Below are 72,089 nucleotides of genomic sequence, written 5' to 3' on the forward strand. Positions count from 1 at the left end.
GAATTAAGATTAAAAACTGTCATAAGAATAATTATATTTGAAAAACGGAAATAAGGAAACATTGAAATTCTTATCTAACCACCAAGAAGTAGACCGAGTCCAACAATGAAAATCTCAAGAAACGTAATTTTAATACTTAAAAAAAAATACGCTTTCAGTGTTAACAAATGAGAAAAAAAAATGAAACAGGCAATTTATTTGTGTAATTTAGATAGACTTTTATTCCTTCCGCTGAATGTAGTTGTAAAATTATATCAACTTAGCGGACAGATGGCGCTCAAAACTGACAATCAGAGGACTTCATTTCTCTTCCGCCGACTTCTTGTTTTAACGTATTCCAGATTATAAAAAAAAAAGAAAAAAGGATGAGGCTTAAAAGATACTAAAATACTGACCAAGTTTTTGAATTTTCTCTACTACTTTTGTATAGTTTTTACAATTCTGTTTCAAAAACACCTTATCCTCACGAATTATGTGCTCTCATTCATTCCTAACCTGTCTGTAAAACAGTGCTATTATGTATTGAGCAGTTTGCTAAATAGGGTAGATTCCATCATATATTTGTTAGGAAATTTATATTTAAAAAGGAAAAGTCTCTTGAATTCAATGCTTATTATTATGTGAACTTGCAGATTTAAAAGGAATAGAATAGCTATTTCTCTGCCCATCACCGGCAGTCTTGTAATGCATTTGTAATTGAGTTTGGTTTTTAGTAGCATTTGGCTAAGACGCAATCAACAGAATTTTGAATTCAGAACAGATCAATTTATATATTTGTGCTTAGTTCATGAAACAGCAAAAGCAAAAGGCTTGAGGATTGCTAACTGATAGTTAATCTCAGTTTTTTTTTTTTTTGTTTTTTGTTATCAGGATTCCGCTTGTTGGATAATTTAGCTAGACTTGCTTGTGCTGTGCATCATTGCCACCTTCTAATAGAAGTCGGTCAAGTAAAATTGCCGTTTATAATCGGTCAATACTCAGTTTTGCAAGCACTCAAAACCTTCTGCTAAAATAAAACAGCGGAATGGTAAATTTATAACATACAGGACATGAGAATATTTATTCTAGTGGTATGGAAAACCACCAATTTTTTTCATGTCTTTCGGATGACTCATTTATTCATTCAAATTCATTTCGTTGACATCATATCATGAATAAGACGTCATTGAAGATCCCCCCCCGTTTCTCGAAAGCCATTTTTCTTGTCCAATCAAATAATTTAACTTGAGAAATAGTGAAGAACAATGGCGAAAAATAAATGAATGGAAAGAAATAAAATTAAGTAGGATGTATATACCTTTTCCAATAGAAAAACTAAACAAAACTTATCTTCTATGACATTTTTATCCTTACCTCAGCAAACAGTAGGTAGGTAATAAATAACTAAAAATTGGAACGAAATAAACAAAGTAATACAACCTTGCGTTAGTAATAAGACAGTTTTGCGTTAAATAAAAATAATCAAAAAAATATTTAAAATTTTATTGATTAAATCATCATTATCGTTATGGAAGTTCACTGCAGTTCATTGGCCACCGGCTGGGCCTTCAGTTGCATTCGAGGAAAATTTTTGGCTTGAAGCGTGTGTAATTCCGTGAAGTGCAGGAAAGAAATGTGCAATGTGAAAAGTAGAAACTAATTTTATGTAGAATGAATGAAATGATATTAAGAAATTGAAAGAGAAAAATTAAAAATAAAAATAAAGATTTGAAAACGATTTCTTATAAAGTTGATACTATGAGTGATAAACGATGGGAAGATTTTTTTTCTTTTTTAAATTGAAATAGCGAGGTTTTAGGAGTGTGTCAAAAGTGGGACTGTCACTATGAGCGAACCTAGGAGAAAAAGTTTCAGAAGACCTAGAAATGCTATGGGAAATTAGGGAAAACTAGTTACAAAAGGGAATGGGGCGTGGAGGAGCAGTTATTATCTGAAAAGAACCGCTCTGGGGCGCATTTTATTTTCAGGAAATGAATCATCATTCAAAGGGATTTTAGTAATAAACCGGTGCTTTCAGCATGTTATGATTAGATGAGACACGTGCAGAAAATTCACCATCATTAAGATAGATTTAAATGGCTGGTAAGCCTTTCCTCTGAAGTTCCAAATGTATTCTCGAAATCACCATATGCTTTTAGAATCTCTTAATAATTCTCTTTGATAGCCTAAAATGTTTCTGGCAATGAAATAATCGTGCTTGTGAAATATGGCATCATTTTTTTATTAATATTATTTTCATTTGTAAATTGCAAGATTATATGGTGTTCAAGATATATTACTGCAGCAGACATAATCATTAGATTTAGAAGTTAATAAAAGTATAGATGAAAAAAAATTCAAAAGTACCCAAGTAAATTAAATTTTTTTAAAAACCAAATTTTACCATTAAAGTGGAATACAAAAATATTTTATAACGATAAAATAATGTTTCTTCAGGAACTATCCGTCTATGGTGACTGAGAAGTTAATTGCGTTTGATCTCAGTTTAATCTATTAGGCATTTTTTTTTGGAACTAGTTTCCCTCACGGCGGGTAGTGAACATCATCTTTACCGCAATTTCAGATGTATTATACATTACTTTTATATGTTATTTTATGTTATTATTAAATGTAGATTTAAATCATCTATATATGAGATTTAAGTACAGTTCAACGTAATCTTTTGAATATCATTCAAATTGCTACTGTAGAAGGAAAAATAGCTTTGGATTTTATTGATTTATGTAAAAATTTTATTGTTACATAATTCAAAACAGTACTTTAGATAATGTTGTTTTGCTTAGAAATGAAAGAAGATGCACTTTTTGGAATCTATTTTAAGTGATAATTTTTAAAACAGTCGTTTTTATTCAAGCATATAGAAACATTATATTTGATGCACTTGATTCTAGTAAAATCTCTGCAAGACGACAATTTAAAACTTAGTTTATTCTCAATATGCTCCAAAGGAAAGATGATATTTGCATTTAACAACAAGGTAAATTCGAATGACATGTGGACTGAATTAAAATAAAATAATGCAATCAGAAACGAGACATTACTGACACACGCGTGAAAAAAATTGAATGAAAAAGTGCCAGAAATCAAGGTAAAAGAGTGATGAAGAATTCCGGAAATGCATTCACCCTTCGTCTCACACCCCTTAGTGAGATGGAATCGTCAAAATGTGGCCGTCTCATGAAACTGAAGCGAATAGTAACAGGTTGTGCAAAAGAGAGAGATTGAAGACTTGTGAACTGACAAAGTATTTATTTTCATTTTCTATTGTTTTCATTTTGCAGCGTAGACTACCTTGAATGATGCAAATCTTGTTTAGTATGCACGATTGCCAGTTCTAAGTGACCGGTCAAGAACAATTGCCGTGTAATACGGTCAACACTCAGTTCAACAAGCACTTCAATCACTTCGCTGAAGAAATGGCTACGATTGATAATTTATAAACAGTAAGACATAAATGCCACTCTTTTAGTGGTACTACATCTTAACTTAATACAAATTCTTTCATACTTTTCTTAAAGCTTACAAATGTTTATTACATAATTTTTTAGAACCTTGACAGTATTACTTTTATAAGAAGTCAATAAAATATATAGCATTTTATGTTACGTTTATCGTGTAAATTTTAGTTCATGAGATGATTGCTCATTTTTGTCGATTTTTGTGTTCTGTCCGTTTACTGTTTTGATACCTTCTCCCTTTTTCATAACTATTCGCTGAAATAGCAGTGTGCAGTACCAAACAATATATAAGAGCCATAATATGCGTCATACGAACCTAAATCCTGTTGATACGGGACGAATGAAATGCTTTGCGTCAGTTTGACTTTGTAATCGATTACACAATAAATGAAGAGTTGTGCGTGAATATCATAAAGAAATAATAATACAATTTGTGTTTAAATAAAGAAACATTGTTTGTATTTAATTGGGATGTACATTTAAATTAAATCCATGTTCTCTCTCTCTCTCCGTGTGTGTGAGTGATGGCACTACAGTCTAGACCCCTGGACCCACAATTGCAGCTTGTAAGGTGAAATCCTTGAAAAGATTGGTGAAATAACCACAGAAATCCATGAAAAAGGTTCGTTCATTTATTCCATATATAGTTACAATAATTAAAGATATGTCTCACCCGTTTTCCTACAAAATTTAACCAAGATAAAAAATGTGAATAATTTGTGTATCGATTAGTCGCACGTTTGGTACAACACTTGGTTGCAAGATCTGACTAGTATTAGAAAATAAAATCTTAAAACCGGCTGTTTTGTGAAATTATTATTTAAAATTATCTTTAGTACTGATTTTCCTTGTGTAATGTAACGGATGATACCATAAGAATATTCAAATTTAATTGAATTATAATAGTTACGGCTCTGTTTATTGTTGATAGTCTTGCAATGCATTCGTCATTGAGTTTTGTTCGCAGTAGCGCGAAAGGAGTAAAAAATGTCTGTCACAAATCAACATATTCTATATTTATCACAGAACTGCTCACAACATCCTTTTGAATTTTAATAACTCCAAAAACGAAAGGTAGTAAGCTCGCCCGCCAATTGACGTTTACATTTCTTCACATTTTATTATTGTGACCGCAGTATCATGAAGTATGCTTGCAGAAAATCGAAAGTTTAAAACATAAGCATCTATTAGAAGTCGGTCAGTTATAATTGCCGTTACACACGTTCTTTAATGAGTTTTACAAGCGCTTTAAGCCTTTCACATGATAAATATGAGAAGAAAAACATATATGTATATATAATGCAAGAAGGAAAGGATAATTTTTGTAGTGGTAATTTACACTGAAAATATTTTTCACCTTTCTACTATTAACTTATAATCATTTAGTTCATTTTGTTCGTGACATTTAATGAATGAGTCATCATACAAGATTCTTTTCCAAATTAAATTTTCCCTTTCCTTGAAGTGATAAGTCAAATTTTTTCCTTACTAAATTATCTTTTTTAAAGGGAAAGACCAAATATCGGATTTTACATTTTTCTTGACATGAACCATTTTTACATGTGTGTTAGAGCTCTACAGAGAAGAGACCATTTCACTTACAGCTATCAAAGTTGGCAAATATATATATTCTGGAGTGCACCACTCTGTACTTAGGAGTGATTTTTTGGAAATTTGAATTGATTTAAAAGTAGGCGAAATTTTCACACCTTTTCGCGATTACTTCCGAAAATATTATAATAGAAAAATAAATTTTAACAGCATTTAAAAATTCAAAAAAATTATCAATTCTATGATACCCTACAGTTTTTATTTTTAAATTTTCTTTTAATATTTTAAGCATATTTTGAATAATATATTTCATTATTGAAGTGAAACTCATTATTGATCATAATATTACATTTCGGCTTTGATTTCCATTGTTGGGATGAGGACATGAAGATTTGGCTAGTTTTTCCATAATGATTAGGTTAAATCATGTTTTTATTAAATTTTTTGGTAATTTGTTGCATTTAAAATTAAGTTTTAAGTTCAGATTCCAGCAATGGCTGAAAATTTTTTAATGTAAAATATAGTTGATTTTTTCCCCGTGATATAATTGGATGTATAACGATGTAGACAAATGCAAAGCACAATGAACAGAACAGTGTAAGATTTTTGGAATAATTAAAATGATATATCTATCAAAATTTGAAATGGGAAAATGTTTTAATAAAGAAACAAAATGTAATTGTTAGCAACCATTCATCCCAGTGAACCAACTGATCTATATGTAAAATAAAAATGTAAAATCTAATATGTAAAAAGTTGAAAGAAAAAGCACGATACAACAGCTTTCCATTTTTTAATAAAGCAGAATAATTGTCAGAAAAATTTATAAAATTTTACTGATTTAGAATCACGTGCTCAGAAAATTTATCTTCGGTAGAAATAGATTAAACTGGTTGAAATTTATTGGAAACGAAAAAGAAATAAGCGTGGAAATTTTTGCTGAATTTTGGCAATATTTTTAACCAATTACCATCAATAGATTACATTGTTTCAGTGAAGTTCGGAACGGTTTCATCGTTTCATCAAGTATCTGATCGCGTCATTTTTTTTTTCTGTTGTTGAAAATTAAAGGTGAAAGAGTCTATTTTATATCTGTGTCATTTACAATACGTATAAAAAATGAAGTTACAATGGCGCGAAATTTACAAGATACATGAAACATACATTTACATCTTTATTAGTGACTGATGTCATGGTCTCAGTTGGAGAGTTTCGAGTACGTAAAAAAAAGAGCTTCTGTAAGACAATAAAGTCGGTGTTAATTTCATAAAATATGGCGGAATCTTAGACATTAAGTTATATCTAAACGATTTATCTTAAATCAAATATAACCAAAAAACGACTATATTGGTTATATTTAATGCCGAATGAAATATGACATATAATGTGGGGACCAATCACTGCTAATAATGAAGATAAATGTGTGGGTTATGTTGATACTCTGTATGCGAGTCCATTTGACCCACATCGACCAAGCGTTTCACATATATACTTTGGTGGGGGGAGGGAGGCATTGCACTTATGAGATACTTTTTGAAATTTAAATCAATGAATCATGTCGATTTAAATGATGCAGCTCTGAAAAAAATGGCTATGTCAAGTCCCAAGCTGAACTTAAACCCTTGCTGTGAAGTAATAAGCTGATAACTTTATAGAGCACTGAGCATCGTTTTAAATCATTGGGATATTTATATATTTTTTTAAAAAGTAGTTTTCTTTTAAATGTAATGGTATATATTTTTAAAGCATTTACATGTTTTAATCATTTCTATATGGTTTATTTGTGACGCCACATTCAGATGACGCTAACATGTTTACAGATTCTTTAAAATAATTAATGCCACACTGCCAGGAGCCATGACGATATCGTTAATTTTTCGAATTCTCTCTGTTTTAAATTCGCTCGCCTCCAATACACATGTTATATTTCTTCTTTAACAATTTTTTTCATAACTGTTTTATATCTGCACTTTTACGAATTGTCTTATTCACAATTCTTTAATCATTTTTTTAAATATTAGAATACAATAAAGCTGCATTATATTCATTACATACAATAGCTTCTAGAATATTCCAGTTGTTGTGAACTTGTGATCAAATTACATGCTGTGCTCTTTTTATAGTTATTTTGAAATACCGCAACAAAAAAACATAAAAAAAATGATAGAATAATTACACAACTGCCCTTTGGTACTATTTTGGTTACTTGATGACAGATATGAAATTTTCAGCTGCAAAGGCTATCATCCATGATTTCAAAATTTACATTCTTAAAATACGTTGTAATTCAATATTGTTTTCAGCACCATCTTTGACTTTCGTGGTATTTTGAATAATTAACGTTTAGAAATAAATCCATCGTCAATTAACAGATTTTTCTCTTCAAAACCGCATTCATTAAAATTCCAAAAGCGGAAGCTTGATGGCTTGTTGCCTGATAATTTCTGGTAGATTTTTTTTTTTTTTTTTTTTTTGGATTTTTCTATTGTTTTTGTCATTTACACTCACGTTAAAGGTTCAGAATTATCAGTACACGATTGCCAGCATCAGATTTGAAGCCGGTCTAATACAATTGCCGTATATTCGGTCTAAACTCAGTTTTTCCAAGCACATCAGACCTCAAGCTTTCTGTATAAAAACGAAAGATTATTTATATTTTCCGAAAAATATATATTTCTCTTTTAGTGGTAGATTAATTAAATGCTTTTGTAATAGTTAATTCCTACAATGTATTGAATGTCTGTACTCATTTCGGAATATGTTAAACGACAATTTTTGCACATTTATATCTTGGGTGGCCAGGAGTCGATAGAGAAATCCACTCTTCAAGTAAGAATTGCATCCTATGTTCTACACTGATGGGGAAAAAAATCTCAATGCCAACAAAAATTATTGTAGAGTAATAAAATTTGGACAATGCATTTGTCTAGTTAACATGTTTAATTGATTAAATTTTCAAGATCATAGATTAATTTAAACTCTAGAAAATGCATTTCAAATGTGAAATGCTGTTACATTAATAACTGGTGTAACTTCCAGAATTTTGAATGCAAGCCTTCAAACGTGCATGCCTTATGTCATACAGGTGCCAAATGTCACTTTGTGGTATGGAGTTCCATGCTTGTTGTACTTAACTGACAATTCAAATCACATGTAAAATATTATCATACTATGATGCTTCAGTCTAAAGAATTCAAATTTCAAATCACTTTTTATTTATTTATTTAATAAGCAATATTCACTGCCTCAGTTTGTTAAGAAAATGTGCAAGTAAATTTGAAACTCATTGTAAAAAATATAAAAGCATGATTTGGCCACACAAAGGCTTAAATCTTCAAGAATCCTGGTTACTTAAATGGCCTTTTTTTCTGATTCTTCATACGAATAAAAAATATTTAAAACATTACAATTAAAATATCGGCAAAACCATGGCATATGTTTCCCATCAGTAGAATTATTCTGTTCCTATTGAATAATGACTTTAATAATAATAGTTTTCGTTCATTTTGAAAGATATTAATTCTCCAATGTTTAGAAATTTATACTTTCTCATTATACAAGATACTTATAACTTACTTCAATAAAAAAAATTACAGTAACTATCATTAAAACTCCAACTCCAAAATTTTATTAATAATAAATTCATCTTTGGAAGACATATTGGCACTTCATGTTATTTACTTTATGACTGGCATGCTCGTTGCTACTTTAGAATCAGTAGCATCTTGTTCCCTCCACAACTGGGTTATCGTCTTCAGCTGCATGTAGAAATTGACACCCTGAAAAATGAAAAAGCATTTGCATTATTTAATTCTGAATAATGTTTACAAATGAATATAAGGCTCTTGTATATTGTGTGACTGTTGGATATCACAATTCATTAATCCTCCCACCAGCATTGAACTATTCTTATTACTCTTCAGATCAAATACTTCAAAATAGTTTCAAAACTTTTCAAATAAAATGTATTTCTACTTTTATGCAAAGTGATAATATACAAAATGTCCATTCTAACAGACCATATAACTCGGTTTAATTTCCATATGTAGGCATATATTTCTAATATTGATTTAAAGGATGTATATTATTAAATGTTATGTTTGAATCAAATTTGCTGTTGAAAAAAATAGTCTAATTTTAGTCATTCTTAACATTGAAAAAACTATCAGTTTAACGAGTTGATTCCATAACATTAAGAAACTTTGAATACCACTATCTTAAATATTAGAATATTTCAACCTGTGTCTGAAAAACCGATCTGCTCAAATGAGCAGATTTTAATCAACACAGCTGTTGACTGGCTTTAAACAATAAAATTAATTTTAGCTTCATCACTTGGTGAGTTTTAGTTATGGGGGAGTGAAATACTTTATTATTATTGAAACTACTCTTTTCCCAACAATATTGTGTAACTAATTAGATCAAGATAAAAATGTAGATTTCATAATGTTGTCAGTAGTGTATTTAATGGTTCAAATAACATAAAATATAATTATTTACTTCATTTCAAGCATTTTTCCAAATGAAAATATGTGTATAATCTCTAATTGTTTAGAAATTAGGCATTGAATCATATTTAGACTGAATGCTGTATAATTTATTTAAATAATTATAATAGCTACATAGCAAGCAAAACTACAACCTGTGTTGATATTTCAGAAACAATTTTAATTTCATCATGAAAAAAAAGGGGCTAAGTACAAGAAAAATAACAACAGAAATTCATTATATAATATTTAAAAAATGAGGCAGCATCCATAAAAAATTATGAATATTAGATTACAATCTATAATTGCATGTTAAATATATATATATATAATTCTAATAAATAAAGATGGTATACAGTAGATTTAACTGATCACATTACGTAACAAGTTATCAAAATCCATTAGTTCCCGGGCTACATATTCAAATGTACATAAAAATATTCATTTAATTTTATCATTATTGTTTAATGTTATCACATTTGAAGTAGGGAAATTGATGGATCCTTCATTTTCAACTAACATTACAAACTGGGCTTAAAATTCGGTGAAAAATATTATTTGAAATCAAAATAAAATTCATTTTATCACACTTTTTTCTATTATAACCAGGAATTTTCTAATGGAAGTTGGCTTCAAAACTCATTTTATAGTGGGATCTCACACTTTTTCATTAAAATTCAATTAAATTTAAATGATTATATAGCAGAAAATTGTATTTAATTATTAACTAACAGAACAAATGGAAACACCGTGACAATGCTTTTGATTTACAATCCTCAAAAACAATCTACAATATATATATATATATATCTTAAAAAGATTGCAACATTTTGATTAGTAACTTCTTGTCTGACAGTTTCAAACTATACTGCATTTTAAAAATTATTAGACAGTGATGCACAGTATGTAACAAATTCCCTAATTTAAGAATTTATAAACCAAATTTAGTACTGCCTTGAAATTTTTGTATCTTTTTTTTACTTTATGTGCAAGTTTATTTAAACATAAATTCATAATAACCAATCCAAAATATCAACATAACATATGAAAAACACAGAAATAGTTCAATTTAGAAGATATACAAGGAAAAGTTGAAATTAAAGTTTTATGAAATCATACTAACATGAGCAGAATATATATTATATAAAAATGTGAGAGATATAGAAATCAAACAAGAACTTTCCAGTACCTTCACATCAGAAAGAATAGTCGGACCAACAAAGTTTCCTTTTTCAAAACCTGGAACTACAAAGCCTCTTCCATCCAACAACAATTTGGCACCCTCCTTTACTCCTGATTCAACTAAATTGCAAATTCTCTTTTTGGCTTCCAGGTGATATGACAGGTCCAAGATCTATATTTGGAATATGCCTTAGAATATTTTTTTTTCTTTTTAATATAAGCATATGCACAAGAGCTGTTAATCATTTTAAGTTTCATAACTCAATTTTATTATAAATACAAAAAAGGGTAGTGCGATTATAACAGTTGATATTACCATTATTCCCTTCAGAATATGATTTCGATTAATGTATTTAAATGAATGACAAGTAAATCCAAGTAATTATTTGCAATTATTAACTTTATACTTAATAACAAAAGCTGATGGTTAAAAGTAAAAAACTAAATTTAATTTTAATAGAAAATAATTTAAATGTTTTAATTTTCTAAAAATCAATCATTAACAAGAACCTTATTTTTCTGTAAAACCTGAAATCCATTTCAGTGATTCTTCAACAAAAACAATAAGGCCATACAACGCTGACCTGCTGCTCCGAATGCTGTACCTATAAGCTGAAAAAATATTTTGGATATATCAATCATCATTTAAAGACAACTTAGATACAATGAAAGATATGATCATTCATTTTATTAAGGCAAACTGTACATAGAGATGTTTATAGAACAACAGAATAATGATCAAAGACTAATAAAATAAATTTATTTTATCAAGCAATTTTCTTCAATAGGAATTCTGCAAATTTTATTAATTTAGTCAAACTTTGAAAAAAGTTTAGCAAAACTTCAACAATCATGGTTTTTGGAATCCCAAACCAAAATTTTATATAAATATTTGACATGTTAATTTTTGACCAAAATAACTCAAGCACTTTTCATCAGGTTTGAATGGGCAAAAAATATATTTTAAAGATGAATGAAAATCTTAGGCAGGATCGTAGATGAATTATGCAACTCAAAGAGCATGGAAATGATGAGTGTGCGGGAATGAAATGTTAATTGCTCACAACATTTATGATTGAAGATAAAAGAATAAATCAAATCAGACAAATTGCCCTTTCATCATAAAGAGCTAAAAAAAATTTTTTTTAGCAATAGCTATGAAATTAAAGGCTGAATTAAAGGCTATGAAATTAAAGGCCTTCATCCTCATAATCCTCTTATAAAACTGGAAGGGGGAAAAAATGACAAAGAAATAGATTATATTTCCATGTAAATTTGCCCTTTTCTGGTTTGACAACAGGAGATCTTTTTAATTGGGGAGGTGCAGTAAAAAGTTAAACTGTAAATTAAAAATTTATAAAAGAGCAGGAAAAAAAAACTATATTTATATTGGAAGATTTCGAAAAATACAAATTAGACCCAATTAATTCCCTCCTCCCCCAAAAAAACGGACTGATCAGCAAAAATAGTTGAATCTCATAAAAAAACTGCCATTATGTTTGTATGATGATATGAATTACACAATTAATTGAATAAATCCAACTCTTTCAATATAATACAGAATCATAGGCACTAAAATTGATTTAAAACTATACAAGGGCAATGGGAGCCAGCTATATAATTTTAAACAATGGTCCATTGATAAAAGTAATGCTAATTGAATAAGGTATCCTTCACAAATTATTTGTACAAAATTATAATTTTTGTAAATAAATGTTTTTTTTAATTTGTTAAAAATTTTGTAAAAAATGTAAAATTTGAGAATATAGTAAATATCTGGCAGCAATTTCTCCAAAAGCAAATAATAAATAAAATAATTAAATGTTTTGTACCTGATTTAGAGCATGCTTTCTTTTCTTTTTTTTTTTGCATCTGGCATTATAACTCCATGAATTTTAGCACCCTGCAAAAGAAACAATGAATAATTATATAAGAATAAAATTATATCTTATAGTAAAAGAGAAAACTAATTAAAAAAATAATTACCATATTACATTGCACACGTTTGACATTCTTGGAGCCTCGTTCATAGACCTATTTATCCTAAGAAAAATGATTTTGTTAGAATATAGTATACCAATACATTATATATAAAATTTGCTTTATTCTAATTTATCCAAATCAGAATGATATAAATTTCTTCAGAAATTAAAATATGAATGTATGCTAAAAATTATCAGGACTGACTGCAGATTTGAATTTTTAAAACTCTACTTTAAGAAATCACCACTGAAAGATATTTGAAACATAGGCAACTGAACAAATAAATAATAAATTTTATACAACATACCTTTAAAAATGAATACAAAGCAAAAAATATAAAATTTAGCTTCTATATTTTTAAAATCAATCACAAAAGAATAAATTAAAAAAAAACATTTATATAATTCTATGCTAAATGAACAAAATGAGATACCATTGAAATATTATAACATTTTTTCTATAATATTATATAGAAAAATATTTTTAAACTTTAAGAAATCTGAACATTTGATCATTATTTTCATTCATATAGATATAAGTTTACACTACATATAAAGCATTATTATCTTACTGTTTCATAGTTCTATTTAATAGAATGAATTAGAATAAGATAATATAATACAATGTTGATAGTGATCTTTATTAAATTAATTCAACATAATGTTACAACACACATATATACATATATTGAATTGGAATTTTAAGACAAGTCCAATTCAAATGGTATTTTGCATAGCCAGGGAAGTAACATGTATCTATAGTAAATCATTATGCTGAATTTATCACCTACCATCAAAATAAGAAACTTACAAAAAAAATAACTCAAAATTAATAGAAAATGCCCAAAAAAGTTATTAGAAAGATGTGCATTATACACTAAAAAAAAAAACAGAAAAGAAACTTATGTGGAGTTATCTGTAAAATTGGTAAAGATATTTGCAACTAAAATTATGAACTTTCTATGACTTGAAAAAGGGTTCGTACTGAAAAATGCATTCCCCTGTATTATTATATAGTTTGGTCAAGCTAAGCAACAGTGAAGTGAAGCTTTTGCATCAAAGAAATAAAAAATAATAGTGATAATTCAGAAAATGAACTTGTGAGGGAAGGAAGAGGAATCTGTGGATATATTTTCAACTATAGAATAAATCTTTGATCAAATGTAAAATTTGTAATTTAAATCACTAATATCTCAACAAATTATATAGAACATGAACACTTTTCTGTGTTTCTATTATGGTATAGTGTACGTTATTCTAATTGAACTATATATCTGATATCTTATTTTAGTTTTTTTTTTTTTTTTTTTCTGCAGTCTTTTTATTTTGCTTCCAGGGGTGCTGCAATCTGACTCAAATTTATAAAATTATAGTCACTTAAATACAGGTACACGTTACTTCCCTGGCTATATGAGATGCTGTTTTTAATCTAAGGACTTTAACAATCACTGTGTGTGAATGTGTGTGTGCACAGAATTTTGCAGATATGTGGCGAAAAGGAGAAACCTTAGGAATGAACTTCAATTTATTTCATTACAGGAGCCATAATTTATACAAGGGAACAAAAGGTGTCAGATGTTTGTTCAAGACAAAAGAGCAAAGTGACAGAAATTGTTCTTTGTTAGTGATTTTTATAACATTCTAATGGAGATTTCTTCTATACATGTTGATTTAGGAAAGAAAATTTTAGGTGTCTTTGAAAAGAACACAATGTATTAAGAAATTTTATCCTTTTGCTCATTGTGTGGGAAATAAAAGAGTCAATCAAAGAGTCAGTGCATGTTAGAAATAATTAAAAAGTGAGAAATTAATCAGGAAATAGAAAAATTTAGAAAATAAAATCAGGTATTTAAGAAAAATTTAAAAAATTGAAGAAAATTTATTAGAATTTAAATTAAGATTATATATATAATCAACAAAATTTAACTCAATATTATGACTCCATAATAACCATAACAATTATCAAATAATAAAATTACTTTTCAAAAATTAGCAATTTTTCTACATGTTTTACAAAAATATTCTAGGACATATTACAAGAAAATATATAAAAAAATTCTTATGATTAAAATCTAAGAAAATTACAAAAATAGTCATAAAGCACTTAGAACCCACAAAAGATAAAGCTCTAATAGTTCGACTGTCACATAAACAAGGGAATAGTAAAAGGATTAAAAGTTAAAATATGTCCACAAATGCAATAGAAAACAATCATATTTTTATATATAAATAAATGCTAACTTTATAATGACACATTCACTGGAAAAATTAATCTAAAGCAGTAACTACTATTTTTTTTATATCTGATTATGGAATTTAATTTTTTTTTAAGTATATGACATTAAAAAATAACACTTTCAGGAATAATTCATCAACACAGAAATGAACAATTAAATTAAAGAAAGTACCTAATAACAATTATTAATAACAATTAACTCAAAATGTTTACATTCAATGTAATATATTTACAATTTTATGCATTTTATCAGAATTAAATAATCTGGTTTTAAAGTTTATTCAATTTTTTTTCAGTTAATACCATTGCCAATTGGAAAATTTATTCAAAAGGATGAATTTCTTTTTTTTTTTTTTTTTTTAATCAGAAGAACAATTTATTTTTATATAAATATTTTGATTGATAACAAGAATTTAAAAAAAAACATAAAAGTTGGCAATGACATAAGTATTACAAGCATACAAAGTGTTAAAAACCAATCAAAAGCAAGCAGTTCAATAGATAAGGAGAAATGCAATAAAAAGAAAGCAGGTTACTGGAAGAACAAATTGATAAATAATTCTCATATTAGGAATACACTTCTAAAGCCCCCTAACACCATACCTCTCCATTCTTTTCCTCTTTTTAATACATTATTCCATTACATGGGCTGCAATGGATGAATGCTAAGCATGAATTCATAATGAACTAATTAATATTTTAATAAAGAACTTTCAAAACCAAATGGTAATTGTAAATTTCAATCAAACAAATTTTATTCTAAAATTTGTATGATCATTTAAGTCTCAGAAATTTAAGATTGACAAAAGCTACCAAAAATGAATAGTTGCAAGCAATATTACAGTCCTAATGTCAGTCAGTATTTATTAAATGAAAATAGGAAATATCAATTTAATAAATCATCTGGCGAATATCTGTTGGTTTATTAATACTAGAAATCTAACAACTTATTTGCAAAAAGTAGATCCTACATATAAATGACAGGAATTTTTAAATTAATTCTATACCTTCATGTGCGCCATGAATTACATTAACAGCGCCATCAGGTATACCAGCTTCTTTTGCTAACTCCATGAAAATCATTGTGGCACCTGGATCTCTTTCAGATAGTTTGAGAATCATAGTATTACCACATACCAATGCTAGAGGAAACATCTGGAATTTACATAAAATTAATAAAGCTATTAATTTTGTATTGTAATAAAAATTAAAGATTAGTTATATTGTATACTGTAATAAAAATTTAATTATATTTCAATTCTTAAACGCAACAAATGATAAAGGAGAAATTTTAATTCTTATGCTGATGATTTGCAGATTAATTTTCTCAACAATATTTGTTTTAATAAAGAATATTAGAAGGATGTGCTGACCCCCCCCCTCAAAAAAAAAAGAGAAAATATATCCTACATTTTCTTAAAAATTTAAAATACAAAAACTAAATACACAATAATTCAATATTATGCCTTCTAAAATTGCAATATATGAGGAAAAACCATTTATGAATCGATTAATTTGTATGTGATAACCTAATTCCTAAATCTTATAAATGCAGATAAACCTTTAGAGTTATTTCATAAAATTTATATCTGTTTATAGTAATGCTGAAAATTTATTTCTTAAGAACAGAGCAGCAAATGATTATTACATTCTAAATACAGATTATCACTCAGGTTCCTACTTCTTTACTTATAACAAACAAAACCTTTATTGGAGTAATCAGGAATATTATATGAATATAGAATGAACTTATTCAAGCATTTTATTGATAAAAATTTCAGAATTTATAATTTTCAATTCCTCTTTATGTTGAAATTAATATTTTTCAGGTGGAAATTTCGCTTTCACATTTGGCATCTTCCATTAACCAGTTAAGTGCATTCAATGTGTAATTTTAATCTAATCAAAATGAAATCTTATTCACATTATTACTATATTATTATATTGTATACTATTGTATTTACTATACAATCTCAAAGTATATATGCATCATCACTTGATTTCAAAAATGGGAAACTTGACAGATTTAAAAAATAAATTGGCAATTGACTCATTAAAAAGATTACATTATTTACATATTATATATAAAGATCTTAAAATATTTTTTAAAAAAAGAGCATTTTCAAAATTAAAACGTTTTCTCAAAAATGAAGTAAAGTTAAAAATAAATTTCAAAACAACAACACTGACTTCAAAATATGACAAATGCATGGTTAGGTGAAATTTTTCAATTTGGAAATATAAATTGCTTTAATACACAAAAATAACAGTGGCATATGTTCAGTTTAGTCACAGAAGTGAAAAGTATTAGGAATGTAACTTGTAATTTCTTAGAATGAATGGCTACACCATAGTAAAGCATTAAATAACAAGCATAGCTCCAAAATCTGTCAGAAAAAAGCTAATAAAGGAAAAATACCTTGAAGGAATAGGAAACCTGAAGGAAAAATATCTGTTGAAATGTAAATACTGAGAAATGTTGTACTAGGATTAAAAATGACTCCATGCAATGAGTAGTGTGACAATTATAAATGTGCTTCTTTTTAAAACAACTTTATGTGCTACGTAAAGTGCATTTTTAGCATACCTTTATGCAATTATATACTTATTAATGAATTATTGTATGCTTTATAAACACATTCATTATAATTTAAAATGTTAACTTTATTATTAAATTATTAAGTAAAGTATTATTCTATAAATTAATAAAATATTACTTGATTTACATGCCTAATTGATACATGGAATTATATAATTTACTATAATATCCAATTGGTTTTAGTTATTTCTATAAAATGCAAGCATTTCAAGATATTGCTGAATTATACACTTTAAAGATAACATATATGTTGGAGATTGAAAGGTGAATTGGAAAATACAATGTTTGCAACAAGCCTTATAATTTTGAAACATGGTTGTCAAAATACATTTCAAAATAAAATTTCATGACTTAAAAATAAATCTGGAAAATAAAGAAAGAATTAATAATTATATTAATATCAAATAATGAAAATAAATCAGTAAGATTAAATCAACAATTACAAAAGTTAGGAAACTAAAAATAAATCTACTTTATTTGATGAATTAATGATTCAACAGAAATTACACAAAACAGTAGATAAGAAAAGGGAATAATAAGGTTTAAAACAGCAATAATTTAACACATATATATTTCAACTTTTAACACTGTAAAAAGAATATGTTTTCATTATTTTGAGTTCAATTACTTGTACCTAATTTAATGCTATTGAATTCCCTTCTTACAAGAAATTGTATCACAAATGTTGACACTTAAGAAGAGGAATAAAATGTAAGAACTCACCTAAAAACGTATCATTGCAGGAAAATTAAATGGTGCAAATATCAGTACACATTCCAAGAGGAAAGTGATATGATGTGGTATCCATGTCTCGAGATATTGATGGTAAGGTTTCTCCCAACTGTAAGGATATAACTCCACAACCTCTGAATTTAATAAATAACCATTAGATGATGAATTCAATAAATAACTATTAGATGATGGATTCATTAAATAATTATCAAAAGAAAAATTCATTAAATAATTATCAGGTGATATATTTAATAAATAACTATCAGATGAAATACAATTAAAAGCTTATAATTAACCAGTTCTACAATTTACTTTTTATCTTCCAGTTACTATAATTTGTATTGGGCAAATACAATAGAATATCCCATAAAAAGCTAAATTTAAACACCTTAAATTCTAAAGCAAAATTCAATTACATTTGACTCTTTAACAAATATAATGATGATAATAATAACAGAAATCAATAACAAATTATTAGAATATAATTCTCAAATAATTCAAGTATCAATGAATTCACAGTTTGAATTCATATAAGATTCAGCTCAACCATTCTTGCTCTTTTCCTATTCACAAAATAATATGTATAAAACTCAGATTTAAAATAATGTGTCTTAAATATATAAATATGCTATAAAACAAAAACAGATTCTAAGTATTTTTCTAATACTTAAAAAATGGGACATTCAATTACATAACAGACAATACCATTTTTAAAAATCTTTGCTTATTAGAGATATATTTAAAACTTTAAAAAATCTGTCATTGAAAGCATGTGTAAAAACACCAAAAAAAATACGATTGCTTAATATTTCATATAATTCTAACTTAAACCCTCTAATTTAATATCTTCATTTTTGCTCTCTCATTGATTTTATTTATTCTTTATTTATACCATCTGTTTTAAACCTTACTTGATAGTTATATAACCTGAGTTCAGAACTCAGTGAAAAAAATAATAAATTTTAACTCTTTAAATATTTATAAACAATTTTAAGTAATTTTTATTATTACGAAATCACATATTTACCACGTTTTTATACATTTAAACAACAATCATATCATTTGTTACGATTCAACACAAAAATTATATGAAATATATAAATGTCTATAGTATCCAATGAATTTTCTTTTGAATCACAACAACAACTCCTTAAAATAGAACATGAAATTTAATTGGATAACTGATAAAATAAATTAGTGAAAGTGTTGAATATACAACTTGGTTCTAATAATATTATCCTGCATACAAAATTCTTCTAAACTTATTGATATATGTATTAATATTCCAAATTCTAAAGCTAATTTTTAATGTTTCTAATACAATAATAAGGTATTCTTATTTCACAAAACTGTATTTTTATTTAATGTATGCATTATTTAACATGATAAAATGCTAGCATTGGAAAGCAATTAATAAAATCAAATAATTTATTATTGACATACGAAGTACAATCACAATTTTTAGAAATATGCAATCATATATTAAATTTATCTTTCAAATAAAATATATATTAGAACAACAATAATACATGAACTGAATGAATATGAATATGTATGCATGCACTTTTGCATCTATCAGAGTTTTACCTTGCTCTAAAATAATACCTTCTTTTAATATATTCTAAAAATAAAATAATTAGAACTTTATTATAAAATTACATATGTCGTCTTTAAAACAGTAATCTTTATATGCATTATCTCATCTTGACTTATATGTAGAAGATACCATATACCTGGTTAAGAATAAAAAAAGCACAATACATATGTACATTGCTTAGAATTTATAAAATCAAATTCATTTAAAATAAAAAAAAAAAAAGAAAGAAACAGGGACCATTATACAAAGCCAAGAATTCTATTGTTTTATTGAAAGTTCCATATGAGATTAATGTGCACAATATAGTACCATAGGTCATTTGAAAAACTTTGATGCAATATCAAAATTCAATTTAAAAAATATCCCTGTATGAAATAAAATATTATGTAATTTAACATTTAACACATCCAACCTATTTTCAAATACTAATGTTTACACACTGTTTTTTTACTATTAAAGAATAAAATCTAACATACAGAAAAGCATCTGGAAGCAGTGCCTATCACAACTCACATTCAGTCATCCAAGATGAATTACATTACCTTTAGTACAGTATATTGGAAATTAAAGAATTCAACTAAAAGTTTGACATACTATAAAATACTGTCTATACATACTGTAATGAATCAGCTTCTTCCTGGGTGACCACTGTGACATTCCTTTTTCCCACACTCGATAATGTACATTCCGGGCCATTCTTCATCAACGAAACTCCCACAGTGTTAAGTGCCTCCAGATTGCCAAATGGAAGATCCTCCTTTTAAGTACGGTCATCTGGCCATTTAGTGCTAATCCAGATAAGGAACCACACGTGCGTTTCCCAGGGAAATAAATCGTGTCTTCGAAAGGCGACAGTGTCAAACACTCCAGATGTCCTGCATTTTTCCCATGGTGGAGGGTGAATCATCAATGGACATTTTCCCACGGGCGACCAGAGACGATTCAGGTTGTTCTGAACGGTGATTGGGTAACAGGGAGTCTGAGAGGAAAATAAAAGGTGAGATTTTTCGGAAGAAGACGGAGAGGAGCTTCGTGTGAACCAAGGAGGAGAAACTTCGTGTGAATCGGACTTCTGCGTAGAATTCCACCCGAAGAAAATTCGGTGGATTCCGAGAGCTACCCCCGGAGTAGCCTAAGACGCCAACAGCCTGTTAGCTGTTCTTGTAAAGTTGTTTCCTTCGAAATAGTTCGAGGAACTATTCTTGTGTAATTTTCGTGTTGTAAATAGCATCATTCATTTAACCTAGATTAGAAAGAGTTGTTTTTATGTAATAAAGCTGTAAATAAAAAAATTTGATCATATCGCTACCTGTTTTTGGATCGAGACTTTACAATACTAACCGAAGACTTAAGATACCCAGTCACTGCATTGAAGTATGATATTTTCTTTAAACTAATATTTTAACCAAAAATTTGTATAATGCTGTAAATGTATTTGTATAACATTTATGAAGAAATAAAAAAAAAAGTGCAATTATCTTATATGTAATGCTACACTTCATATGTCATATACAGTCAGCAGTGATTTCATGTACTACAATATGCCTAAAAATAACGTACTCCTTTATTTTTAGTGACAATCATGCAGTTTGCACTAACTGTTGGCCAACTATAAAGATAATTTCATTGAAAATATCTTATAAAAATTCAAATTATAGCCCCTGTTTGCAATAATTTCAGAACATTCCATAGTTCTAGATTTCCTCATTTACTGCATGTATTTTGCTGCATACTAAATGCATATATTTCATTTTAGGCATTTAGATTGGATTCTTTTTAAATTACATTGAAGATGAATACTGGATTCTTTCATACATTATTAACTAGTTTAGCTGCAAAATTCACAAGTGGAATTAATTCACTTGTTTTTAACAGTTATTGCTTGTTTTGTTAAGACTTAAGGAATTATTTTACTCTGTAAATAATTCCTTACTCAGTAAATATTCTTGCAAACTTTTGACTGTAAAACTACACGATATATATAAATTAAATACAAAAATAAAATCATTAATTAGATATAAATGTTTTCATGAACGATCAGCCAAATAATCGGGGGGAGTGGGTAGAGCAAGCTAGCAAAAATAATTTTCAATTTTTCAGTGTTAGCTTTAATTAAAAATTAATTATATTAATTAATGCTCTCAATTTCTATTTTAAATTATAATTTCAGACATCTGGGACTCACATAAATATTTCCCAAATAAAATTCAGAACTCATATCCATGTACTACGTCACTGAGAATTAATAACATTGTAAAATTTGAAGAGTTCCTTTTGCCATTTTTGCATTAAATAAAAAATCTTACAAATGAAAGTAAAAATAAATATCTAAAACACTTCGTGGATCAATCTTATTGTTAATTATATTTAATAGTTTGATAGGATTTTTTTTTTTCTAAAATTCAATGAGATGTATTGTTTGATAATATTATCAAAAATCAGTAAGATTTTAAAAATGTTTAAATCACAAATCCAGTATAAATAGAAACAACCCTAAAGAACACAAATGATATTACCATATTCTCTTTTATTAAATACTGCAACCTGAACATAGTCTACTGTCGAGTAAGAATTAATGTATTGGACCAAGTTTGAAATATTTCTTTTGCACTGGCAACTGCTCATTCCATTTCATCTTTGGTAGATTTAAGCATTCTTGTCACAACTTGATTTGTTACCTGAAAACAAATAAAGTTGTTATTCGGACACAAGAAATATATTCAATTACTAAATTTTTTCATGTATATAGAATAATCAACAACAAAAAAAAGTCAGTATTTTCAAAAATCAATTATAAAACAGGCAGATTTTTTTTTGTTGATAAAAGCAAAAATGTACAAATTAATTAGTATGGTTATTCATTCAAGATTGGTATTGAAGAAAAGAATGTAAAAATGTTCTAAACTGAAGTTTAAAATAAGTATCTCAATATTCAATGAAGACTACATACCCTCGAACATTGATTACCTAGTCAACAGTAATACTTCTTACCTATATGCTATAATACATATAATATAGTATCAACCTATATGCTATGTACATGTACAACCTATAGCATATAGGTCCATACTATGTAGTATGTACCTATATACTGTAATACATATAATGTAGTATCAATGTACTATCAAAAATTAATTAAGAATTTTGATTTAAGTATAAAACAAATATTTAGTTTCATTTTAAAACTACTGGTAATAATTATAATTAAAAAAAATTTCAAATATTATCCAAAATTATTTAATATGCATATATTATTAACTAAATATACAAGTTAAACAAATTTTATAAAAAAAAATCACACAATACTATTTTGTTGATTGAACAAATTAACAGTATTTATTAAATATTTACAACTTTGCTTCATTGATTAGCAAGCACTTTTGCTTTTTTTTAAGTCATCATATTTAGATTCTGCTCAATTTCACACTATAACTAACTCCTAATTCATATATCTAAATATGACACCAAGAAAATATGTTTATGGTTTTTATACTCAGAAAATTCATCTCATAGCAGAAACACAGAAAATGCATATCTCTGCAGTGATTATGCCATTAATCTTTCCTTTTTTAAAAATTTTTTGAAAAAGTGAAGAAAACAAATTTTTTGGATAATTCTTTAACTCGCCATAAATAGTGAAAAAGCCCTTTGATGAAAATGAAAGATTATGTATGTATAACTACAGTTGCTTACTTTTATTATTGCATTATGATTATTAATTACTTATTTACAAAGTTAGATTAAGTTCTTCCAACAGGCAATTAAAGTTTCAGGTCCTCTCTTCTACTGTGTTAGTTTCTAAAATAAGATTTTTTATGAATCTTAATTTAACTTCTATATAAATAGTTCTTAAGCAACAAATATTACGATTGAAATTTTTTAAAAAAAGGAAAATTTAAATGCAAGTTTCCTTTAAGAAATTGTTCTCAATGTATAAAACAAGCCTACGCACACACAGAAAAAAACAAAATCAAAAACAATTTTCAACAAAATGGTTTTTAAAAAATGTAAAATTTTTCTAATAAATTCATAATTTTTCCAAGATTACTGAACTGGGAATCATTTGACCAAATACAAAACATTTTGAACAAAATTAATAATCTGCAAGTGGTTTTGAAAACATGGAAAACATTGCCAAATTTAGTATTTTGAAATGTAAATGTTAGTTGAAATTAATTTAAATGTTTTTCTTTATTTTGTAAATTTGCATAAAATTATCTGGATAATTTTATAACTAAATTACTCAGATAATAAAGCACATATTTAGAAAAAACTTGCAGTCCTCCAAAATTGTGGGGTTCCTAGGCAGTTATGTACTTTGCCTATTTGATAGTCTGATCCTGCTTTATTTATTGAGTTTTCCCATAACAAAAATTACCATAAATAACTTATAATAAGCAATTCACAAAAATCTTTTATCATGAACATTGAAAAGACTTTTTATTCACTACCCCTTATATTCACAGACTTATGAATTTCCCCATAATATTTTAACAAATGGCATCTAAATATATAAATTAGTTTGCTTACTTACAGAATTGTGCAAATCAGTCCAATCTGAAGTCTTGGATTTGTTAAATTTCCCATCAATAAATAGTTTAGTAGTTGGCTGTAAAATTAAAAGTATTTTAATTCATATAAAAACATCTCCAATCAAGGTTTTAAAAATAATAAACCATAACTATATATTTCTTAATAAATTTCATTTCAATATTTACAATCAAGGCCATAAGTCTTGAAACGAATCCATATTTCTGTAAGTTTAAATTATTTTCATTTTAGTAATTGCATCAAATTATATGAAATAACTAAATGAAATATAAAAAAAATTAATAAGATCAAATTAATCTTTTGTAAGCTTTTCCTATATTTTTTGCAGAAACACAATACACACCTTTTTAAACATGAATGTGTGCTTTTTGAACCAGTATCCTTTTTTTTTTTTTTTTTCCTTTTTTTTTCAGGTTTTAAGTCTTTCTAATGCATTTTCAGTGATATTTAAATCATTATATCAGTGTTTTGCTAACTAAATTTTCATATTTGTGTTAAATATATCAACTAAATTTAAATGAAATATTGCTATTATGCATTTTAAACATATAGGTTAAAAACTAGTATAAAAATCAACCTGTAAATTCTGTATATATATCTCTTGGTATATTAATATAATTTATAAATTTTTCTAAATACATTATCACTAGAAAAATTAATTATGTTTGAACATACATATCAAAATCAGTTGAATGCGAACTTTCATCAAAGAACTCTTCTGTACAATTATCCTTAACATTAAAATCACTTTCTGCTTCATTTAAAAGTGTTCGGAGCACTGCTTCCTAATCAGTAAACTGGATGATATTTTGGGTCCTTAGTTTTAGTGCCATCTGCTAAGCCTTGTTTATCACTGGGACACTAACAGGGAGATGTGGTCTTAGAGACCGCACTTGAAGAAATAACTGAATTATTTAAAAAAGCATCTGCTGAAATCAGTTGAAAAAGTGCATGTGTATTGAAGGTCACAAAACAGGAAGCTACAGGGTCAATCCATTCAATTGAGCTAAAAATAGAATAGGGGTGACAGAAAATCCATCGCTAGTGGTCTCGCAGACCGCACGTCCCCAGTTAAGGGTTAAGCATGATTACATCTAAATTTGTTTCTTTTATGTCTGTTTTTAAAATCTAAATCAATATAAAAAAAATTTCATATTAAAAATATGGCACGGAATTTAACTTATAAATATATGTAAACCTGAAATATGTAGTTAAAAAAGCAATTTTGTAAGAAAAAAAGACAAAGTCTTCACGTATTTAGATTCTGCTTGAAATCTTTTGTAATATTTCTCATTTTTCTTAAATCTTTATTTAGACAAGAATGGAAATGGAATGTTAAAAACAAAATAATATCTGCTAAGAATTAATATTTTAGAATCATTTTGACATATAATTACAATCTAAAAGAACCAATCTCAAGTACTTATTACTTTATGAAACAAATAATTTAATATTGAAATCAACAGATAGAAAGATAAATAAGCATCCAATTATTAGCTGATTAATAAAAATATTATTTACATTTGAATCTAAGTTATAATATTACACAGATTTTTCTATATAACTTTCCATATTGCATGATATTATCTGCATGATAATAATTTCGTCTTTTTAATGATATTTTATTTAATAATAATTATCCTGTGATGGGGGGGGGAGGGCTGCCCCCCCATTAGAATCATTAAATGGTAAAGGTAAAAAAGTAAAAATTGCTACATTTCGTCTCTTTAATGATATTTTATTTAATAATTAATTATCCTGTGTAATAATTAATTATCCTGTGACGGGGGGTCGGGGGGCTGCCCCCCCCATTAGAATCATTAAAATGGTTAATTTTTTGTCTGTTTTATCATTTTTTAAGTAAAAATTGCTACATTTCGTCTTTTTAATGATATTTTATTTAATAATAATTAATTATCCTGTATTCTAATACAAATTATTCTTTAAATCTTCATGGAAATTTTGTCTCAATTTGCATTAAAATGTATTAATTTCTACCCTTTTTAAAACCATTCTCAGTTTTAAAGACTAAGTTTTTCTTCCTTAATTCTATTAATTAAAAAACTTTTTTGAACCACATGGGTGTAATAGCGCCATTTTTGAGCAATCTAAGATGGAGGACAATTGGCGAATTTTGTAGAATTTGACGATATTTTGGTGCAGTTTGGCAAGGGTCCGTACCTTAAACTTTACTTTTACCCAAATTTGTCTTTCACATAATTTTTAAGGTGTAAAAATCATTAATTTCCTTCATTATGAAAAATTATATGCTTGTCTAATAGAGTCATAATAATATTTTGATTCCTTGGTATTTATTATTACATTAGCCATTAAAACAAAAGAAATTGTATAATTTGGTTTCATTGACCGAATGATAAATTTTGCTAATAATTTTGCTTTTAAATAATACTGAATAAATTTATAATCTGAATAAGAGTGAAAAAAAACTTATTATTGAAGCTTAAAAAATATTCTGTAAGACTGAATAACAGTAATAAAATTTAAAAAATTAGTTTCATATCAAATTAAATGTGATATATCAAATTAAATGTCATATCAATACAAATGTGACAAAGTTTATCTTGAAAAACATTTAATTTATTAATTTTAAAAATAATTTAAATATCTTAAAATGATTATTGGATTTGTACCATAAATTGCTTTTTTATATATATATAAATTAAACTCCAAAATTATAATGGATTTCTCTATTGACTAATAAGTAAATATAGAAAAAAAGGAACGTTATTACAAACTTACACGATTTGATTTAAAAATTATCGAAAGGAAGAAACTATTCTTCAAAATGTTTTAATCGAGTCCCCATGGAAGACTGTATTAAAACATGAAAAGTCTTAATAAAAGCAAATACATAATTACATTATTTTTTTGACTACAGGAAATTGCTTCATATTCAGATATTTCTGGTTAGTTCCGTTTTATAAGGATGAAGACGCTACTTTCTATAAGGAATGCACAGTTAATGTACTATTACCGTTAAGATTTATGAAAATGAAATCTCTGGAAATGAGGTTTCATTTTCTCTGAATTTTTGTTCATCATGACTATGTTGATGCTTTACAGCCAACACTTATTAGGTACTTATGACACATTGGATGATTTACATAGTTTCTCATATTAATAAATCAATTTAAAATTTCTAATATTCTTTTACTTGTATTTCCTTCCAAACAAAGAAGCTTATATCTACATATTTCTTAATAAACATTAAGTCGTAAATGGAGTACTAATTTTAGAGGAGCATTTGATCCATGTTTTTACATACAGCATCGCAAGCAAATGCACCTCAGATCATACATTTCAGGCAGTTTTAAAGCCAATTGGTATCTAAATAACGTCTCAAAAAGTAAATTGCCATTGCCATCCATTAATTATGTGAAATTCCTAGTGACTTGATTTCGATAATTGAATAGGAACTCTAATAAAAACTATACATAATTAAATGAAGTATCAGGCTTAAATATTTCATTTTTGAGTATTAAAGAGATAATTAACATTAATCAGCATTTCTCTCAGATTATATATTTCGTTCAAGTGTGCATATTCATCCACATAATTTCCTTTTTTTCCAAATTGTTCTATTTCTCCACTATCTTTTTAAACATAACCATTTAAGGTAGTTCTGCTTTTAAATGCATTTTATTCACTAATTCGGATATGGTGTGCTGATATGGAAATTTTCATCTTTTGAATTTTTTAGCAAAAAATGAAGAAAAAATCTATTTCAAATAAGGTAATTAGGCTTACCTTATATTCCAAGACCGCCAGTATAGATGAGTAATAATATCACTTTTGCAAAAATAATCCACATTCTTTGAGACGAAACAATTATTCACACTTCACGGACATAAACACAAATGATATGTAGAATTAAAGACGTCTTAAATTCCAGTTACAGTCTAACCCAAAGTACAGAAGATCTCGGTGTCAACTGATTCGAATACAGCGGCGCTGCTGTCGGACTCCAAAGTTCAAGATGGGAGAAGTTTGTGCCACAACTGCATACAGTTCTACATACAGCATTGTTGATGCAACCAGTGCCTGAAATGATTGTGCCAAAACGGAGAATTTAAGACTTATTTTCCAATCCACAATCTTTCAAAACATTTCAGATAGACATATAATGCTTCTTACTTGAAGAATTCTTTGAGTTTGCTATCCCGAATTTTTCTTTATGTTGTTGCGTTCGTGAATCAGCAAAAATGGGATACAGACAAATTTACTATTAAACGAAATCTTACAACATTATATATATATTACCAAGTTAACATCAACTTATTTTCATTCAAATTCTAATATCTTTATTAAAACAACTAACTCAAAAATTCCATAACATAATCACTGTTGCCAATTTTAATTAACAGCACAGCTATTTACAAAATAACATTTATAATAATTAAACTACCCTTGAGTTACTTTTAAGCGAAATATTTATAATTTATGTCGCAACAATATATAACAGAGCTAGGAAGGATCTCGCATCTAAATCTGATGATAGCTTACTATTCCAATAAAAGGATCGAAGCTACATCATTTCTTAAAAGAAAGTTCAGATCGAAGTACACAGCCCAGCAATTAAAATGTTGAAACTGAAATTTGTTGAAGAATGGTGTATTTATACAAATGTGACCGAATCGGAAATCAATGACGAAAATGGCAATAACAAATAGGATCAAGATAGTATAAATTATGCTGGTTTATGGTCAAGTATTATAACTGATAAATTTATAATGTTTTATCTTAAAATCAGACCTGTACATCACAAAGGAGTTTTTGATAAGAATGCTGAAGGTAGATCATTTTCCACTACATACTACTTTAATAAAATAGCAAATGATGAAACTCAACTTCGCAGCTGGTTAATTTATTCAAAGACGCAAGACTCCTTATTTTGTTTTTATTGTGTACTATTTTCCAAAAGAAAAGGAAATGACCAAACTACAGGATTTATAGGTGGATATAATAACTGAAGAAAGTTGTCAAATGTAATCGAAGATCATGAACGCTCTAGTTGTCATATTAATTCGTTTATTGCTTGGAAAGAATTATTAAAATGACAAAATTTATGTTCGACTATTGATAAACCAAATCAAGTTAATATAAGTAAGGAAACGGCACGACTCAAATTGCTATTTCAAAGAATTGTAGATGTGATTATATTTTTAGTGTGAAAAAAAAATCTTCGACTTCTAGGAATCCAGGAAATAATAGGTAAGTCTAATAATGAAAATTTTTTAAGTTTAATCGAATTATTAGGTAAATACGATCCTGTGCTAATGGATCATATAAACAAAATAATCAATTCTAAAAATAGAATTGTGCATTTAGCACATAGGTCACAAGTAAAAATTATTTCTGCGTTAGGAAATGAAGTGCTTAACAAAATTAAACACGATATAAAAGCAGCCATGTACTATAGTATTAAAATGAATTGTACTCCTGATATTTCTTATAAGTAACACATTTCAATCATTATTAGATATGTAAATTTTGAAGAGAAAAGGTTAACTATAAATGAGTCATTTATAGGTTTTATTGAAGCAACTAATCTGACTGTGAAGGACTAGCAAAAACTCTACTAGAAAGATTTATTTAAAAATTTCATTCTCTATTCTGGACAAGTTTAATAAACTTTTTCAACATTTCTGATCTTTGCTCATGAAAGAAATGTGTGTTCGTTTACTCCACGCCTATCCCTAACCCTGTGCTCTCATCTATTGAGTAATTAATTCAGTCGGGTAGATTAGTTCTTCCATTAGTTATGGTTGTAGCGTGAATCCGCAATCTTCGACGAAGCGAGTAACAACTCAACTCCGGATTGAAACAACAACAACTTGGAATCAAACTTGAAAAACGGAACAGCGTTGTGATCAGCAGCTGAAAAGATTCTGAACTGTTTACTTTCGGAAATGCAGTCATTTAAACTTAATATGTAAGAATAGCTTGTCTTGTCGTAGAAATAAATGTTATAGTTATTTTTTCAAGGAGAGTAGTTTTTTTCAATCACAGTAAAAGAACCCGTGTACCATAGGCGAGTACAAGACATGGCGTCCGCGACAGGATTGTGATTTGAAATCAACGATTCGAAAGGCAAGTGAATTTTTTTGACGACAAATTATTTATTAGAAATTTGTCGATACTTTGAAGAATAACTGTTTCAGAAAAATTATGGAAGCTTTAAAGCTTAAACGAAAAACAGTTAGATCTGCATTTACTAGATTGTTTAATCATTTAGATGAGTCAGCGAAAACGGAAGCAAACATTGCAGATGATTTAGATTGTTTGGCAACCTTCCAGCTGCTTGGCGAGAAAAATAATGAACTTTTGCAATTAAATGAAGATATATTGAATCTTTTGATGTCTGAAGAAATAAATGAAGACGATATTGAAAAGGAATCTCGTTCAGCAGGTGAGTATTCACTCAATTTTAAAAGAATGAGTTTATTAGTGGATCGAAAAACTAATCCCGCTGTTAACGCTGATACATTATCTTCAGTTGGCGGTGAAAAGCGGAAATTCAAGCTGCCTCGTTTGGAACTGAAGAAATTTGGCGGGGAAATTAAAGATTGGCTGCCGTTTTGGAGACAATTCAGAAAAATTGATGAAGACAACGATATCGATGAAACCGACAAGTTTCAATACTTAGTCCAAGCAACTATCCCGAATTCCAGAGCGAGGGAATTAGTTGAAAGTTTTCCCCCTACCTCCGGAAATTATTGCAAGGCGATTGATTGTCTGAAATCTAGATTCGGCAGAGATGATTTATTGGAAGAATATTACGTTAGAGAATTGTTAAAATTGACACTCGCATTTAATCTTAAGGAGAAACATGTTGAATTATCAACTGTTTATGATCGACTTGAAACCCAGCTGAGATCATTAGAAACTCTTGGCGTTACTACAGCAAAGTATGCGGCCATGTTGTTTCCCTTGGTTGAGTCTTGTTTAAGTGAAGAAGTTTTAAGAGCCTGGCGGAGAAATGATAGAGGATTAGATGGAAAAGATGACACAAAAGAATCTCGATTGGAAAGTTTGATGAACGAAGTTGAAAATGAGGACAGGATAGCTCTTGCTATGGAAGGCTTCTCTTTGAAAGAAAATAACAAAAATATAAAGATTAAAAGAGACTTGCCGACAGCTGCGGGACTTTTTTCAGGAAACCAAAAATCTGTTTTGAAGTGTGCATTTTGTGACAAGAACAATCATGAATCCAAAGAATGTCATGTTGCTCGAAATTTGGATTTAAGTGAGAAAATGAACCGATTGAAGAAAAGAGGTTGCTGTTTCAGATGTCTAAGTAATGGTCACGTGTCAAAGCTATGCAGGGTCCAAGTGAATTGTGGAATTTGTGGTCAAAGACATCATGCTGTGATGTGCCCTGATATAAAGACCGTTGAGTCTTCTAACTCTCAAGAAGCAACGGAAAGTTCAATACATTGACCAATCCCACATGTTCTACAAGTGTGTTTCTACAAACCCCGGTCGTGGTTCTTCGAGGAGAAACACAGGATTTTGCTGTGAGGGCTCTCATAGACACTGGAAGCCAGAAATCTTATATTACGAAAGAAGCTGCTAAGAAAATGAAGTATCCTGCATTAAAAGAAACAACTCTTATTCATACTTTGTTTGGAGGGATGCAAAATCCTCAGAAACATTCAGAATACAAGATTTTTGTAAGTGATTTTAACAAAAATTATCATTGCACTTTTAACGCATTTGACCAAGAGAAAATCTGTGCCGAAATTTGTCAGATACCAACCGGATTTTGGTCAAAGGAACTAGAGGATAATGGAATCCATCTAACGGATCAAGAATGTTTACCATCTTGTTCTTCATCAACAATCGATTTGCTTATTGGTGCTGACATAGCAGGAAAATTGATGACTGGAAAAATCCTCAATTTAACTTGTGGATTAACTGCCACTGAGACTTTGCTTGGTTGGACACTTATGGGAAGAGCACCAAGCAGTTCAGACTCTATAAGCATGACAGTGACAAACTTACTTATAAAAGATTGTAATATAAGTGACTTATGTAAGTTAGAAGCCATTGGAATTATTGATCCTACTGAATCGAAAAAGAAGACTGAAATGCATCAAGGTACTTCAGATTATTTTCGAAACACTCTGACGATTGATGAGGAAGGGAGGTACGAAGTCGCCTTACCTTTGGTGTTAGAATCGTCCCGGCTCCCTGACAACAGACAAATGGCCGAGAAACAACTTTCTTCTGTTTATAAAATACTTGTAGAATCCGAGAGAGTTGGAGTATATGCAGATATCTTTAAAAAATGGATTGCTGACGGTGTCATTGAAGAAATCGAAGATAAAAAGGAATTGAATGTATACTATCTCCCACACAGGCCTGTATTTAAAGAGAACAGCATTACTAAGAAAGTGAGGCCAGTTTTCGATGCATCCGCACTTATAAAGGGTACACCCTCACTGAATGCCTACTTAGAAAGCGGTCCTAATTTAATTGAACTTGTTCCTTCCCTACTGAATCGTCTCCGAAAATTTCCTGCTGGAATAGCATCAGACATTGAGAAGGCATTTCTTCAGATCGGAATCAGAGAGAGGTACAAGGATTATCTGCGATTTTTATGGAAAACCAAAGACAAGGGAATGAAAATCTACAGACATCGTAGAGTTGTGTTTGGTTTCACCTGCAGTCCATCCCTTTTAGCGGCAACTTTGAATTGCCATCTGGAAAAAGCACCTGAAGAGCTCTTGGATACTGCGGAAATTTTGAAGAATTCATTTTATGTGGATAATTGTGTCTGCAGTTTGAAGAATATAGATGAAGCAGATAAATTTATAGCTGAATCGCAAGCGTTGATGTCTTTAGGCAAATTCAATCTACGAGGCTGGGAATCAAATGCTTCACTTGAAATTATCGATCAACCCGACAAATACCAAACTGTATCCTTATTGGGTCTAAACTGGGACCTAAAACAAGATACTCTGTCTTGTATCATAAACTGTCCGAAAAATGAAAATCTGGTTCTTACTAAAAGAGATCTGCTTTCTTTGGCTCAGAGTATATTTGACCCTTTGGATATATCCTCTCCTGTAACCATCATTCCAAAGTTTATGCTTCAAGAATCCTGGAATCTTGGACTTAAATGTGATGATGCCCTGCCAGAAGGTCTATCGAAACTATTTTGGAACTGGCTGAAGGGTATAAAGAATCTTTCAGAGGTCAAAATACCTCGATGGATGAAGCTGAGTCAAAATGAAGAAGGGAAAAAGGAAAATATTTGGAAATTTATACCACCATCAGCTCCATGGTGGGGAGTATGGTGGGAGCGCCTTATTGCCCTAGTAAAAGACCTTCTGAAGAAAGTTCTAAGCCGAGCATGCCTGAGTTACGAAGAATTGAATATGATTCTATGCTATTGCAAAGACATCGTAAATTCAAGACCCATTACCTACGTTTCTGAACACCATGATTTGGAACCTATAACACCATCTTCATTCCTCAGAAAACGTAGAGAAAATGGAATTCCAGATCTTGACCACTTGGAACTATCTCCTGAGTATTTTCGCAAGCGGCGACTGTATAGGTGTAAACTGCAAGAAGATCCCAGAAATCGATTCCGACTGGAATACTTGTGGCAGCTGAGGCAACAAACTAAGAAAATGATAAAAACCCACGATTTTAAGGTGGGAGAAGTGGTTATTGTCGAAGTAACCAATCAAAAACGTCTGAATTGGCCTCTGGGGAAAATAACAAATATTCCCTGGTAAGGACGGTTCAGTTCGTCTTGTGAAAGTAAAAACAAAGAAAGGCGAATTTCTGAGACCTGTACAGCGTCTCTACGCACTTGAAGTTCAAACGCCTTCAGTAGAGAAACTACTAGAGAAGAGAGCATGTGGAGTTGAAGATGAGAAAGAAGAGGCAGTACAACAGCAATATGTTGAACATCCTGAGCTTCCAGAATCGGACGAAACGTCTCTGCCAAATCTAAATACCATGAAAACCCGTTTCGGCCGAAAGATTCAAGTTCCCAATCGGCTAGACCTGTGAACTGTTTGGACTAAAGAACATTGAGTTTTCTTGAAAAGAAAAACCCAAAAGGTGGGATTGTAGCGTGAATCCGCAATCTTCGACGAAGTGAGTAACAACTCAACTCCGGATTGAAACAACAACAACTTGGAATCAAACTTGAAAAACGGAACAGCGTTGTGATCAGCAGCTGAAAAGATTCTGAACTGTTTACTTTCGGAAATGCAGTCATTTAAACTTAATATGTATATAGAATAGCTTGTCTTGTCGTAGAAATAAATGTTATAGTTTATTTTTTGAAGGAGAGTAGTTTTTTTCAATCACAGTAAAAGAACCCGTGTACCATAGGCGAGTACACGACAATGGTATTTCTCTTCAATAAATGTATTATATTACTAGGAATATTTTTACTGAACGTCAGCTTTTTTCAGAATTTTGAGTAGTTCAAGAGCGCCGCTAAAGAAAATATATAATACTAGCTTTTACCCGCGACTTCGTACGCGTGGAAATAGATTGGAATTTATAGCATCAATGGCTTTATCTTTTGTTACTCCTGCGCATGCGTGAATATTCAACGCCAATTGGGGCAACACAAATGTATGAATTTTCTATGCCAGTTGGGGTAACGCAGTATAGATAAATTTTTAATTTCCTTCATTCTGTTTTATTTTAATTCAAAAGTACTTCAGATTGAATCCGAAAGATCGGTTAATTAACAATGTTTCATTTTAAATGTATCGAACACTAAGAAAATAAACAGAATCGTTTGAAATAATAGTCAAAATCATGTTAAGCCTAATCTCATTGGCGTGGGAAAAAAAAAAAAATGAAGCTTTACTCATTTGGCGGGAAAGTTAGTTTTTAATCAATAAGCAATTAACCACTCAATTAAACGGAATAAATAGTAGCTTATGTCTTATTCCAGACTATAATCTATCTCTCAGTTAAATTTCATCCAATTTTGTTCAGCCGTTCTGGCATGATTCACTAACAAACATCCATCCATCCAAACTTTCACATTTATAATAGTGGTATAGCTATAAATGCAGTTTAATTACAAAAGCTTTCAACTAACCTAAAATCAATTTATTTACATAGTATACCTGAAATAAAACAAATCAGCAAATCAAGTCCGTGTTTCTTTAAGATCAAGTCAAGTCTATTTTATTTATCGATCGAGATTGAGATAGCTACAACAGTATAATACACATAATTTTTCAACTTTCAATTAAAATGAAAACACAATTGTCAACAATCAGAACACACTGCGCATGCGTGAATTTTCTACGCCAGTTGGGGTAACGCGATACAAATTAGAAATTTTCAATTTCCTTAATTCATGTTTTATGTTAATTTAAAAGTACGTCAGAATGAATGCGAAAGATCGATTAATTAACAATATTTAATTTCAAATGCACCAAACTCTAAGAAAATAAATAGAATCGTTTGAAATATTCGGTCGAAAACACGTTAAGTCTAACCTGATTAGAGTGGGGAAAAAAACTGAAGCCTTATTCATTTTTGGCGGGAAAGATAGTTTTTGATTAATAAAAAATTAACCATTCAATTAACCGGAAAAAATAGTAGCCTATGTCCTATTCCAGACTATAATCTACCTCTGTGCTAGATTTCACCAAATTTCGTTGAGCCGTTCTGACGTGATTGACTAACAAATATCTATCTATCCATCCATCCAAATTTTCACATTTATAATAGTACTATAGATTTACTCCCTTGCCCGATTCAGCAAAGATAATATATATATATATATATATATATATATATATATATATATATATATATATATATATATTAAAAAATCATCTTTGAAGCATTTAGTAAACACTAAAAGCGAAAGGTTGAAGACTTGTTAACTGATAATTTTTATTTTTTTTTAAATATTTTTTGTGTTATTTTACGCAAATCCTTATATCTGTTGTAAAGTAAAATTGCCAGTTACGGATCCGAAACCGGTCAAGCAAATTGCCGTTATTATCGGTCTACACTCAGTTCTGCAAGCACTTCAAACCTTCCGCTAGTAACTTGCAGTCTAAAAGCTACTTTAAAATCAAAGAAACCTAAGTATCAGTTTTTAGTGGTACATTAAATGCAGACTCACGCATCTTTTTGAAACAAATCTTATTTATTTAGATCTTTGTTTCTTGCATAATTCTTAATTTATTTGTCTACATTTCATCTTACCAATGTCGCTGCATCTTCTTTGTCAAAAGCCATTTTCTTGAGGAAATAAAAGCTCACGATTTGAACAGAGAAAATAGCAACGATTAACGGAGTTCCCGCCCGAGATGGGCTACCTCCAACCTAGCAAAATTGAGATGACCTGGCTTCAGATAAGTTAACATGGACTGGATACGTCTCCTGTGATGGTAGAAGAGGAAATGAAGCAGAGTCGACTGAGGAAAAGTCGCATGGCAGGTGAGGGAGAGTGGGTGTCAGAAGAGCAACTGAAATAAATAGGAGAGGCAAAAATGTTAATATTATACATGTTGCATTTAAAATAGAAACATCAAATATATCAGCTTTTATGACCCTTATTCTTACTCCAGAAATTTATCCGAAATAATAAATAAAAACAACGGTAAGAAATAAGTACGATAAAGCAACTTTCCGCTTTTTTCAAATAAAGCATTGTATTAAAAATCTATGAAATTATATGATTAAATATTACATGCACAGATAATTCACCTTTATTAATAATAGATTTAACTGGCCGGTAGTCCCTTTCTTTGAAATTTCAACTGAGTTTTAACAATTATTATAAACACTTAGTGTTCGTTACTAAAACTTCCTAATGGCATGGAAAGCAATTTCAGCATGTTATAATAGATACTTAATGCTTTAATTATTTGGGTTACACAAAAGTATTGACCGGAATGAAAAGAATTAAGAAGTTTAGCAGTCGGCAGATTCGGATATATACGTTCATAGTATATATTATAGTCTTGTGAAAGTGTGCAAAATATTGTTAATATAAGGTAAATAGATTTACAATCACTTATCTTATCTACTAGGCTTATAGTATAGCATATAATAATTTGATAATTCATTCTATAAACTGCTTTATACTGTTAGATATAACCATGTCCACGCCAAGGAAATATCCCTCTGGGTGCCAAAAAAGAAAATTATGAGAAGAAAAAAGAAAGAAAGCCAAACTTTAAGAAGTCACAAATAGATCTGTATTCTTGGGTGCGAAGTAATTCTGGCAAAGAAGTTGATTCAACTTCAGAAATTACAATTCAAACTTCAATTGGAGAAGAAAGTTCAGATCAAAGTACACAGCCCAGCAATGATGTACTGTGGAAAATGCATTAACTGTGTTAAAGCTATTCTTTACGTTGCCAGTTACTATAGCAAGTGCTGAGCGCTCTTTCAGTAAATTAAAATTAATAAAAATTATCTTCGGTGAAACATGTGTTCAGAACGCTTAAATGCACTTACTATATTAAGCAGAACATTGTAATTTTTCTGAAGTAATTGATGTTTTAGCAAAAACACTCACGCATTAAATAAACATGCATTAATAATATGTATTCGTGTTTGTAATTTTTTTTTCTTCACAAAAAAATTGAGCCCCAAATGGCTTTTTGAACCCGGGCCCCTTCGTAGAGGAGGCCGGCTCTGACACACCATAAAATTTCATTTCCTTTTTAAAATACTTTTTTTTAAAAAATCAGTGGTCCGAATTCAACACTTTCAAGTAAATTATCTATTTTCTGTCTTACTCTTTTCTGAACACTCATTCATCGTAGAAGTGCGTTGTTGTGCTAATTCTCTTAACATCCATGTGACTTACATGTGGGTGAAACGATAATTGTCTGTTGTTGTTGTTGTTTCTTATGGCACTTGCCATGGTCAAGCCCGCTGTTATGAAGGCATCGGTTTAATCCGGTGGACTCGAACTCGATGGTAACTTATCGGGGCACCCGTCCTTGGAATAGGACTATCCCCTTAATGGCATTACTGGTGGAAAACATGACTTTTAGTATATTGCCATGATAACTGTAATGGGTCTTGACTCTACGGTGGAAGGTGAGAAACTGCATTGGAACTTCAGACGAAATTTGGACTTTGCAGGTGAGGGAGAGTGGGTGAGATGTCTCGGCCAATAGGAAAGCAGGTTGTCAGGGGAGTAGGAGTGGGTGATGCAGTGGGTTTTCGGAGCTCGGTGCGGGATAAACTATTGTAGATAGGCGACCAATCAAAATGATGGGTTATTGCAGAGGATTAACTTTACTTTTGTTGGGACTTAGCCGATCAGAGCGTTAAGGATTATCATCTTTTTTTCTTCTTTATTTTCAGTTTTCTTTGCTTGTTTTTATAGTAGCGCCAACTAGGGCCAAGAGTACAACTTTGCTACTCCCGCATCATTGATTCGCTTGCACAACCCCTTTTTACAGAAGGGCACATTCGCACATCTCACAGATAGAACAACGTAAAAACAACCATGCCGAGACCGGGACTCGGACGCAGGACGCACAGATCGCGGGGAAGACGCGCTACCCCTATGCCAGGACAGCGGCATTTGTCTACAATCAATCAAAAAAATATGGGGAATGATATTTTTATTCAAACTGTAATAATCAGCCAATATAATTTTAAACATCTGCTGCCCTAATTTGGAATAGACTCTCCAAATTTCCCATATTAAAATAATTCGACTATGATCAACATATTACATAATTTTTATAATTTTGACTAAATAATTGATAAGTAATCAATATTTAGTCTATCTATTATATACCAGTTAAGAAAAGTCTGCTACTCCCTTCCTCTCACTCTCCCTTGTCTTTAAAGTTATCGCGCGTTGTACTAAAAGTTGTTCTATTTATATAAAAGGTTAGAGATTTATTTAAAATTTCATTCTCTATTCTGGACAAGCTATAATAAACTTTTTCAACGTTTCTGATCTTCGCTCATGAAAGAAATGTGTGTTCGTTTATTCCACGCCTATCCCTAACCCTGTGCTCTCATCTATTGAGTAATTAATTCAGTCGGGTAGATTAGTTCTTCCATTAATTAGGGTATTTCTCTTCAATAAATGTATTATATTTCTAGGAATATTTATAAAGACGTCAGTTTTTTTCTGAATTTTGAGTACTCCAAAAGCGCTGCTAAAGCAAATATATATTTACTCCCTTGCCCGATGCAGCAAAGATAAATATACATATATCAAAAACTCATCTTTGAAGCATTTAGTAACCACAGTAAAAGCGAAAGGTGGAAGTCTTATTGATTGATAATAATTTTTTTAAATATTTTTTATGTTATTTTATCTCCATTCTAATCAGCTATTGTAAGTAATATTGCCAGTTACGAATCCGAAACCGGTCAAGTAAATTGCCGTTATTACCGGTTTACACTCAGTTCTGCAAGCACTTCAAACCTTCCGCTTATTATGTGCAGTCTAACAGCTACTTTAAATTCAAAGAAACATAAGTATCAGTTTTTAGTGGTACATTAAATGCAGACTCACGCATCTTTTTGAAACAAATCTTATTTATTTAGATGTTTGTTTCTTGCATAATTCTTAATTTATTTGTCAATATTTCATTTCACCAATGTCACTGCATCTTCTTTGTCAAAAGCCATTTTCTTGGGGAAATAAAAGCTCCCGATTTGAACAGCGAAGAGCTACGGAGAAAAATAAATAGAAGCGGCAAAAATTTTAATATTATACATGTTGCATTTAAAACAGAAGCATCAAATATATCAGCTTTTATGACCCTTATCCTTACTCCAGAAATTTATCAGAAATAATAAGTAAAAACAACGGTAAGAAATAAGCACGATAAAGCAACTTTCCGCTTTTTTCAAGTAAAGCATTGTATTAAGAATCTATGAAATTTTATGATTAAATATTACATGCACAGATAAGTCACATTTATTATAAATAGATTTAACTGGCCGGTAGTCCCTTTCTTTGAAATTTCAACTGAGTTTTAACAATTATTATAAACACTTAGTGTTCGTTACTAAAACTTCCTAATGGCATGGAAAGCAATTTCAGCATGTTATAATAGATACTTAATGCTTTAATTATTTGGGTTACACAAAAGTATGTCATGAAAAGTATGTGAGTCATTAAAACTATTTTCGGTTATAGTGGATGAATGTTTTCGATAACTGTAAACTACTGAACATACGATGCATCAGCGACGGTTAGACAAACGTCTTATTCCACGGGAGAAGTTCTAAATATTCCTGAATTAGTGTTGAAGAATTTCGATTTAATAAGATATCATTCATTTCATAAACATTGTTAGTTATAAACACGATAACAGTCAAATCGAGGGAAAAAAAAGTACACGAAAATTAAATTTGCACCATTAAAAATATTGCTTTTACTCCTTTAAATTGGTGTAAAAATCTTTTCTTCACAAAAAAAAAAAAAAAAAAAAAAATTACTAATGAAAAAAAAAAAAATTCTGGAATCTTAATTAATTAAATTAAGCTTAATTTTCTGATGAATTTAAATACTTTAAAAAATTTCGGAAAAGAAATACCTCATGCAGTGCAAATAGTAATATTATGTTATAAATTTATTATACGTAAAAATTTATCACGATTTTTTTTTTTTTTCCTGTTTTGCAAAGTGTAAGTTTTTATAGATTTAATAACAGTTAGCAAATTAAAGAGCAACATGACTTTTTAAATATTTATTCCTTTGTAAATTGAATTCTTATTAAATTCAGTATGCTATTGTTTAATATTTTGCTTTTTAAAAACAGAGCCGAAATATAATTGCAGCATTTGAAACTTCAGTTTGTCTCTTTTAACTTATCATCTGGCCATTAATTTTATCATCATTTTACAAAATCTCATTCCGGTTACCTGCATGTTGAATTTTATTATAAATTCTGAATTACAGGGGAAAATCTGGTGTTTTCTGAGAAAAAGTAAAAAAAAAAAGTTTTAAAAAAGTTAAAAGAAAGAGTAAATTAAAACCTGGAATAAAGAAAATATCAATTTTTCTTAAATAAGACGTCGTAATAAAAGATGAAATTCTTCTGCGTCAGATTTCATATCTGAAAGTAATTCGTCACCAAAAAAAGAAAGAAAAAGGGAGAGCGAACAGAAGTCCCTTCCATACAATGCATTATGGAAATTCATTCAGTTTATAAATTAAAAAGTAATAAATTTTAAAAAAAATCAATAAATTTAAAATTAAAAAAATCAATGTATAACCTTTTTTTAAAAATTCAATATATTGCCCTTTTTTTTTATTTTTACAAGTGTTCAGTAGCTAATTCTTAATAATTTCTTGGCCCTTAAAAGGGTCTTTTTTTTTAACTTGTAAAGTCTTAGTTTAGGCTTTCTTTTCGGTTTTCTTGGGGAGCAAGACAGCTTGAATGTTAGGCAATACACCGCCCTGAGCAACAGTTACTCCGGAAAGGAGTTTGTTCAACTCCTCGTCGTTTCGGATGGCGAGTTGGAGATGTCTAGGGATGATCCTAGTTTTCTTGTTGTCTCTGGCGGCATTACCAGCCAACTCCAACACTTCAGCAGCTAAGTATTCTAACATGGCAGCCAGGTACACTGGTGCTCCAGCTCCGACACGTTCGGCATAATTGCCTTTTCGGAGAAGTCGATGGATACGACCGACAGGGAATTGAAGCCCTGCTCGGCTAGAACGAGTCTTGCTCTTTCTCTTAACTTTACTGCCTTTGCCACGCCCAGACATGACTACGAGTCCAGGTGCTCCGTCGAAATACTCATCACGTCGTCAAGTTAGTAAAGAAACAAAAGGCTCACATTTTTGGTGTATAATAATTATTCAACAGAGAAAACGAAACTAAGATCAGGATTGATCTTACGTATTAGAAAATTACAAATATTTATAAAGAATGCTTAATTAAAGTATATATATATATATATATATATATATATTGCGAATACATGTACTCTCTACTCATTTTTTTTTCTCACTCCCGTTATATTTTTCTGTAGCTCATTGAAACCTATATGTTTGAGGAATTTTTGTCGCAGCAAGAAAAGGAAAGTTAGAAAAGAAATTGTCTAGAGACTTCCGATAAAATGCTATCTATGAAGTCATGATTTATGCAATAAATGAATGCATGCTTCATTACAAATACATTTAAAAATATGCTTTTATGTTTATTTAAATTACCATTGCAAGGGTAAAAATGATCTTTATTCGTATGTATATGTATCGTATCATTTTTTTGCAACGTGTGAGGATTGAAGAGCTTGCGGAACTTGGCGCACATAGCGACAATCCTTCTTCACCGATTTTATGCAGGAAGCTGGCAAACGCTGTTGGAAGATGATGCTCGGCCACTAAATGTTATACAAAAGATGCGTTCATAACAAAAAAATAAATATATATAATCAGTCAGTATGATTTCAAACCTTTTGCTTTTAATACTTTTAACATACAGATTCGATGAGGATCTTTTGATCAACTGAGTAGATCAACTTCGTCAATTGATAAAGAACATTTCGGTTCATTTTTGCACAACAGTATTCAAAATTCGGCCAATCGTATCATAGCTATATTCCAATTCCAGGTATGTATTATATTAACTGGGAAGAAATATCAAGACAATTGCACTTCAAGAATACAACAATAAGCAGTGGAGTGAATTTTTGTTATGTAAATGACCGTAATAATATAATTTTAAGAGATTAAAAGATTAGTGCCTTGTTTTTAATATAAATGTCCTAACGAATAAAGTAATCTAGACAAAACTGTCTTTTCGATTAACTCCTTTTGCTTAATATCGATCTTTTTACCTTTACTGAAAAACATTTCAATTTCATTATTGTTTGATTCAGGATATTCCCTTGGAATAGACTTTTTTGTACGTTGAATATCCTAGAATTATCATCTAGCAATTCATTAAGTGTTTATTTTTAAAATTGGACTGAATAATATTTCTAAAATATATTCGCTTCGCTAAATAAAACCGCTTTTCTAACAAATATCTGCCAATAAAAACATGCATGCGAAGCTGTAAAATTTAAATATTTCATTTTAGAAATATGAAAATATAAATATATCTACATTCCATAAAATTGTGTGCTGCCAAAATGCAGTATCAGATGTAGTAATTTTAGTCATGAATATGAGGAATAATTATGTTAAATTATTTATGCATAACTTCTTAATGAAAAATTCTTTCAAAACCTTTATCGAATGTGAAATTGTAATTGAAGGTTCAAAGGAAGACACGAAGGATAAATTTCTTAAAATTTACTGAAAACGAAAGGAAAAACGTCGACATCCTTATAGCTTGCAAGCAGATATTAACAGGCGTTGATAGATGGCATTCTACGCTGAAAAATCAAATCAGTTTTAATAGACATTGCCCTGAAATTGTTCCACTTATATAAAACTTCGACTAAATTATTGATTCTATTCCCTTTTTTTAACATCTTTCATAATTTTTATTTCAATAAATTTCGAATCATGAAGTTCTAACTGAAGGTTGCATCTTGTTGAACGATCTAAGTGGATTACAATATATCATAGAAAGTTTGTTAGGATATTTATGTTTAACAAATGAATGTCTTTTAAGTGAAACTGTTTATTCGAATAAATCTTCCAAAAAAAGAATATAATAACAATTGCATTGCATGGCATTGATAGGCATAAAACGCATTAAAAGTTATTTCTTTCGCAGCGACCTCTGGCTATAACGCGTCTGATAAAATTTTAATTATTTTACCGTATAGAAAATGCTTGTCACAGTTGAAAATGTTCTTGCAATTAACGAATTAATCACACTATCAAACTAGAGCAATTTTGCCAAAAGCGAAAGGATGATGACTTGCGAACTGATATTTTATAATTACTTTTTTTTTTTGGTTTTTTCATTGTTTTTATATGATCAATATACGGGTCGCTAGCTGAACATGATCAGTTCCAAATCAATTGCCAGTTACGAGGGAGTAACCGGTCAAATATCCATTGCCGTTGTGTACGGTCTACACTCAGTTCATCAGGCACATCAATCCCATCGCTATAAAATGCAACTATAACACATAATATATAATTCCATGAATATATATATTAATAATAGTGGTAAGTTCTTCCAAGTAAACATTTTATTGATATGTTTTTTCATATTTTTTATATAATTCTTCATTTCATTGACCGCATGACATTTGTCTGACGTCACAAAAATATTTCAGACGTGATGAATGTGTCGTAATCAGAAGTTCGCCCATTTTTGACAATTGCTGTGACAATATCGTCAGCTTGCTCGTTTAAAGTCTTTAAGCTTTATCCTTCTTCACTAACTTTTAGTCGAAATAGCAATGTACAGAACTAAGGAAATAAAGAACATTTTATGAAAGCATGATTTGCATCAATGAATTGTATTCATATGCCGTACCAAATGCATGGAGCCAGTTTCGTTGTGGGAATTCATCGCACCATAATCAAATGCTGGCCAAATCACACGGTCATTCAAAATCCATTCCTGTTTAAATGAACAACGTTGTTGGTAGCTGATTACGATGCTCAACTAAATGTGCTTAATTAACTTTCTGAATTATCAAAAATATAGAAGTCTGAATTTCAGAGAAGTAGATAATCGATTTTTTTTTTGCAGATTTAACAACATTGCTTAAAATAGCTACAAAAAATGAGCTAATATCTTAAAAATACTATTGGTGCTTTCTTGCGTGGTTTTATTTGTACGTCTGCTTGTCTGCTAGGGGCAAAGTATACTTCTTAAATAGAAATGAGTCCAGAAGACTCATATGAATGGTTAAAATGCCGCACTTTGATGAAGCTACGCTTTACGAAATTGAGCGCTATGGAAAATTGATTCACAAGACTTGCAAAGTTATTTTCGTAATGCAATATTTTCTGTAATGCATATTCTCGCAAAGTATATTTTTTTAACATATTTCATGAGAGTTTATTGAAAAGAGTATTTTTTCGATCCTACCAATAGTAAAACAGATATTGCTAAATGCTTTAGATAGTTTGAATGGGTAAAAGTAAATGATTAAACTGAACTGTTCGGATTTTCGTTCTTCATCTTTTTATTTCGGGGGGGGGGGAAGTGAAAAGAAATTGACAATGATCACCAGGAAATTCATGAACAGAAACACTGAAAATCACTCCAAATTTCAATTCTTTTACGCGATGTCTATCATCCTTAGTACATGTATAACACATTTTTCCATACTTAAATTTTTACTGGACTACAGTTTTTTTCATTTTAAATTTTTTGTTAAAAATCCCTCACCTCGATTCATCAACCTAATCAATGGCGCTAAAAACCATAAAAAAAAAAAATTTAAATGCTTTATCGCTCACAAACAGATATATTTAATGTTTTCATATAGTGTGAAAGAGCCTTATCCTAAAATATAGTTTATATATATAAATTTCATTTAAAAGCTTTAATTCTATTTTCTTTGGAATCTCAAAACAAACAACTGATGACGACTGTTAATGCCCCCAAACATGAAAGAGGAAACAACATGAAAACAAACAATATGAAAGAGGAATAGAACTAATGCACACTGTTACAGTCATCTCTGCAGATTGACAACAGATGCGTCATTTTTAGCTGCGAAAACAATTTTCTGCGCTTTCACAACATTAAAAAAAAAAAAAGTCTTTTTTTAATTATGTTTTGTTTCCAGCGCCATCTATCGTTTAAGAGTTTGATAGAATTTAGAATTTTAATTACAACATAGCTGAAGAATTGGAAATATTTCGTCGTAGATCTACACATTTCCCCAGTTGAAATACAAAAGCGAAAGGCAGAAGGCTTATAAACTGAAATATTTTTAAGTTTTCTTTTTTTGTATTTTTCTGTTGTTATTTTATCACCAACATTCATGTCAGCTATTGAAATATATTATTTACATAGTTGTCAGTTTCTCATTTGAAACCGGACAAATACAATTGCCGTGGAAAGCGGTCTACACTCATCTTAACAAGCACCTCTACCCTTACGCTGAGAAAATTTAACCATTGCTAACTTATAATTTCTAAAAATGGTGTGCATTTCTTCTAGTGGTATATTAAGGAAGGCTTTTTTTCTCTCTACATATTTTCTTACATATTCGGTTATTACATAACTAGAAAGTTCTTATTGGATTATAAAAAATGATATAATTTTACAGAAAATTAATAAAAAAGGAACTTTTGGCAAAATTTCCTTCCAGTTTGTATTGGGACATTTCTCATGTTTCGTATCGCTAAAGGTTTAAAATATAGAAGTATTGAATTTTTTTTATGCACGTTGTTTTTAATGTATTACTCTACTCGTCTTTGATGACTCGTTGGTTTCCCGACAATATCGTTGTGTTCATTGTTTTAATTAAATCTCTAATACAAAATTTATAATTTTTCCGAAAAGTATTTTTAAACATCTCTGTCACAAATATCAAAGCCATATTAATTTTATAAACAAATACCTGTTTTATTTGAACCATCCTATTAACAGTAACAGGCTGCAAGTCCTTGGATTTGAAATCCCAGTTGAATTCTTAAAACCATCATAAGTGCTTAGTTGTATTAATTATTCTCCCTCATAATCTAAAAAGCAATTTCAACGTGTATAATATTTATTAAATCCAATAATTATGGGGGTGAAATAAAAGCGAAGAATTTAACTGATGTCATTTTTATTTGCGATTTATAAATTGGCTTCTTTAGGACCAATAAAATAGAGAATTAGTGTGAAGTTGTTTATGTGATCTTATTATTTATAATATTTTCTTTTTATTTCATTACTTTATTTGTGTTTTTTATTCTTTGTATATTTATTCATACAGTAAAGATTAATATTGAACATAGATGGCGCAGTATGCGCTAAACCATATGTATGTTTGGAATGTGGGGGAGGCGCACTTAAGCTGTTTTTGTAGACACTTGACCGTGAAAGTTGGTGTGAAACTGGTACAAGCAGGCACCGCTCGCTCTTTTGTTAGCGGCAAAAAGGAGTATTCGTTCGCTCTTCGTTAGCGGCATTTTCTACTTTAAATGTATATAGTATTATGTGTTACCATATATATGTGTGATCATCGTCCATGTGTGTTGTTATATGTGTGTGTGTGCAAAAATAAATAAGGAATAGAGAAGAAACCATCACTAAACTCTAGGGATAGCACCAAAATTTTGCTCTTAGGGAAAAACATAGGGATTTTCTGATGTTTAGGGAAAACGGAGTTTTTTAGCCCACGTGATTTCTCCGTCAGATTCTTGAACTGTATAATTCTGTATGTTCAAAAATGTTTCGAAATTTGTCTTCGGAATTCTGAAATGTAGATGCCTTTGATTTTAGAATAGTGTTATTGAACTAAATATAACGACGCTTTTTTTATATAGAAGTTATGACATTATATGAAAAGTAAGATGCTGCAAAAAATTATTGTTCAAATAAAGAATACATTATAGATTTCTCATCCATGTCACCCAAATCATTGATTTATTTTTTATTCCTTTACTTTTTAAATACTTTAATTCATTTGAAAGTAGCTCAGTTTACTTATAAACGTATTTCGGAATACCAAACGCAATGTCATTATTTGTTTAGGTGGAGTTATTGTGGCGACAGACAAGTATTTTTTTGTTTTATATTATCAATTAGTAACTATTGAAAGCTTTTGTATTTATTTGAGAAAATTATGATTTGATCAGTTATGTATATATTTCAACGCCAATATGCATTTTTAAGGAATATTTTCAAACACATATAGTTATATGTATTAAATACATAGATCTGAAAATGTAATTATGAAGAAATATAGATATATACGAGTCTAATATTTTGATCCCATAAATGAAAAATAAATTTATATATTAAAGTGCATACATTTCAGTTTCATAATTCAAGTGAATTTTATTAAACTCTATTGAAATGACATTTAAATTTTTAAAAGTTATTTATATTATTATTTTGCAGTAAATTAATATTACAGTTTTGAGTACATGCATACTTAGCCTTGATATCTGTGTCATTGAAATATTTGATGTTTCATTTGACTACCAAATTATTAAATTAGTGTTAAATCAGTTATTATTAAACTGATGATTATGAAGGAGCTAATTGCTTATTCTGCTATGAGAATGTATTTTAGTTCAAACATAATTTGCTGGTCCTTTTTACCTTTCCGTTTTAAGTTTTGAATTTTGTTTTTTAATAAATTAAATTGAGAGCCTTACTCATGTCTCAATGAGAACAAAAGTTAATAATTACATTGTAATCTAAATTTGCACGATTTAATTATTGGAAATGTTATACATTGTAATCTACATTTGCACGATTTAAACATTGGAAATGTTATATATGTAATAGCTTATTGAAAATGTTAAATGTACCTATATTTAAAAAAAATTGTGAAAAACTAACAATTTGAAATGATAACATTTATTATTCATGATCAAAAAATTATCCTTTTTTCTTCAATAATATTTTACTAGACTTTTGTTATTGTCAGCTCCATGCCTTTTGAGGTTTGCTTTTTTTTACTTATCAATATTTAATAATATATATATATAATATAACTGAGATTTTATGATTCAAAATGTTAGTTTTTAATATTTTTATTTGCTGACAACATTTGTAAATCACAGGATCTTATGATGATGTTTTAAAACTCTTAACATATTAAGATATTATTAGAATTTTATCATTGTAAAATCAAGCACATCTGAATAACCAGTGTTAGTAGAAGATAAAATATAAAGGCACAAAGCTGTGATTTTGTTCATTAAAGTTTAGTATAGAAATATAGCCAATAAATACATAACATAATGCTTAATATCCATGACAAAATATTTTTTAGTATCTGATTATTATAGATGTTAAAGTTATGGTAATTTTAATAATCTTACATCTCTATCGCATATTTTATCCTTCAAAATAAGAGCATGAATTGCAATAAATATGACAATGGCCTAATAACCTTAATATATATTGAAATTTTTGTACTATAATTTTAAAAATACCTATTTACAGTCTTAAACAGATTAATTTTAAGAAAAACTGCATAGCATCAAAAATATATAGACATTTTTTTAAGGCTGAGAAATTGCATATGAAAAAAGTTTCAGGATTTAAAGTCTTTGTATGTACAGCTTTATTGATTGATCTCAATTTTCTCCATTATTACGATATTGGTATTTAACCATATGTAATATATCAATGTGATTCTGTTCATTTTTTATGTAAAGTTCAGTTAAGCTGAAAGGCTAAAATTTTAGAAGTATATCTCAGACAGGTTTAAATTATTTCCACATTTGGAAGTATGAGCAATTATTTTTTGCTTATGAGATGAAATATGTTTTATGTCAGATCCAGAATTACTGATATTCACCTTGTATCATTTTGAAATTGATTACTGTAGGCAAAACATATTCCTTGAGATAAACATGCAAGAAAGGCAGCATTAATATTACTTTTGTCTTTAGTTTTTTTTTTTAATGGCATTTTTGAAATAGATTAATATTTCTGTTAAAAATATTTTTTTTTTCTCTCCCACATAAACTCAAACCCTATTTATTTTGTTAAAGCTAGCATTCGAGTTGGACATCTTTACTATAAAAAGGGAGGAGTTTATGAAAAAAATTAATTATTTTGAAATGTAATAAGAGCAAGATTTTATTTTTGAAATTATTTTAAACAAATTGTTAAATCCATTTGTCAAGTATCCTTTTAAGTAAATAATTGTTGGTTTGATGATACCTAAAATTGTTTTATGGTTTTAATTTGTTATTAACTAATTTTAATATTTTTGAATGATTCCTAAGGGATATTTAAAGAAGAGTGTAAGTGAAACTGATTGCACAAAATATCACTATATATATATTGTAAATAAAGTATAAATATATAATGTAAAGAAAGTAAATAGTTTAATAAATTCAATCCTCTGATTCTTGAAGGTAGTACTATTATTTATGGCAGAGTTGATTCTGAAAGGGTTAAGCGTTAAGCTACAGAATTGTATTTAAACATTTTATGTGCATGCGCATTACATTAGGAATATTTAACTGATCTTTTTAATAATTTCACTATACAAGAATAGCTGGTATTTGAATTAAAAATCAAATCAATCAAACATAAAAAAAATGAAATGGAATTTTATTATTGGAAAATGACTAACTATGCATATATACAAATAAGTCTTCACGACATGAAATGATGATAGTATAGTAAAAGACATTAAATATGAAGTTTTAAGTTAAAAAGAAGTAAGACTTATCTTTTAAAAAATTCTTAGATATAATGCAAATTAAAAGAATATTTTATTATATATATATACAATATATTTTCTTTTTTGCTGAGATGTTATAATATAAAAATGTTTTCAGTGCTCTTCTTTTCAGCATACAATGAAATCATTTCCTTTTCAGAATACAAAGAAATGTAATTTTAAATATGTATTCTCATTCACCATAACATATTTTTATAAAGATTTTTACTTTTGATTGAAAATGAACATTTTTATAGACAAAAAACCTTGTTTTAGAAAAAAACATTATATGTCTTCAGTAATAATAAAAATATTGAATTATTTTCATATCTCATTACAAAATACAATTTAATAATTAAAAAAAACAAGATTTTGTATTTTAATAAATGTTTTTACATAACTAAATGCAAGACATGCATTTAATTCCCAGTTTGATGTAGGATTTAAATTTACATTTGAAGATAATCTTTTGCTCATATTCAATGTCATGCTTACCAACTGCTTAAAAAACTACAAATAATTTATTATTGTATCAATTGTCAATGAAATATTCATCTATATTATAAAAATTACTATACATTAGATGTATTATCAACATATATAAACTTCTGAAGATATGTGGATAAAATATTTCAAGTAAATAAAGTGAACTTTTTGAAAGTGATTTGCAGCTTAATAATCTGAAAAAATTAGTGACAGGGGGGAATTCATTGAAAGTGTAAATAAAGTAAAATTAGTTATAATTAGCATTTGTAAATTAAGATAAATATTAATTATAATTAGCATCTAATCTTATATCTGTTTACTAGACATGAGCAATTTCAAAAATAGAATTGTGTAACAAGTTGAACACAATTGGAAGTTTAATTGTAACATACATATATATTTATTTAATTCTGGAATGCAACTAAAATTAAGATTTGAAAAGATTATTAAAACAATTAAGGTTAAAAGCATTTTATGTTAATCATATATACATATATATATATATTACTATTATCATATTTAGAAATAATCCAAAGTAAATTTGAAATACATACTACAATCACATCCAAAATTAATTAAAAAATAAGTTCAAATTATTTTGAGTATGTACTACAATAATGGTTATAAATAATTGAAAACAGGTTCATAATTTTTCCAATTCACACAATAATTACATTTGTAAATGACTGAAAACAGATAATAGTTTTTCAATAACACTAATTTTATTTATAAATAACTGATAAAATATTTAAAATTATTATAGCTTTTCATGCTGGGTTTAATGCATTAGCAAAATATTAATATAAAATTATGCTGGATAATTACACTACTTTTGTTACTGACTTGCTGAATTAATATTCTGACTTAAAAGATTTAAAGCTATTGCTTTAGATCAGTGGTTCTTAACCTTTTTAAGCCGCCACCCAAATTACCCGACGTATTTAGATTATTTATTTCAAATAAAATATCTGACAAATAAGCAACTTGAGTAATCCACTTCAACTCGGAGAGTTTAGATGCTAATGAGTGTTTCTTTTCTCTCAAAAATAATTCGCCTTCTGTCCGTAATGATAATACTCTTTGAACAACTTTGCCCCGGGACAGCCATCTAACTTCAGAATAATATAATAAATGTTCGTATTCTGCACCAAATTCGAAACACAGTTCGCGGAAAATTCTATAGTTAAGAGCTCTTGATTTGATAAAATTGACTACCGCAACAATTTCATCCAAAACGATACATAATTCGGGTGATAATTTTTTTGAAGCAAGATTTTGTCTATGTAACAAACAATGAATCGATATAATTTGTGGATTCATTTGTTTTGCTCTTGTCGAAAATCCCTTTTTAGATGCTGTCATGACAGCTGCACCGTCGGTGCAAATACTGAAACACTGATTCCAATTTAATCCTTCTTCTTTAAAAAACGAATCGACCATAAGAAAAATATCTTCACCTCTAGTTGTTGTTGACATTGGTTTGCAAAATAAAATGTCCTCCTGTATATCTGTTAAATCTGGATACCGCACGTAAACCATGAGTTGAGCATCTTTACTTACATCTGTCGTTTCATCCAGTTGAATACTAAATAAACCAGCAATTTTTATAGCAGAAATAAGTTGATTCTTAATATCAAATGACATATCATTAATTCGTAAACGAATTGTATCATTCGATAATGGTATCTTTTGTAATTTCTTTGAACTTTCATCTCCGCACATTATACGTGCCATGTCAATGGCAGCAGGTTTTATAAGTTTTTCAGCAATATTATGGGGTTTCTTTTGTCTTGAAATATGCCAAGCCACATGAAAAGAAGCAAGTGTAGCTTGTTTGGCAGAATTTATAAGACCACTACTACTTGGTGCATCCAAACTAGGGATTGCAATACCGGTATACTGGGATACCGAATACCGGTATTTTGAGCCATTTATACAATTTTGTAATACCGGTATTCACAAGTTTAAATACCGGTTTTTCGGTATTTACTAGAAATTTTTAAAATTGTCTCCACTATATGTTCAGGTATCGCGAACATAGCAAAATAGTATATGTTTTTGTTTTTATGTCTCCATAAAGGGGGAAATTAATTAGATAATTAATGGCTTAATTAATTGCTTAAATCTAAATTAGCGAAACGTGGATTATCCCTGGAAGAAAATATTGTATCCATAACGACTGATGGAGCAACAATTATGAAAAAAGTTGGAAAGTTGATTGGTGCAAATCAGCAGTTGTGCTATGCACATGGAATTCAATTAGGAGTAATAGATGTGTTATACCAAAAAAATAAAGAACAGAAGAATCCAGATATTGTGGATATAGAAATTTCGGATTCCAACTTTGAAAACAGTAAGAGTAAGAGTGATATTGACAATGAAGATAATGACAATGTAATTGTTGAAGAAGATATTGCTAATGAGGATGAAATATAAACCTATCAACAATTGCTTCCTATAATTTATAAAGTTCGAAAAATTGTTAAAATATTTAAACGTTCCCCTATAAAAAGGATATATTACTAAAATATATACTAACTGAAAATAAAACAGAATATATGTTAATATTAGATTCTAAAACACGTTAGAACAGTTTACTCCTAATGATGGAACGATTTTTGAAACTGAGAAATCCAATCCAAAAAGCAATAATCGACTTAAACTTGTAAATTAAATTTTCAGATAGTGAATTCGACTTAATATCTAGAACTGTATCAGCTCTACTTTCAATAAAACTGACTGTTGAGGCATTATGTCAGAGAGATTCTAATTTATTAACAGCTAATGCAACAATAAATTTCATGTTGCAGTCACTGAAAGAACAGCACACATCACTATCTGAAGAATTATATATTACATTGAAAAATCTCACAGAAGAAAGACATACCGAAATAGAAAGTGTTTTATGGTATTTACATAATTATAATGATTTTAAAAATGAAAATGAAAAAGAAGAAAAGAAAACCAATTCAAATCTGATTAAGTTTATAATAAATTTTCTTAAAATTTTTTACCCACACACCTATTCGGAAGAATTCGGTTCAATTATCGAAGATTATGATGCCACTACTGTCGATAGTGAAAAGGAATTGTCTCTTGAACAAAAATTAGAATTAGTGATAAATAAAATTTCAACGAACCAAAATAAAATACAGAAATCAGCTATAATCAAAACCATCCGAATCGAAATCGATTTATTTGAAAATGAGGGATTTAGAGGTAAAAACTTGGAAAAAGTATATCACGCATTGCTAACAGTACCACCAACTAGCGTAGATGCCGAAAAAGTGTTTTCGACAGCTGGTAATTTTTACACAAAATTACTTTTCAGGCTTAATGACAGTACGATTGATGCATTATGTTTTTTAAGATCACATTTCAAAAATTTGTAATAGTACCACAGACTGAATAGTGATATTTACACTTTTTTTGTGATTTAAATAAATAAGACGTTTCTTTACTTTTTTGTGATTATATACTGTTATAATTTATAAATTACAAATTATTTTTTGTGATATTTACACTCTCAAACAAAACCGGCAAATAAAACGAAGAAATACCTGTGTTTTCTTTCTTTTTCTAAAATTTCTAATACCGGTATTAAAACCGGTATCCCGGTATTAAGATTTAAAAAATACCGAATACCGGTATTGAAATTTTGGTCCGGTATTGCAATCCCTAATCCAAACGCTGTCTTTTTAAATGGGCTTCTTTTCTTTCGAAAAAAGTACGATCTTTTCCCTCAAAGGAAAAATTTTTATGTTTTGCATCAAAATGTCTTTTAAGTTTGTTCGGTTTCATCTATTCATTACTTAATATTTCACTGCACAACACGCATTGCGGCTTGTTCACTCCTCGATCATGAATGCAAGTAAAACCTAATTCTAAAAATGCTTCCTTGTATTCACGTTCCTTGTATTCAAGTCAACATTTCTAAAATGTCTGAAATTTGGTGTATTACTAACTTTTTTGGTTCGACTCAGCGCGACCGAAGAAATATGTTTCGCGACCCAATTTTGGATCGCGACCTATAGGTTAAGAACCGCTGCTTTAGATTCACTGGCAAAAAGGAGAGAAATATTTTTTCATGACTTGAAAATTTTTCTTCTTGTAAAAAAAAGCATCTCTGCTGCTCAAGATGTTTGTTGGCAGGAGCATTACTTTTGGTTTGAAAAGTAGCAGCATGTGGTTTTAAATTACATCTTAAAGCATTCAAAATGGGCATAATGAAAGAAATTTTTGTTCGAGCAACATTTAATTCTTCTGCCGTAACAAGGGAATCAATAACTTTATTACAATATTCCCTCAGTTTTTCTTGTGGCGATAAAGGCATCACAGATTCATTGTTATTTACATACTTTATAAGTGAATCCGATTCATTAAAAGTTAAATTATTTGTTTCATTGGTTGGTCTGGGAGATAAAATTGATGCTATATTTTCATTATGATTGTAGGTTTCTGCAGCTTCACCAATTATCAATTTTCATTTCATTTGTTTTCTTATTGTACATGCATACAAAATGAATATGCTTGCACATATTCCATCTGATTGAAGAGTCAATGCAGCTGCAGATATAATTATGGATGCAACAATCACAGTCTTTACATCGAACAGAACAGTTGCAATTATCATTTACTTTTTGAATTTTAAATAATTCTTCACAATTTGATGATGGTTAAATGAAGCATCATTGTAAGTGCATACCTCTCTATCTAAACCCAAACTAACTTGCAATTTGTAAATTCATATATAAAATAATTTATTCAGTAGATAGATTACAAGAAAGGGTTATAGCAACTCCATTTCTAAATATTAAAATTATCACTTTAAAAATCTAAAATAATTTTGAATAATTTAGAATATTTATGCGATACAAAGATGTTTATTTGAAAAAATTACTGCATTTTTGGCTAATTTACTCACATTAGAAGTTTGATTATTTCATTCAAATTGATATTACCCAAAAGGTTTACATTTTTTCATTATCTTACTTGTATATACATATTTTTCTAAACTAAAATGCATGATAGAAACCTCTAAAAAAATTCTTGAATTGAGATGGTAAAAAAACAACAAAAAAAATCTAAAATACAGTCAGTCTATTACAATTTAAAAAATCTAAAGCTGTTCTAATATTCAATATAACACTAAAAAAGTTGACAAACAGAAGAATTTGTCATTATTCATTTCACTTAGATTCTATATTAGGAATATTTAACTGACCTTTTTTTTATTTTCATTGCACAAGAGCAGCTAGTATTTGAATTAAATCAATCAAATGCAAAAAACATATGGTCAAATTTTAATAGTAGAACATGACTCATTACAGGTACATACAAATAAGTTGTCACAACATGATATGATGAAAATCCTTTAACAATCATTAAATATAATTATTTTTTTTTAAAAAAGTAAGATTTATCTTAAAAATTTTTTAGATATAATGAAATATACAAGGTATTTTATCATATAAATATTTTCTTTCTGAATAAATAAAAACATTGGCAGTGCTTTTCTTTTCAGCATATTACGAAGTCATAGCTGTTACAGAATAAATAGATCCGTAATTTCAAACATACAATCCCATTGAATATAAAGGATTTTTTTTATAAACATTTTTGCTTTTAATTAAAGCGAAGCATTTTCTTTAAAAATTTTACATGGAAAAATCCTGTAATAAAAGCCTTCGTATTAGGCTTCAACAATAACAAAACCTCTTGAATAACTTTCATAATATAATATAAGTAAATATAATTTTAAAATTTTAAGAAATCAAATGCAAGATTTTTACCTAGCTAAATGCAAGATATTCATTTAATTCCCAGTTTGATGTGCAATTTATTTACACAACTGAGGATAATGTTTTGTCCATCTTTTTACATCAATTGCCAATGAAATGCTATTTTTTAATTATAAAAATAGTTGTTCATCAAATTTATTATCAACATATGTAAACTTTGTAAAAATATATGGACAAAATGTTTCAGGTAAATAAAGTATGACTTTCTAAATGTAATTTACATGCTTAATAATCTGAAGAAAAAAAAATGACTTAGAGGATTTCATAAAAAGTTATTTTCTTAACAAAGATAAATATCTAGAACTAACATCTAATCCTATAACTTCTTAATTGACATGAACAGGTACAGAAACACAAATGTGTGATGAGTTGTACATGATTCAAAATATTTGTATCGTGTACAGCTTGCAATTCTTACATCCATATTAAACATTATTTCACAAAATAATTACATTCGTAAATAACTGAAAGATAATACTTTTTCATATGCACACTATAATTGCATTTAATGATTCAAAATATTTGTATCGTGTACAGCTTGCAACGGACACAACCATAGGCATAGCTAATATTTTTAAGATTTTCCCCGCGCAAATTTTCCCACAAAATAATTACATTCGTAAATGATTGAAAGATAATACTTTTTCATATGCACACTATAATTTCATTTATTAATAAATAAAAGTATTTTAAATACGTTCAAAACAATCTTTCAACTGCCGATAAATAACGTACACAACCAAATCGACCATTAAGGATAGGCATAATAAGCTAATAGTCTGAAAATTTTCCCCACGCAAATTTTCCCCTTCTTTTTCCCTCGGAGCAGAATTTTTGGAGCAGCCCCTAGACGCTTCTGAAACCATCTTTCTTGGCTTAAACACACAAGCAGCTACAGAAGTAAATAAGTATTTTAAAGATATATTTCAATCAAATGGGCCCTATTACCCAAGTATTGAGCACCAAATTACATCAATGATACTGATACGCACAGTTTTCAATTTTTTTTAGTCATTGGATATTTGGAGAGTGTTTTGTGCCGTATGATACAAAAAGTTTTAAGGTTTGTGGTGAACTTTTCCGACTGGATTTACTTTTGATACTGTCAAATAAAGAATTGTGCTCGTGTTCTGAAATTTAATATCAATTAATTTTCAACTTGCCGAATTTGGCGACCAGCCAGCTCGCTGGAATTAACAGTCACTCAAATTTTCAATTAAATATTTTATTTCATGGCTTCTCTGGAAAATTATTTTTTAGATTTCCATTCAGATAGTTATATAACTGATACCATTTTAGAAACCTTACACCGTTTGGTTTATTATACTATGTGTTGCACTAACTTGCTGTCATCCTCTCGAATGCATATTTCGAGCTATTTTGAACCGATTTCCCTAGAACGCTATGTCAGCGAATAAAGAAATTTTATATAAAGGAAAGCAAAAACTGAAAATTTAGTGTTTTCAAAATATATATATGTAAATGGCATCTTATTATAAATAAATTTACAAATTTTTAAAAGGACTTCCAATTCGAACATTTTACTTTTTTTTTATTATAATAATAAGAGGCTAAAAATTTTTTCGTTGGAACTATACAAGAGTTCATAGGATAAACATATAAAAAAATGCTGTATAAGAGTGTCAAAGCGCCACAATAATATGAAATATTTTTGACATAACAGGCATGACTATATACAGTTACCAGTCCCGAGTTTGAATTTGGTCAAATAAAATTGTATCTATTTCTGAAAATAGTAAATTCAATTCCACTAGTGACGTTTTTTGACGGAGCATCCAATCTCAATGGATCACAGTCTCTAACGCCGAATCTTTTTAATTAATTCAAACCTTGTTGCTATTGATTTAACCTTATGATTGTGAATATTAACAGTTAATTACTTATTAGAGATGTGCTAGAAAGGAATAAGTTTATTAACATTTGTCATGTACTCATACGCGCAATCATATGCGTGCTGCGAATTTAAAGAACTCATTTTATGTCGACAATTGTGTGATATCTGTAGATTCAGAGCAGGAACTGCAACACTTTATTGAAGATTCCACAAGCCAAGTTTGATCTTAGAAGTTGGGAATACACAGGAGAGGCAATTGCATTAAAAGATCCCAAACCAACTCCTGTTTTAGGACTTTTGTGGGGGAAAATCAGAAGATGTACTTTTTTGTGACAATTCTTTACTCGAAATGCCTCCCGATACAATTACTAGACGTGTGATTTTATCTTATGCCAATAGAGTTTTTTATCCGATTGGTTTTACTTGTCCAGTCTCTTTGAAATCTAAAATATTATTGCAAGAGAGTTGGCGATAGAAACAAAGGTGGGATTCGGAAGTATCAACAGATATGAAGGAAAAATTTCTTAAATGGATAGAAGATATTAAAATGTTACATCTTGTGAAAATTCCAAGAAAAATGTTTAGCAGCAATATTTCTTCCTTTAGCTTCCACGTATTTTGTGATACTACCGCTATGTCATATGTAGCAGTTGCATTCATCCGATGCCAATCAGTCCCTGGAACCTCTGTACAGTTAATTACTAGCTGCTAAATCTAGAATAGCTCCATTAAAATCCATTACTATACCGAGACTGGAATTGCTTGCCTGTTGCATTGGTGCAAGACTCTTAAATTTGTAAAAGAAAGTTTAAATATTGTAAATGTGAAAACACAGTTTTGAACCGACTCTACCACAGCTCTTCAATGGATCAGACGAGACGAACCTTGGAGCTTTTTTGTCCGCAATCGAGTGAATGAAATTCGGAAGCTGTCAAATATAGACGACTGGAGACATGTTCCGGGACCATTAAACCTTGCCGATTTGCCCTTTCGTGGATGTTCCGTTTTGAAGCTTCTGAAATCTAAATGGTGGGAAGGCCCCAATGTGAAGATTTGTGGCCAGAATCGAATCACCATTTTAGTGAAAAGATTGTCTCTGTATAAAAATGTGGCAAATCAATTAAACTTGTAAACAATTCTCCTGTTACTGCAAGTCTTTTCTCTCGGTTTTCCAGCTACGCTAAAATCATTAAAATTTTGGTTTGGATTTCAAGATTTCAGCATAATTCTAAGACCGAAAAGGAATGCAGAAAAGATGGATATTTGACTATATCTGAAATAAATGAAGCAGAAAAAAGGATTATTAGGATGATTCAGGAAAAGTCTTTCACCGAAGAATCAGTTAGAGATTTGAAGACCCTCAATGTCTTTAGAGATGAGGAGAGTATTTTAAGAATTAAAATTAACTGAGAAGGACGACTTTCGAAATTTTAGATACCCCATTCTAATTCCTGGAAAACATAGGTAAATAGAGCTTCTTGTTAGAGACGCTTTTATGGAAAATGCTGCTCTCATGCTGGAGTACAGATACTATTATCAAAATTGCGAGGAAATTCTTGATTATAAATGGAAGAAGAACCTTTCGTAGAGAAATTAACAAATGCTTAAGATGCAAGAGATAAAATTCCAGGAACATAGAGACCCAACCTATCGGTTTGCCTCAGGACAGAGTAGAAGAATCAGCTGCATTTGAAGTGAGCGGCGTAGATTTAGCCACGACCTCCGTAATACAAGGCCTCACAACTAGTTTGTGACGTCACACAATTAGGATGATTGCCTGCCGTGAGCAGAATCTTGCTTTCTTCCTTGATGTGTAGGTATATTTTAAATTCACTTAAAAATAACTTACTATTCCTACTATTAAGACATGAATCTTGCATAAAATTCAAGATTTATTTTTTCCCGTGTGAATAAAAGAAACGGCATGATAGAAAATCTTAAAAGTCCTCTATAGCGTATTGACCATTTAATAACATTCAAACTTTCGAAGATGTGAATTTATTAGATATATACATTGAGGTATTGTTAGCTTTCTTGTTTTAATAGTTTTTTTTTTTTATTTTATTAAAAGCTGTTAAAAATCGTTTTATTTTTTCCTTGAAAATATTTTTTAAAGCTTGAAATTAAATTAATCATTAAGACTTTTTAAAGCTTAAAATACAAATTTATAAATGAAAGTTAATAACAATATTAAAAGAAACAATTGTGATAAAAGTCAATTAACAATTTATACTGATATTGCTTCTTATGCTTGAAAATTTAATATTAAATATTTTTATCATCCCTCCTCTTTTTCAAGTTAGTAATTTTTAATTTTTTTTTCCTTTCTTTTTTCTGCTTTCTTTACAGCTAGGTTTTTTTTCTGAACTAAAGCTTTAGCTAAATTATCATTTTTTTTCTTAACATAATTATTTAAAAATATATTTGTGGAGCACCAAACTTTCCAGATAATGGAATTAAACTGATGACCTTCATCACATGCTCCACTATCACAGAATTAATTTTCTTTTAGAATAGAATATGTAAGGCAAGAAACTATTTTTCTTTGATCGGGAAGTTTTAGGAATTCAGACTCATATTCGTCGCATATTTTTTTAAATACTGTAAAATTATAGAGCACTGCATTTAAAATATGTTCTTGCGGGAAAGAAAGTTTACCCCCATTTTCTAAACCTATATGAGCATGCAATTCATATTGTTTTACAACTATATCTAACTTTTTTACATAATATTTTAGAACAAAATATAAATTTAATTTGCTACAATCTATAGTCATGATATATATAATAAAAAATTAAGTTTTATTATTCATTAGATGATTTTAAACTTTTTTATAAGAGTATAATAACAGTAAATCACTTAAGTACTTTGTAAGATTTTGGTGATAATTATTACATATTTCTAAAAAAAACTTACCTTTTATACTCAATTGGTACTTGAATAAGTTCTCCTGTACTGGTATTAAACGCTTCTCTAACAGTTAAAAACTGATTTTCTGGAAAATGTTTAGCACAGACCTACATATATGAAACAAATATTAGGCTTAAGTCAAATTTTAAAAAAATATATATGAAGTATAATTAAAAAGATACAGAAACAAAACATTTTAAATATTAAGAACAAATTAAAAAAAAGACTATGAGAAGTAACAATAAAACAAAGAAATTTTTTATTTAGCTCAAGCAAACAATACCAAAGTAATTGGAAGCATAAGCAACTAAATGTAGAGAAAACAAAATGACAGAAATGGAAGTTATACATAATTTTAAATGTTTCACAGTTCAAGAGAATTAATTAACTAAAAATTGTACAAAAAAGAATGAAACTTACCTTACTATATTTAGTTGGCACGAAATTGTCCCGCTTTATTGCAGAGATCCATGCTCTTCTAGTGTTTTCATTTCTTGGAAACGAAAGTACTGAAATATTGGGGCTATTTTTCGTGTAATTACTTTTACAATTAGGAACACAGCACGCACTAGGCATCTTTATTACAATAAATTAAAATTAATATGAAAAAAAGATCAGAAAACTTTTAAATAAAACCAGTAACACAATACCCGCACTTCGCTACGCCAACATCTACCGTGACTAACCGCACTCTTTTACACCAGCTGCCTTTAGAATTTTCCTGAAAATTCATCCTAACTCGTGACGTCACGGGCTGAACGCGTTGGGAGTTGTGAGGCCTTGTATTACGGAGGTCGTGATTTAGCTGGGCCATTTACTCTTAAAGGAGGTGAAAAATGTTGGATAGTTCTTTTCACGTGTGCAGCGTATCGAGAAATACACCTCGAACTGACACTGTCACTTGATACTAGATCCTTCCTCCTTTGCCTTCGGCGGTTCATAGCCATACGAGGCCGACAAAAGGTTATTTATAGCAATAATGGCACTAACTTTGTAGGAGCTGAAAATTTGCTGCAAAAACTAGATTGTAATGTGATCGAAAGAGAAACTTCTATCCAAAGAATAGCATGGAAATTCATACCACCCTCTGCACCCTGGTGGGGTGGGTTTTGGGAACGGATTGTAGAAATGGTGAAAAAACTTCTTAGACGTGTGTTAGGGAAGGCCTGTTTGTACTATGAAGAGCTAGTTACTATCTTATGTGATTGTGAAGCGGTCATTAACTCCAGACTACTTACGTACTTATCCGAAGATCCCAATGACCTCATTCCTGAAAATAGCAACGATTAACGGAGTTCCCGCCCGAGATGGGCTACCTCCAACCTAGCAAAATTGAGATGACCTGGCTTCAGATAAGTTGACATGGACTGTATACGTCTCCTGTGATGGTAGAAGAGGAAATGAAGCAGAGTCGACTGAGGAAAAGTCGCATGACAGGTGAGGGAGAGTGGGTGTGATGTCTCAGCCAATAGCAAAGCAGATGAGGTCATTCCATCGATATTTATACAAGATATTCCCAATGTTATGCCCGATTTCGATAAACTCGACACTACCGAGGCTAAAGGGTTCGAACCTGGCTAGGAATTTCTTTTTTTAATAACTTTTATTCAATTACATATTTACAAATACTCTTAATAAATGATTTTTTATTGTTTTTCATCCAAAATAAATATTTATTATTGAAATGCATAATAATAAAATTAAAATTTTGGAAAAACAATTATAAATACAGATGCATTTTTTAAACAAAATAAAATTATTTAAATTTAATTTACAGATAGTTTTAATTAATTTGTTACTTATTTTTATGCAAGGATAAATGTTTATTCTTTCAATAAAATTATAATTCAATGTTTAAAGGAAAAATAATTAAAAACGCAACATTAATGGCTACAGATAATTTAACTTAATCATTTCAAAAAATTAATTTTCAAATTCTTGGATTTTAATAATAAATTATCAATTCTAACTCAACGAAGTTGTATTTATATCAAAAATTGAATGGAGCAACTGAAATTTGTTAAATATGTAAGCAAACATCCCCAACTGCAGTAATCAAAAGAAATAGTACAGAGAAGGTGTTAATTTATTGAATGCGTAGGCAGATGGTTCAAAGCATATTAAGCGTATACAAAATTCTTATTTAATCGAACATGATCAAGAAGTAAATTCTTACAAAGATAGTGTAAAAATTCAATCAACTGTACACCATCAATTGTCATCGTCAATTTTTAATAAGATGATACGGTATGCATGGTACGCTGCCCAACTTTCCGATGAAAGAGAAATATATTTAAATACAAATGAAGATTGTTTTCCCATAGATCTCTTAAAGAAACCTTGCTCTTGTGGGCCATCATCATTTATCAGTTGTGCAAGATGTCGAAATATATTTTGTTTCCAATGTTTTTACTATAGTTACCATTCTGGTTCTTGTATATCATCGAAAGTAAATGTATATGGGATAATTTTTTAAAATATTGAGTAATTTTTTTACGATGCGAGTATTTATAATTAATAATTATCATTTGTTATATTTATAACCATTTTTTAAATATTAAATTACAATTTAAGTATTAAAATAATAAACATTTACCCTTGCATAAAAATAAGTAGCATACTAATTAAAAGCATCTGTAAATAGTTAATTAAATTTAAATAATTTAATCTTGTTTAAAAATGCATCTGTATTTATAATTTTTTTCTATTAAAACTTTACTTTTATTATGTATTTTGATAGTAAATATTTATTTTGGATGAAAAAAATTAAAAACATATTTAGAGCATTTGTAAATTTTGAATTGAATAAAAGTTATTAAGAAAAAAAAATCATTGCCAGGTTTGAACCCTGATTTTCCGTATCCGAGACGGTTACCTAGACAACCATACCATCGGGTCGGGAGTGAAGCTATCAGTATATAAGCTTTACCAACAGTTTGAGGACCATTTTCTCGAAATTGACTGGCCATTGCGTTTTGATATTTTCATGAATGAACATGCTAAATGTATAATATCATTATACTAAATCTCATACCGATCTCAGATTTCAACCCCATGCCCTCCCCTCGTAAGCTGCGTGGACTAGAAAAAGACCTTTTATTACCACACCGCGATACGGCGAAACAATAGCCATTTGTTGAGAAGCATAATGCGAAAATGTGTTAGTAATAATAAAACTGATTTCTATCACCCGCTTCCGTATGGGTATAAAGTCATAAAAAGAACAGAAAGTCAACCGAGTTGATTTTTTAAATTCTTCATTATCTGCTTTTTATAGCATTAGTTACTGCATTTCTGGGGGGGGGCGTTGACTTGAGATTATTATAGCATTAGTTCTTCAGCATTCAACTCCTTGATAAAATTTATATGACCCATACAGACCTATAAGTTCCGGTATCACATAACTTGCAAACAGAACAAAAATTAACTAGAATTATTTAAATCGAAAGTACTTAACTTCAAATCTCAAAAACTTCATACATCGTCTAATGGATGGAATAAAATAGTTTCGAGTATGCGCATAGCAAAAGGTGACTCATCTTTATAAAAACTTAATCTTTATTCTAGTTATTTTTATATATGAAAATACATTGCGTTACTAAAGACGAGTATCATTTGGTAGCAAAGAGTGAAATGTTTGAATATAAAAAGTAAGAAAAATAAAGAAACTGAATAAATCACTTCAGCTATTAAAACCCTTCGTGCAAGTTAATTTTGCATAATTAAGTTCATTTTAAATTAAATAAACTTTTTATAGTTTGGTGAATATTATCGGTTTTACTAATGAAGATAGATTTTTATATCTTGTAGTTCAAAATTCCAGGTAATTTCACTTAATGCTGCTAAACATGACCTTTAATTACTTCGGAAAGGGGAAATTATGTCGAGATGATTTTTTTAAATGTTTATTGAAAACTAAGCCGTGTTTGGTGCTGCTTAGCGAAAAGTTTAGAAATTATTAAAGTATAGAAATAATTTTTAAAATTGAAAAAATTTATCTTCTAAATAAAACTAATTTTTGCCCTACAATTTTTTCCCTATTATTAAATTTTGTAAGAATATTTTAAGTGAATTTTACAGAAATATTCTTGTTTCAATATTACATCCTAAAATTTTGAAATTAATAATCAAGAACTAATTTAGTTTATTTTTTTCATCTTATACAAGTTCTCGTATGGTAAAATTTTAATGAAAAGACCAATTTAAAAAAGTTATTACAATTTATTTATAATAAAAAAGTAATTATTGATATTAAATTATTTACAAAATTATCATTAATGCAAAAAATATTGCCAGTAGATTCTTTAGTGTGGAACTCAATGACACACACAAGTAGAGCTAAATCAATTTATTAACTCAACTCTGAACTGTGACTGACAGATCTTCTGCTTTTATACTAGCAGGGAATGTTCCAGAAAACTTTTCTGGAGACAGAAAAGTCAAAAATATTCGACTGGTAAACTAAAAGAAATGACCAGAATCTTCTGAAACATGAAATAAAGGAAAACAAAATCAATTTTTACACAGACTGAATAGCATTGTCTGTAGCGGGATTCGAACTTACGATCTCTTAATTAAGAGACCAGTGCTATAAACATTCGGCCATGGAGAGTCGACTGCATCTTTTCAATACAAAAAACATACAAAAATTATATACATTACAAAATTACTTAGGAGGACAGAATGCTTCATAGTAACAGAGTAATTCCTGTAATGCATGGGCGAACTCTTCCATCCCCGAATTCACAGCTTTCCCGAGCTTCAACCACGCTCCTCTGAAGTAAGGGGCCCCGGGTCCTTCGTAGAAATCGGGAGCCAGGCTGCCGAAATCCGCGTCCAGGGACTTCGCGTGTTGGTGGATCAGCGGGAACGGATCCCGACAAAAGAGAAACGTGGCCTGGAAAAGAAAAACATATTTAAACTCGTATTCAGTGTTTAAAATGAAACACAAGTATTAAAGAACTTTTAGTTTTCTTTAAAACTGGGCATTCAATTCGCCAAGGATCATGAACGTCCATTAGCAAGTGCAATTGATCTGTAATTAGAGGAGCTCGGATATGTAATATTAAGCTTCTTGCCAAAACCTCTGGAACGCAAGAACACGCGATGAAACGGGGCGAAATAAAGTAAAAGCAATTTAACAATTATTCCATTTAGAATTAAAGATTTATAGTAGCGTTCCTACTGATTAGAGAAACGTTAAATGGTGAATTTTCAAAATATTAGCGTCTTCTTACATGAATGTTCATTAAGGTCAATGGATGAAATGATATAATGTGTGTCGAATTTTACAATCGTCAATCATGCAGAAAATGGCGGTAATAATGTGTGCGTATCTGGTTTTTTTCTCCTGCATTCTCTTTTTTAAATCATTAGATCCATTTTAATTTATAAAGAATATAAGACATTGAATGTCTAAACAGAAAGCAAAGAATTGATTTCACTAGTAACATAGGATTTGATTTGTTATTTATTATGAATGCAATCAACGAGTCTTCCAGAAGTAGATGCAATTCCAGTGAAGTCTGTTGATTATTCAAAAGGGAAAATGTCCGAAACATTGGCCAGGTAAGAACAAACGACGAAACATTCTCAGAATATCAGGTACGATAACTTCGAATTTCAACAACTAGTAATCGTACGTTTAGGACAATGAATTATGGTCTTGTTTATCATTCATTTTTAACCAATAGACAAGAATTAATGAGTGCAAGACGACGAAAAATGAAGGCAAGAGCGAAATATCTAGCTTGATTTGTTTAAATTTTCCCTTGCAAATGAACCCTTTTTTTCCCTCAAGTCAATCCAATATTAAAGCTAAATTCAATTTTTTGTGTGGTTAAATTGAAATGACGTATTAAATTTTATAGGAGCAGAACAACGGAGTCAATACAATCAAACGAAACGTCCTTTGATTTCTGTCATTCAGCGAACTGGATAGCATCATTAATATGTCCAATACGTCCAAAATTTTTATCAGTCAATTTATAGAATATTATCAGTTTGATAATAATCTAAATATCTATGGAATTTAAAAAAATTCGTAGACAATAAAATCTGAGAACGTGTGTGTGGGGGGGGGGGGCATAAGCCTAACCAGCATAATTCTTAAAATATAAAGGTGTATTCATTTGAGCTTTATTTAATTTGACAAAGAGATTCCTTCTTTGAATTTTCTCAAATTCCAAATTTCCTTCCATTTAAGTGAATGGCACACTTAATATTAATAGGAAGTCGCTGAATATTTCTTATGTCAAAGAAGGAAATAGAATTCTTACCTGCAACTGGATATAATGGCCGAAACTGAGCCGTGAATTGAGGATGTATTTCTGGGGGATTTTCGCCCATACCTCCGAGTTCTTGATCTGATATTCCACTTCGATGCACTGCGAAGGAAAAAAAATTAAATGAGGCTGTTATTTGTAAAAAAAAAAATCAAAAAGAATAAATAAGGTGAACAGAAATAACATCAATTCTCTCAAATTGTCACAATAGAAATAATTCTAACAAATATAAAGGAAACTGTACTCCCTTCTCAATATATATATTTATGGAGCGTAAGATTTGATAAAAATTTAAACATTATACCTTTGCAGCAGTTTGATCTCAATTTGATATTTAACTAGTTTTTGAAAACATTTTTTAACCATAATGATTACCTTGCGATACAGTAGGATGCTGAAAATGCTACTCTTATAATGCGATATATTTTTACTCGGAAATATTAAGAATGGTCGTACAGAGGGAATTTTTATACATTGATTTGAGTAAAAATAATCTTGAGAAAATAAAGAAAAGGACTGGATCTTCTCCAACTTTATTATTGTTTCACAACCGATTCTGAAACCCTCCGCGCTTTTGCGCATGCGTTAAGATGGGTTTAATTAGTCAAAATAAGGGCGAGGGGAAAGATGAAAGGAGGGGGATGTTTACATTTAACAATAAATTAAACGCGGATTGAATTAAAATAATACGATCAGAAACGACACGATACTCACACGCGAAAAAAAAAAAATTGAATAAAAAAGGACGAAAATCAAGGTCAAAGAATAACGAATAATTCCGGAATCGTCGGAAGCCGTCTCAGAATACCGAAACTAATAGTAGACAAATATATTTATCGTGCTTTTCAAAAAGCACTTTAACTTAACCCAGGTCTATAAATACGTTCTACCTGCCCCAGTAACTGAAAAAAGTTTGACCATTTTATTGAAAATTAAATTAAAGCCAGGTTTAATTGTTATCGATTTGATACAACCGCAGAGGTCACAAGGGTATCGCTACGCTGACAGGAAGACCTGGATATTGCAGCGCTTCGAATGTACATTGACGAACCGATTGTCAATTCAATACCGAAATTATGGATTATTTTAATTATCGAGAGTTCTTATCTTATTTACGCCCCTGGTTCAATGTGATTGAAAAGACTAAATCGATTTCTAACTTTTGAAAAAAAATGTATTGTTTAAAAAGCGAGAAGATATTTTATCCGCTACATAACTGAAATAAGATTCTAACTAGACATGGCAAGAAAAATCTTTAAAAATAGAGTTTATTTACCAATATAAATCGCAAATATCAGGTTCATTTTCAGGTTTCTAGAGTCAGCTGGTACTTATTGTCATTAAAAGAACTACACATTTTTAAAAAATGCCCCCGAGTCTGTTTTTCAATAAAAACGATTCTGATGGCAAGACAAGATGACAGAACAATGCCAAACATTTGAAAATAATGCCAAAGTCCAATTTTTAGAATGTTCCGATACAAGTACTTTTATAGCTAAATCATTGTTAAAAAGTTTTTCATAAAACTTACCAAAATGGCATATTTGTCTCGTATAAATACAATACTCTCGTTTTCCCTTGGTTGAATTTTTTAAAAATTCCGTAAAACGATGGTAAGGACGGAGGAAATTTTTTCTAACTCTCAATTGAACTGGTTTAATATGCTGAAACAGATCATAGCCTACAATATTCTGTAACATGATTTGGGAAATTCCGAGACATTCACTCTTAAACGGTTGGCCCTTAGGCCGACGTCGGAAAGCAATATCAAAATTTCATTTAAAAACAGTGCAATTCCTTACAAAAACTGATCCAAAAAGCCAAGAAAGAATTGGAACCCTAAAAGACTTTTGATGGACTTGACGACAGTAGAGCAACCTGTATCGCAGAATCCGTTTTCGGATTTGAATATTCAGATCAAGTCAGAGTTGGAGGTTCCACTAGATCCCCATTGCTAAGGGGGTTGCCAATTAAAAATTGTCGCTTTCTCTCATGGCATGTAAAGAGATCGTCTCTGCTGTAGTGTCGAAGGCATGTCCATTTACGTTCGGTTTGAGGGAATTGCTCGACTGCAACTTACAATTTATAAAATTTTCAAAAAGAGCAATTTAAGTGCATTCAACTTCAAGCTATATCATTGCCATCATTAAGCAAGAGATTCGAGAATGGTTCCGATACTATTTAACAAATTAATATCGAAATTGAGAAAAAAGATCCATTCAGTGCATCCTAAAAACTGAATAGAAGCGACTTTCCCTCCAGCATTATCAAGCTAAAGCTAACAAGAAACATTAGGCAATTAATGTTAATACAGACTATCATTTGCCGTTTGTCAGAAGTTAGAAATCGAAGATTTTTGGAAACGGTAAAAAAATTTTTTTAAAAAAAGTCAATTTTTAGCATTACAATCATTTGTCTAAGCAAAATAACCAGCCGTTAACAATAAATTATTCAAGTAAATACTTTCCCGAGTGAGAAGGGATAAATTTGTAGGAAATTCGAATCGTGTCCGGATATAAGCGGTATTGTAATAAATGTTGGAGTTTAACCGAGACTATACCATCTTCAGATTTCTAAATTTTAAAGACAAATTTTATAAGACAAGAATTATGCAATTCTTAAAGTACAGGAGAGAAACGTGCTCGCTTTTACCTTTTCAAGGCTTATCTTTTTTCGTGCTCGCTTTTACCTTTTAATGCATTTATCATGCATGCATTAAAAAGCGAAAGACATTTTCAAGTTTAATAAAAAGCGATAAACAAAAGGCAAGAAGACCACCACTTTTGAAAAAAGGGGAGGGAGATACAAATACGAAAGTTGCAAATTGAAATTGGTTTCGAACCTCTTTTCCAAAGTTAATGTAGCTATATTAACATCTCGTTGTAAAGCAACACTAGAGCTATTTTGGGACGGATCTCGTAGTTTTGAACCGCGGTCAGGTGACGAGGACGACGCCCGAGCTGGCATCCCCCTCTCCTCACCAGGGGGAGGACGTTTGGTCCCGACGTATTTAACGTACAACAGAACCCCCTTACACGACGTTTCTTCGTTGGAATAGGATCTCAGACCTGAAACCTTACGATACACGAGCCGAGATCTTGGTACCAAGCCACCACGGTGCCACCCCTTTTCCGAAACATCGTGACGTGATAATATCTTAATCATTTTTTTTTTTTTTTTTGAAATTCACAACCAATTGTTTAAGACTAAGTAATTCATCGAATCCTTCTGTGCCAATTGAAAGTATTGTACTTATTCCAGGAATAACTAATCAGTTCGATCAATTTTCTAATACTTGCGGAAAAGCCTAGAAAACAAAATAACGATGTTTACAAAAATAAAGTAGAATAGTATTAAAGAAAAATTTAATTCCAATTATATTCCAATAACTGTTGAGAAGCCGTTAAAGACTTGTCAATCCTCATCGCACTTTTGCAAATGTTGCGAGAAATCATTCGACACTAAACAGGTTAAAACTGAGGAAACGCAGAAGAGTAAACGATTTCAATAGACAAAACAATGAATAAAATAATAAGTACACATACAGATTTTTAAAAAACTTATTACGATTGGAGTATGAAGTTAAAGTAATGGAAAAGCAATTACTTATACTTTAATTTCCTGTGTCATTTTAAAAAGTTGCCAAATGGATTTTCTGCAATGATATGCCCCCAAGTTCCGGAAGAAAAATATTAAAATTCTATGTTAATTTTGAAGGTTAATTTAATTTATTCTCCAAGAAGTTGCATTCCAATACAGGTCTAATTCCTTCCTTGTAAACCGTCTTATTAATTTTACGCTTGACACTAATGCCATCCTATATATATTAAAATACGAGAACTATTTAATTAGAAACGAAATAGTTCAGTTTCTTTGAAAAAAAGTTAATTATTTGTAACCTTACCAATCTAGAACGATACAAATAGAAGGCAATCAATCTTTCTGATGATCAATTTTTCTGATTCAAACAATCCAACTAATAACGATATTGCATAATAAAACAAGAAAAGTTTCATTCAAAAAATAATCTTACCGAATAAAATTGTTTAAATGGGAACACATTCAACGATTCAAAAATGGGAAAGAGAACAAAAATTGATCGAGATTTTGAAATAATATTTCACACATCTCACGCTTTAC

General features: G+C 29.5%; 2 protein-coding genes and 1 long non-coding RNA gene across 6 annotated transcripts; 1 reads left to right on the forward strand and 2 right to left on the reverse strand.

Annotated features, from left to right (window-relative positions):
* Positions 1-8,620: 8,620 nt before the first annotated feature.
* On the reverse strand, positions 8,621-28,728 carry LOC129957223 (uncharacterized). Of its 4 annotated transcripts, none has more exons than XR_008782741.1 (11): positions 28,144-28,724; positions 24,359-24,433; positions 22,341-22,502; positions 20,442-21,067; positions 18,219-18,361; positions 15,904-16,051; positions 12,665-12,721; positions 12,511-12,581; positions 11,189-11,290; positions 10,686-10,850; positions 8,621-8,788 (listed from the first exon to the last, which is right to left on the reverse strand). It is a non-coding gene; the product is annotated as an uncharacterized LOC129957223 (long non-coding RNA). The 4 variants fall into 4 exon arrangements; XR_008782742.1 differs by having other exon boundaries at positions 20,442-20,803; positions 28,144-28,722; XR_008782740.1 differs by having other exon boundaries at positions 20,442-22,502; positions 28,144-28,728.
* Positions 28,729-31,976: 3,248 nt separating this feature from the next.
* Positions 31,977-34,145, forward strand: LOC129957354 (uncharacterized). The gene has a single exon (XM_056069639.1). The coding sequence runs from the start codon at positions 31,977-31,979 to the stop codon at positions 34,143-34,145; it is 2,169 nt and encodes a 722-aa protein (XP_055925614.1).
* A 7,589-nt stretch (positions 34,146-41,734) lies between these two features.
* Positions 41,735-42,109, reverse strand: LOC129956452 (histone H2A-like). Its single transcript, XM_056068333.1, has one exon. The coding sequence runs from the start codon at positions 42,107-42,109 to the stop codon at positions 41,735-41,737; it is 375 nt and encodes a 124-aa protein (XP_055924308.1).
* Between the last annotated feature and the right edge of the window lie 29,980 nt (positions 42,110-72,089).

This window comes from Argiope bruennichi, chromosome 11 (assembly GCF_947563725.1).
Source record: "Argiope bruennichi chromosome 11, qqArgBrue1.1, whole genome shotgun sequence".
NCBI lineage: Eukaryota > Metazoa > Arthropoda > Arachnida > Araneae > Araneidae > Argiope > Argiope bruennichi.

What these genes read in the sequence shown, in the direction of transcription:
- LOC129957354 (XM_056069639.1), top strand. Translation starts at nt 31,977, where the DNA reads ATGAAGTATCCTGCATTAAAAGAAACAACTCTTATTCATACTTTGTTT.
- LOC129956452 (XM_056068333.1), bottom strand. Translation starts at nt 42,109, where the DNA reads ATGTCTGGGCGTGGCAAAGGCAGTAAAGTTAAGAGAAAGAGCAAGACT.